The sequence below is a fragment of the Nycticebus coucang genome, chromosome 3 (assembly GCF_027406575.1).
Source record: "Nycticebus coucang isolate mNycCou1 chromosome 3, mNycCou1.pri, whole genome shotgun sequence".
NCBI lineage: Eukaryota > Metazoa > Chordata > Mammalia > Primates > Lorisidae > Nycticebus > Nycticebus coucang.
Window position 1 is genome coordinate 159,309,597 of NC_069782.1, and position 72,089 is coordinate 159,381,685.

Below are 72,089 nucleotides of genomic sequence, written 5' to 3' on the forward strand. Positions count from 1 at the left end.
GATACTAATTCTTCATGAGATACGTGATTTGCAAACATCTTTCTCTCAGTCAGTGGATTTCTCTTTACTCCATTGATAGAACCATTTCACTCACAAAAGGTTTTAATTATTATGTGGCCCAATTTATCTACTAAATCATTGTCAAATCTGATGCCATGTATGCAGGGGTGTCCAAACTTTTGGCTACTCTGGGCCACATTGGAAGAAGAAGAATTGTCTTGGGCCACACATTAAATACCAAACACCTGGCTGGATGTGGTGGCTCACGCCTATAATCCCAGAACTCTGGGAGGCCGAGACAGGTGGATTGCTTGAGCTCAGGAGTTCAAGACCAGCCTGAGCAAGAACAAGACCTCATCTCTAAAAACAATAGCCAGGCATTGTGATGGACACCTGTGGTCCCAGGTACTTGGGAGGCTGAGGCTTACGGATCACTTGAGTCCAAGTGTTTGAGGTTGCTGTGAGCTGTGACGCCACAGAACTCTACCCAGGGCAATAAAATGAGACTTTGCCTCATTAAATAAATAAATAAACAAACAAACAAACACTATAGAAAGCTGATGAGGACAATAAAATTCCGTGCATAATTTTTGTGATATCCACCACCACACACAAGCAAAAGATCCTCACCTCACATAATCATCCTAATTATGTGCTGGCCTGTTCAGAGAGTCTTTTATTTTTTTCTTTTATTTCAGGTTAATGTGAGGTTGTAAACTAGGTTACAGTGTTTGCATTTGTCAGGTAAGCTCCCTCACCCTCCTCCCCTCTCGTCCCTCACTCCTTCCCCACCCCCCACAACTTGAACTGATTTGAGATTTTCTCTTATGTGGACATGTGTTAGATCATCTATTAGCTTCATGTTAGTATTGAGTAGCAAATTAGATATTTGCTTTTCCATTCCCATGATACTTTACTAAGAAGAATGTGTTTCAGATCCTTCCAGGTTAATACAAAAGATATAAAGTCTCCATTTTTTAAGGCCAAATAATATTCCATGGTGTACTTATACCACGGTTCATTAATCCATTCATGGGTTGGTGAGTATTTAGGTTGTTTCCACATCTTGGAAATTATTAATTGAGCTGTGATAAACAATCTAGTGAAAGTGTCCTTGTGATAAAACCATTTTTTTTCTTCTGGGTAGATGCCCAGTGATGGGATTGCAGGATCAAATGGGAGGTCTATTTTGAGTTCTTTGAGGATTCTCCATACTTCTTTCCAAGAAGGCTGTATTAGTGTGCAGTCCCACCAGCAGTGTAAAAGTGTTCCCTTCTTTCCACATCCATGCCAGCATCTACAGCTTTGGGACTTTGTAATGGGAGCTGTTTTCACTGTCATTAGGTGATATCTCAGAGTGGTTTTGATTTGCATTTCTCTGATAATTAAAATCATTGAGCAGTAATTCATAGTTGCCAAGTCGTGGAAGCAACCCAAATGCCCATCAACCCATGAATGGATCAACAAATTGTGGTATATGTATAGCATGAAATACTGTTCAGCTATTAAAGGATGGAGATTTTGGATCTTTTACATTTACCTGGTTGGAGTTGAAATACATTATTCTTAGTAAAATATTTCAAGAATAGAAAGACGAATAGGGCAGCACCTGTGGCTCAAGGGAGTAGGGCACTAGCCCCATATGCCGGAGGTGGTGGGTTCAAACCCAGCCCTGACCAAAAACAGCAAAAAAAGAAAGAAAGAAAGATGAATAACCAATGTACTCTATACTAATATAAAATCAATATATAAACAATTACATACTCATAAGAACGGTGAAACACAAATGTAGTTTGGGAGTAGAAGGAGGGAGAGGGGAGTGGGGGAAGAATGTTTGGTGTAAAGAGCGGCTGTGAGACGGCAGAGCCCTCACAGCTTGGGGAACATTCAGAGAATGAACCCTCAACTGCTTCTGCTCCGTTCCCCAAACAGCCATATTCCTTTCTTCCTGCTCCCTCTGCCAGAAGTCACGTAACACTTTGTTCAGTTAACTATGCAGAGACCCTCGAGATCTCTCCCTTCTTTCTCGTCATATGCTAACAAAGTTAAGTTGTAACCACTAAGTCACATAGTTCTCCCTTTTCTTTGTCAACTATGCTGAGATCCTTATGATCTTGCCCTTCTTACTTCTTGTCGTATGTTAATGAAGTTGAGCAGAAACCTTTAACAAGATGGTTTGTCTTTGTTAAAGTCATTTACATTTTCCTATTGTAAGGCCAAAACTATGTCTGTTGTTTATGCTATTTCCCCATTTTGTCTATGCTACTTCCCCCTGGACAACCCTGTACAGATACTATAAAATAAAGCTGATTTTGTGCTTTTGGGCTGGCTGCAGCCATCAGCTCAGTCAGTCCTCCTGGTCCCATCCTTGTTTACGTGTCTTCTCTTGTGCTGTATTTTCCTCATTCCCCGCCAATTCCACTATGGCTCCCCTCCCCTTTGCTGTGCTGGTTTGCAACAATTTGGCTGAAAGAGGGAGGGTATGAGGCGGGATCTCACCTAATGTGCACATTGTGAGGGTGAATAACACACCTCCTGGGTGAGGGGCTCGTCTATAAATGGAACTTGTCCCTGGAAGTGAGAACAATGTAACCTAAAAATTGTACCCTCATATTAATTTGAAATAAAATAATCAAGCAGGTCCAAGTTTGAAATTGCTAATATAGAAAACATGCATACCTAAGTAATAAAAAGTGAGCAACGTAAAACTAGTGGGATATTTGACCTTGTATTTGATGCATTACTTTGCATTGCTACTTTGATGTGAGCACCTTGAGAACTCACAGAGAATTCCAGCTGCTTCTATCACTAATCTGGTTTGATAGAAGCAGCTGGAATTCTCTGTGAGTTCTCAAGGTGCTTCCCAGATATTTTGGTCCTAATTTTACTCTTAATGTGCTTCATTCTTAAAAATAATTGTTCAAAAATGCAGGTGCTGCCAGAAAGTGATGGGACATGAATAAGTGATTGTGAAGTAGGGACATTTGTCTCTGGGAAGATAGGACCTATGAAAGTCCAGTAAAGAGACATGATCAGGGCCTATGGCTCAGTGGGTAGGGTGCCAGCCCCATATACCAAGGGTGGCGGGTTCAAACCTGGCCCCGGCCAAACTGCAATAAAAAAACAGGCGGGTGCCTGTAGTCCCAGCTACTTGGAAGTCTGAGACAAGAGAATCACCTAAGCCCAAGGATTTGGAGGTTGCTGTGTGCTGTGATGCCACGGCACTCTACCAAGGGTTAATAAGTGAGATTCTGTCTCCAAAAAAAAAAGAGAGAGAGAAATACAGGATCAAATTTTTCTCTAAGTTGAGTGTCAGATTACAGCTCTGTGTATTTTATTTGAAAATTGACGGATAACATATTTGTGTGGACCAAAAATGGAGTCACAAATGCACTAAAATTTTGATTATTTTCCCAGAAATCTTAAAATCTATTTTTAAATTCTTATATCAAATTGAAAGCAAGGCTGAATACTTTTCACTGTTCACAGGACTGTGTTGAGCCAATGTGTTGAAATGCACAAAATTGTTTGCTTAATTTGAGCTTGCCATAAATTCATTTTCATTTGGAACACTATTATTGTTGAAATACTATTGATAAGTTGGTTTTCACCTTAAAGATGCACATTTAACTTATTTATGTGAGCGATTAAATCCACTAAAATGGTGAATCTATAAGCCAATTTTCCTCGTCAAGTTCTGGCATGAATTTGGTTTTTGATACCATAACAACTAGATAACATGTTGCAAATCAGAAAACCTTTTCAGTATTTGGACTCAACTTAGCCATCTTACTTCTGAAAAGTAAATGATGTTGCAGCAGTCAACATCAATACTTGTAAGGATTTCCTGGAATCGGCGATGGTTTAGTCCCCTGGCCCTTATGAAATGCAGCCCTGGGGACGATTTGCATGATGTTACCCATTTTCCTGATGTACTAGGCAATGAACTTCATCAAATGTTAGTTTGCGGTGGCAATTGCATCATCTTCCATTAATTTTACAAGTCCCTGTCTTTTACCTATGATTGCCGAGGCACCATCAGTAATTATACTAGATATGATGACTATGGAGAAAGAAAATCACTTGAACATATTTTTTCCTGCTTCATATAAATCTCTTGTTTTAGTTGTGTGTTTGAATGCACCAAAGAAGCCATTCCTTCAGGGACGTTATGTCCATCATCAATACCTTTAATAAAAACAGCAAGGTGAGTATCAGGGCTCTCCCCCATTGCCAAAGCATAAACATTTATATTAGCAGCTTTCCGGTCTAAAAGTCTTCTGATAGATTTTATAATCCATTCAATTCACCTGGCTATTGTCTGGTGAGACAAACTGATTTTTAAAATATCCCCTTTTTTCAGACAAATTTTATCCGCCATGCTTTCCGTACATTACCCAATAAACTCACGCTCAGTAAACGGTTGTGAATTTTTTTTTTTTTGCTACTAAATATGCCACCACATAATTAGCTTTTACAATGGAATTCATCTGAGTTGTAACTTTTTAAAACCAATTTTGTTGAGAAAACAGTCTTTCTTCGATTCTGCTATTTTTTCCTCATAACATAATCCTTCATACACATCCAAGTTGACAGTATGTTTTTGCATACGATGCCTTTTCAAATTACAGTCTTTGAAAACTTGCATAAATTCCCTGCAAATTAAGCAGAGAGCCTTGCTATTTGGACAAAAAAATGCCATCTGTCCACTTTTCATTCAACAATCTTCCTTCATCCATAATTTTCCTTTTATTTTATTTTATTTTTTTTTTTTTTGAGACAGAGTCTCACTTATTAACCCTCGGTAGAGTGCCATGGCATCACAGCTCACAGCAACCTTCAAATCCTTGGGCTTAGGCGATTCTCTTGCCTCAGCCTCCCAAGTAGCTGGGACTACAGGCACCCGCCACAATGCCCAGCTATTTTTTTGTTGGTGTTCGGCTGGGGCTGGGTTTGAACCCACCACCCTCGGTATATGGGGCTGGTGCCTTACCCACTGAGCCACAGGCACCACCCCATAATTTTCCTTTTTTTTTTTTTTTTTGAGTTGTTTTCTTTCACGACATAGTAGAAGCTATGTTGGGATTAGGGACACAATAATAGATAAGGGACTAAATTTACTTTTTTTATAAAAATTGACAGGAAAATAGAAAGGAAAGCTTGTGTCCTTCCTCATCCAAGCTGGCAGTGCAGGGGGAGGCAGAGGCCAATTTTAAAATGTGGCAGGTGACATGTGAGGTGCTGCTGAGGTGGGGAAGTATCTCAGTAATCTAATTAGAACGTTCACCATGCAAGGGTATATTTTAAAATAACTAAAAGTAAATTTTAAATGTCTTACCACAAAAAATAAGACGTGAGGTGATGAATATGTTAATCAGTTTGATTTAAGCATTCTAGATTGTATATCAAATCATCACATTGTACCCCATAAATGTATACAGTTATGATTTTAATTAAAAATTAATTTAAAAAAATAAGATAAAAACAAGGCATAGCATTTTAAAGGCTAAAGTAAAAGGTTTCTTCCACCTCTGAGACATGGAGCTCTGAAAGGATAATAAACTTTCAAGATCCATCAGAAAAAAAAGAATGTTCACCTGACTTCTAAATAACATTAAACGCCCAGCATGGCAATGTTAGGTTGAAATATTACTGATAATCACAGCCTCACCAAGTCGCCAGGAGCACGTGTCACGTCTGATGGTGTCAATTCGACTGTCTGTGCTTGGAAGATAACGCCCTGGAAGCCGCACAGGGCCATAAAACTAACGCACAGGAAGCAGCACATCACTGTGAAACTGAAGCCAGACTGGGTTCAAATAGAGAGAGCATACGTGTATTTATTTTATGTGACATTGCAACACAATATTGTTGTCTACAGAGTTCATGCTCAAGAACTGTGCAATCAAGTTCCACTAAAATATCACAAAAAAGTTTCATAGCATTTTAATTAAGTTTACGATTTTGTGCATCCTGGCTGCATGCGGCCCTCGAGCCATGGGGCAGACAGCCCTATGGCTTTGTCCCTGTGTTTCCTGCTGAGGGTTTAGCTCTCACATCTTGGTCTTTGATCCACAGGAGTTAATTTTTGCACATGGTGTAAGGCAAAAGTCCAACTTCATTCTTTGGCATGTGGCTGTCCAATTTTCCCAGCTGAGATCCTTTGTGGAAAATCATAAGACCGTATACATGAGGGTTCATTTCCAGGCTCTCTGGTCTGTTCTGAAGGTCTGCGTGTCTATCTGTACGTCAAAGCCACATTGTTCTGGATGCCATAGCTTTTTAGAAGCTTTGAAACCAGAAGTGTGAACCCTCCAACTTTGTTCTTTTTCAAGATTGTTTTTACTGCTCAGGGTCCCTTGAGATTCCATATGAATTTTAGGATGGGTTTTTCTATTTCTGAAGAGAAGAAAAGAACAAAAGAGAAGAGAAAAGAAAAGAGCAGATTTTGTAATTTTGATAGAAATTATATTGAATTTGGACCCTGCTTTGGGCATTATTGATGTCTTAAGATTAGGTCTTCCAGTCCATGAACATAAGACATCTATATTTATATATATATATATATATATATATCATCTCTCTCTCTCTCTCACTCTCTCCCTCTCTCTCTCTCTCTCTCTCGTAGAGACAGAGTTTCACTTTGTCGCCCTCAGTAGAGTGCTGTGGCATCACAGCTCACAGCAACCTCCAACTCCTGGGCTCAGGTGATTCTCTTGCCTCAGCCTCCCGAGTAGCTGGGACTACAGGTGCCCACCACAACACACAGCTATTTTTTTGTTGTGGTTTGGCTGCAGCTGGGTTTGAACCCACCACCCTTGGTATAGGGGGCTGGCGCCCTACTCACTGAGCCACAGGTGCCGCCTTTTTTATTTTATTTTATTTTTTTAGCAACATTTCATCATTTTTAGTGTACAAATCTTTTACCTTTTTGATTAACATCATTCTTAAGTTTTCTTTGGTTGGGATTTTTTTGTTTGTTCAGTGCTTCTGTAAATGGAATTCTGCCTTAATTTCTTTTCCATGTCGTTGTTAATGTACAGAAACACAACTGATTTTTTGTGCACTGATTTTCCATTCTGTACCTTCACTAAATGTGTCCATTAGTTCAAGCAGGTGTCTGAAGAATCTTAGAAATTTGCTACATATGAAATTACATCATCTATGAAAAGAGATCATTTTATGTTTTCTTCTCCAACTTAAATGCTTTCTAATTCTTTTTCTAGCCTAATTTCTCTGGCTAGGACTCCATTACAATACTAAATAAAAAGTGGGCATCCTTGCTTCATGTCTAAGCTTGGAGGGGAAGCTCCAGTCCTCACCCCTGAGTGATGTTGGCTGTGGGCTATTCACCTGTGGCCTGGTTATGTTGAGGTAGTTCCCTTCTTTTCCTGTTTGTTGAATGTTTTCAGCATTGAATTCCATCAAATACCTTTTCTGCATCAATTAAGATGATCTTATGGGAATTGTTTCTTCATTCTATCAATGTGGGATGTTGCATTGATTAATTTTAATATTTTTTATTATTCTTATGGTCCAGGAATAAATCCCTTTTGGATATAGTATTGGATCTTTTTAATGTGCAGTTTGATTCTGTTTGCTAGTATTTGGTTGAAAATTTTTACATCGATATTTATCATGGATTTTGCTCTGTACTATAGATTCTTTTAATTATAATGTCTTTATCTGGCTTTAGTATTATGGTCATCTTTGTTGGTCTCATATAACAAATTTGTAAGTGTTACTTCCCCTTCTGTGTCTTTGGACTATTTGAGAAGGATTGGTGCTAACTCTTCTTTGAGTGCTTGGTGGAATTCACCACGAGTGTCACTGAGGGGTGGGCTTTGCTTTTCCATCACTGATTCAAGTACCCAACAGGTATTTGTTCAGATGGTCTATTTTTTCATGATCTAATCTTGGTATACTGTGTATGTCTAGGAATTTATCCACTTTGTCTAGGTGTCCAATTTGTTGGCATACGATTGTTTATGCTATTCTCTTATAATCTTTTTAATTTCGGAAAAATCAGAGGTAATATCCTCACTTTGTCATTTCTGATTTTAGTTATCAGGTCTCCATGTAACTAATGGTTTGTTAATTTTTGTTGAATTTTTCAAAGAACTGAACTTGGTTTCATTGATTTTCTCTATTATGTTTCTATTTTATTTGTTTCTATCTAATCTTTACTATCTCCCTCCTTCTACTGGATTTGGGTTTAATTTTTTGTCCCTTTTTCTTTTTTTTTTATTTTGAGATAGGATCTCACTTTGTCACCCTTGTAGAGTGCTGTGACATCCTAGCTCACAGCAACCTCAAACTCCTGGGCTCAAGCAATCCTCTTGCCTCAGCCTTCCGAGTACCTGAGACTACAGGTGCCCAACATAACGCCTGGATGTTTTTTTCTATTTTTAGTAGAGAAAGGGTCTTGCTCTTGCTCAGGCTGGTCTCAAACTCCTGAGCTTAAGCAATCCTCCCTCCTCAACTTCCCAGGATTACAGGTGTGAGCCACTGCACCCAGCAATTTCTCCCTTTTCTAGTTCTTTAAATTAGGTTGTCGAATTGAGATATTTTTAATTAAACATTTATAACTATAAACTTCTCCTCTTAGCATTGTTTATGATATGCCTGATAAATTTTGGTATGTTGTGGTTTTCTCTTCATTTATCTGAAGACATGTTCTAATTTTCCTTGTGATTTCTTCTTTGATTCATTGGATATCTCTGAGTGTATTGTTTAATTTTCACATGTGTGGGTTTTTCAGCTTTCCTCCTCATACTTCTAGTCTTGATCTGCTGTCATCGGAGTCAGAACTGCATGATTTCAATGTTTTTAATTCTTAACTTTTCTTTGGTGGCCTACCATATGGTCTGTTCTAGAGAACGTCCCTTGTCTACTTGAGAAAGTATATGCTTACATATGTAAGTTTTAAAAATTCACATGCTGTGAAGCAAGATAACATGAAAAAGACACATAAAAAATTAGAAATGTAAGTGGCCAGCTGACCGAGGGAGCACATGAAGTTGGCCATCCTGTCATGGTGGCCACTGGCTCCTCCTCACAGACCGCAGTGGCCTTGAAGCGGTGTCCCGAGGAGTGGGCTGGGGTGCAGCGGCCCAGCCGGGCGGGGCATGCCACTGCTCACGGAGGGTGTACGTCCTCTGAGAGGGCGTCACCACCCATCCTCTGAGTCCCCAATTCCAGTAAGATGGAATGTCTGCTAAATTGAGCACGTTTTAATCGGTTTTAATAGCAGGAAATCACATGTTTGTGTATATATTTATATGGGGAGATCACATCACTGCACAGCTGTCAAATTCACGACTTTGAAAAATTAAATTAAAATTTTAATTTTAATTTCACAACGTCATCATCAGACTACATCATCCTTTTATTTCCTACGAGCCTTTCTCACACGGAACTTAAGACATCACAGGTGTTTTAATAAAAATTCTTTCAAACCTCCTGTATTTCATTACGTGAAAATGGGTTTCTAGCTGTCTGCCCTAATTAAGGAAACAGCACTAGTAAGTAGATGTCTCTTAAACAAATTCAACTGTATTATCTGTGGCTACCCTCACGCAGAAGTAGCCCCCAAACATTACCCCACGCAAAAGTTGATAGTTCAAAATCCTTCAGATGCCAATTATGCACCTGTTTGGCTCATTTCTAGTAATTTTATGTAGCATTAGATTTGCTGTTCTTGGTTTACAATCTATTCAATATGATAAAATTGAAATATGGGCTCCATGGGTCATAAATGAACATAAAGGGCACTCAAACTAAATGCTCAGAACAAAAATATTTACTGCACTTCAGTGAGGTTTTCACAAAATTTCTCAAGCTGCAATTGCCATGCTTTGTAACGAAGCTTGCCGAAACTCACCTACGTGAGCCAAGCCTTCAGTGAAAGACAAGTCGTTCCTAACAACGGGGAGTGAGCAAAGTTCTCACCCCCAGCTCAGTAATCTGGGGGGCAGGAAGCAGACTGCATTTGACAAAGCTCAAGAACGACCCACACCTGGCAGGCCTGGGAAGCACCAGGCCCCCAGCGTGTTCATTTGGGGAGGGGACGCTTCCATCACAGAGAAGCTGCCCAGGGTGCCCTTCAGGTGGGACCCTTACCTAGGAGTTGATGGGGACCAGGGAGGGGGTCCCACACACCAGAGTGATGGTGGCAGTATACAAGTCTGCGCAGCGAGACGTTTTTCCATTTCCCAGACCCTGTTGGGCCCACCACACAGGGTCTGGAATGAAAGCAAGGAGCTACATGAGTGCTTGGGACAGCAGCTGCCCAGTGAGTCTCCTGTGTCAGGAGGGGCAACCGAGAAAGGGCTGAGCAGGGCTTGAGCCAGAGTCCTGAGAAGGCAGGAGTGGTCTGAGGGGCGTGCACAACCAAGTTTACAAAATGTGCACAGTTCTGGATTGTGTGGGGCCAGAGCTCCTCGCAGTGACCAGCTCCACACCCGGGGCCTGAGGGCGAGGAGGTTTGCAGAGGCTTCCCAGTGGGGCCAGGCTCTGCTCAAGGGTCTCGGCCAGCGTGAGGACCTGGGGTTGGTAGGAGGGAGAAAACTCCGAGTTGCCCTCGCCACCCTCCCTCTGATCCCTGGGTGATCAACTCCTCCCAGATTGCCCAGACCTCTTGTACCATCGCAAATATTCTTCTCCATATAGTTTCTTCAAGAAATTTTAATTTAGATCTATGACCCATTTTGAGGTAAATTTTGTTCACAGTGTAAGGTAAACATTGAGATTTGATGACTTTTTATACAGATATTTGAGTTTTCAAAAGAGTTTGTTGAAAAGAATAGTCTCTCCTGATTGGACTGCCTATGGCAGAAGCCCTCCTCCTATCACCCTCCAGGAGACGGTGTCCCCAGATGATGGCAGAGCCCTCTGGTGAGCAGATGAGGCCCCTGAGTATGTTCTAACAATAAGCTTTTTCCAAATTTAAGTAAGAGAATTGAATCATGTTCCAATATATCTTTTTTTTTTTTTTTTGTAGAGACAAGAGTCTCACTGTACCGCCCCCGGGTAGAGTGCAGTGGCGTCACACGGCTCACAGCAACCTCTAACTCTTGGGCTTACGCGATTCTCTTGCCTCAGCCTCCCGAGCAGCTGGGACTACAGGCGCCCGCCACAACGCCAATATATCTTTAAATTGAAACATAATGTTGATATTGCTATATTTTTTAATTAAATTTTTTATTAGAAATAAAGTTTGCATTTTTCTCTTTTAAGATACAAAACCCCTCTTTCTAGTCACAGAAATTGTGTGCCACCGGCCCACCCCCACCCACCTCTGCCAGGCCGTGGCCCAGAGCATCCCTCGGCACTGCATGCCCCAGACCGTGCACCTGCAGCTGTCCCTGGCGCAGCTTCTATTACCATGGGAACCCATGTCAGTGCCAGCAGCAGAGTGGCAGAGGCTCCTTTTCATTTTGCCACCTGGGTCCTAATCCCATTTCTATTTCCAGAGACCTCTGCCTGGCCGTTTCCTGCGACCTTAGTTAGTCCTCCCTGGCCTAGTGGAAACTGTGTCCATAGCAACTAGTCTATGGGCTGCCAGGGCAGGTTTGGGAGGAGGTCTGCGGCCCGGCCATGGATTTTCAAGGGCAGCGCCTGAGCCCACAGGGTGGGCTCCACAGACCACTCAGAGTAATCTGAGGCTACGTGGGTGTCATGAGCTGGGGTCTTCCCTGCATTCTGAGCTTCTTCGCATCAGCCGTCACACGTGCACACAGCCATGGCGCCTGCTTCTCCAGACCCAGGTGGTCACAAGCCCCCTGCAGCCCTGGGAAAACACGTCCACACAGAAGAGAGCAGCAGCAGCCCCTCCCGTCCCCACCGGGCTTCTCAAGGCTTTGCGCTGGTCCAGGGATGTGGCTTCCCAGAGAGGAAGAGGCTTCCCTGCAGACCCCGGGGCCACAGAGGAGAGAAAGCAGGCCCAGAAGTGGGTGAGGGCTGGGAGCAACCACACGGCCAGGAGGGTCCTGGGCACACACATTTTGGAAGGGGGAGAGAGGACCTTGGAGAAGGGGGACGACCCATGGGGACCAATTGGGTCACTATCCACCTGCAGCTCAAGTGACCCCGGCTGAGGCTGATGCTGGGGTGGCAGCCACTGTGAGCTGAGGGCTCAGGCCCAGGAGCACAAGACAGGGCGAAGACCACAGGGAAGGGCAGGGAGGGATCCCACTGCATGGCCCTGGGGAGGACGGGTCAGGAGCTGTGGCTGGGTGGAGAGGAAGCTGCCCTGTCAGTAAGCCCAGGACACTGGGCAGGAACACGAGGAGGGAGAGGCCAGCAGGACAGCAGGACAGGCCGAGGCAATTCCTGACTGCTGGGTCCATGCCCCAGGCAGGCAGCCCGAGGAGATCCCAGGCTGAGCCAGCACCTAGGGAAAAACTGGGACCATTGGCCCACCTGGGTGTCTGGCCAGCTGGGTTCAGACAGGTTCTGGAGCGCTTGCGTGCAACAGATGATGTGATCATTGTGCAGCACACACAGAGCTTTACAGGCTCCCTCTGGGCTTCTCTGGGGTCCTGACTGATCAGACCCAGGAGGAGCGGGGGCATAGGGTGGTCAGTGTCCCCCAGGGAGGAGGGGTGTGGCTGGCAGAGCTGGGATGAGCCACTCTCCGCTGCTCTGGGAGCTCCTAGAGGACACCTGGGGCAGGACTGTGTAACTGGGGGCAGAGCAGCCTCACTGAGGGCAGTGAGGGCCCACTAGGAACACAGTGGTCCACACTGAGGGCACAGCAGGCTCATGGGGACAGCGTGGCTCACTCAAGACACAGCCGGACTCACTGGGGATACACGGGGCGGGTCTCCGAGGTGCCTGGCTGTGGAGGGCTCTGCACTAGTGTTTAAGTACCTGCTTCCTGCACCCCCGTCCCCACCCAAGACACAGGTCTGGGCAGGGTCAGAGAGAATGAGAGGACAGAGACCCTCGTGGCGTCCCCACCCCACCCTTCTCAGGCCAGGTCTGGCCACACTGGGCACCGTGGCCCCTAGAGCCCTCTGTGGTCTGTCCTTCAGGCAGACACGCCCCTCATGCCCTGCCCACTGCCGGCCAGGGGGCTCTCCTGGAAGTGCTTTTGCTGTCACACAGTGTGTGTCACTATGCTTGTTCTCTTCAGAGCAGCCACAGAGCTCTCAGGATGAGGACAAAGTCTCAGAAGGAGAGAGAAAGATGACTAATGGCTTCAGGGGCAGACTGAGAGCAGCAAGAGGAGCCAGGACAGAGTCCCCAAAAAAGCCAGCACCTCAGGACACAAGCCAAGGAGACTCCGAGACCCTGTCAGTGGGTAAGAGCCCCCTGGACTGAAGGGCCTCGCAGAGCCCCTGTGGAAGAACCTGGCTGAGGGCCAGACCCTGCCATACCCTCCTGGGCCAGCGCTGCCCAGGCCTCCTGCCCTTACGGCTGAGGGCCAGAGAGGCTCTGTCCCTCCTGTCCACACAGGGTAGCCACACCAGGACCTTCCTGGGAGAGCCACCTAGGCAAGGCTGTGGCTGGCACATGGTATTTTGGTGACAAGACCCAGCTGGTAGCATCGTGGGCCTGGGGACTGATCCTTTGCAACTGTGATGTGTCCCTCCAGCCTGGGTCTCCTGCCTGCCCCCAAGAGGTGCCACTCTGGACTGGGGGCTGGAGCCCTGGGGCTTGTACCTACCCGCAGCCTGCGTGGACCCTGCCCTCCCCTGCCCTCTGGAAGAGACCAAGTGGGAAGTCAGCTCCCTCGGGGGTGGACACTGAGTTTTAGTAGAGACAAGGGGCTATTGTGTGAAGGGAAAAATGACTGTCTGGTTCAGTTTGACAACTTCACTGAATCTTCTGATTTTGATCACATTCAATCTTATGCAGCAAAGCCTGAAAAAATAATGACCAGTCTGGGTCTATGGACACAAATGTCCCTTCCTGCTGGGGGGTGGGGGGGGGGGGCACAGGACTTCAGCTGCTGAGCACGGGCCAGGAGAGAAGGAGAGGGGGTGCTACCAATGTGTGGGACCCCTGCTTCTGTAAGTCCCCAGAACCTACCAGCCTCCCCACGGCTTTATCTCTCAATAGACCCTGTGGTGTGTCCTGGGCCCTCACCTTCCACCTACCCTCAAGGTTCATCTTGAACCAACCAGTGAAACAGAATGGCTTGTCTGCTTGCCCAGAGGGGCTGAGCTGCTATTCGCTGCCTTTCCTGAGAGCAGCACAGGAGGGCAGCTGCCATCTCTTCTCCTGGGGGTGTTGCGACCCTGCCCCTCTCCAAGGTCCCCACACTCCATGTGCCCATTCCCCGGGCACCGATGAGCCTAAGGCCTGCCCTACAGCCCCCCAGGCCTCACACTGGACCTGACAGCTCCCATCCCTGCAGTGTGCCTGGAGCCAACCAGACACCCCTGTCCTGCCTCCCCTCTTGACCAGAATGTAGCGGCCCGTCCAGATTAAGCAGGACAAAGATGGTTTTCTCCCTCCACGAAGAGTCATTGACTGTTAAGTGGGTGAATGCACACTTTTTACCTGGCTGACTGGATTGTGAGCTGATTTAATGGAATTCTTTACATATTCTGATCACGTGCACTGAAAAACCAGTGGTTCACGGCACACTCTCCTTTGGACAGAAGTTTTAATCTGGATGCCACCAAGTGCTTACATCCCCAAAATTTGAGAGTATCAGGAGGTACAGCCTTTGGAGGTTATGAGTTCATGCGGGCAGAACCCCATGGTGGTTGCCCGAGGGAACATCTTTACCGCCTCTGCCATGGCACATAGGTGCCGTCTGTGCCAGGAAGAGCGCCTCCCCAGACATGGGTCTGCCAGCACCCTCCTCCTGGACGTCCACCTACAGAGCCATGGGAAATGAATTCCTGGGTCTGTGAGCACCAGGTGATGGGATTCCTTTGCAGCATCTAAGCAGACTAAGACTGACGCGATCAAACATACAAGTCTTCCATTTTTAGGTAATACTTTTGTGTCCTGTGAAGAAATCTTTTCCTCCACGTGGGTCATGTCTGTGGCCCCTGTGTACCTTCCAAGCCCATGCAGTTTTGCTTTTCACTCTGATGTCTGCTCTCCACATGGACTGCTCTTTGCATGGTGTGAGGTATTTCAAGTTCAATGTTTTCCCCAACTGACATTTAAGTATCCAACCAGCATTTACTGAACAGACCGTCCTTTCTTGAGAGCACTGCACTACCTAGACTCATTTTAAACCCAAAGTTTCCCAAAATAATTACATCAGGAAACATCTTTTCACTATTATTCTGTTAGCTCATAGAGACAAATGTCCCACAGGCCACACTGTGGAAAGCACTGAGCTAGATGACCCTAAGGACCCACTGAGCTTTGTAGTCCTGGGATCACACCGCCAGCTGCTCCACTCCCTCCTCAGGCAGCTCCCACCTGGGACTTAAGCTGCAATCCCAGGAAGGCAGGTGCAGGGACCCTGCTCAGACAGACGGACCTGACCTGGGCATGGCGTCCTGGGACTCCTGAGGCGGAGGCACTCAGCTTCCCCACCTTTTCCTTCTCTCTTTCCTCGTAACTCAGAACAGCCCTGGTTTTGTCAGACTTTGAGGCACATTGCAGGGGGCCAGGGGCCTGGTGCATTCACAGGAAGGGTCTGGAGCTCTGGAAAATGAAAATCAAATACCAAGGAAGGGAAGCCAGACAGTACAGCCTGCCCCAGTGGCTGGGGGAGCCTGCAGCACGCGGGCAGAGCACCCCCGAGACAGGGGCACATGGCGACAGGGCAGCGTAGTTGCTAATGGCATCATGCCTTTAGAGACAGGGTGTGGCAAAGTGTGAAAGTCAGCACTGCTGTGCTAGTGGGCACACGCGTGTGCAGGTGTGTGTGTGCGCCGTTTCTATGCAGTGTGCCTGGTTGAGTTTGTGTCTCACCTCAGGAGGATTCTTTAATAAAGGTTTGTCCCTACAGATAACAATTTCATGTTTTTATATAACAGATTCCAGCTCTTGAGAGCAGAAAGAGGCACCTTGATGGCAGTGATGGCACGTGGCTCTATTTCCGGGACACTCTCTGATTAGCAATCAGGGCTCCAGAGCCGCCTTGATTAAGAAGACAAGCAAATGGGAGCAGCTCCTGGCTCTCAAGTGACTGGAGCTGCGAACGTTCCCCAGCCAGGGAAACCACACATCAGCCTTGGCGGGGCGACACCGACAGTGCTGGAGGGAGGCGGGGGGATGGGTGGAGGGCACGGGCAGTCACAGCTGTCCACTTGGGCAGACTTGGTGCCTGGAGTCAGGTGGCTCACGTCTGGGGACAGCCCAGGACACAGACCCTAGTCAGGATTTCAAACCATGCTGCAGAGCCAGCCTGAGGCGCAAACCCCGCTCAGCCATCGCTGGACCCTGAACGTCAAGGGCCAGGTGTACCTTGCACTGCACTGCCCCTCCAGAATGACCACTGGGGCCACCAAAACCCAGTTGCCTCTGTGATGACCACCTTAGTCTGTCTGTGCTGCTATGACAAACACATGGCCTGGGACGCTTAAGACACAAATGTCTGGGTCTCCTGGCTCTAAACCCAGGAAGTCCAGGACTGAGGGCCCGGCAGACACGGCGGGTCCTCACGTGCAGGGGGCACCTGGCAATGTCCCCCATGGTGGGAGGGTAGAATGTGACCCCCCAGCCTCCCCTTCACCAGGGCTTGGCCCCTCGGCCTCCTAATGCCACAAGCTTGAGAGTTGGGGATTTGTGGAGTACACACATCCAGACCACAGAGGCCACCTGGCCACCAAGTATTTGCCTTCTATGGCTCCTCCCCTGATGGCACATCTGAGGCTCGGAGCCTGGGCTACTTATGGCCCTCCAAGGATCCTGGGGATGTGAGTCCCGTGTGCTGCCGTGAGGGTGGCCCCGGATACTGGGGATGTGAGTCCTGTGTGCTGCCGTGAGGGTGGCCCCGGATACTGGGGATGTGAGTCCTATGTGCTGCCGTGAGGACGGCCCTGGACACTGGGGATGTGAGTCCTGTGTGCTGCTGTGAGGGTGGCCCCGGATACTGGGGATGTGAGTCCTATGTGCTGCCGTGAGAACAGCCCTGGACACTGGGGATGTGAGTCCTGTGTGCTGCCGTGAGGGTGGCCCCGGATACTGGGGATGTGAGTCCTGTGTGCTGCCGTGAGGACGGCCCTGGACACTGGGGATGTGAGTCCTGCGTGCTGCCGTGAGGACGGCCCTGACACTGGAGATGTGAGTCCTGTGTGCTGCTGTGAGGATGGCCCCGGACACTGGGGATGTGAGTTCTGTGTGGTGCTGTGAAGACGATTCTGGACACTGGGCATGTGAGTCTTGTGTGGTGCGGTGAGGATGGTCCTGGACACGGGGGATGATGAGAGGCCATGGTCTGACACACAGCATTGTCTACCCAAACAGGCTGGTCTGGGAAGAGACAGCTGACCTCAGGGGCTGCCTCAGTTGCCCCTCCAATGGGGTGGTGGGTCCCAAAGGTAAGTGCCCTGCTCCAGCCTGCTGCAGCCCACGCACTTCCCACAGGCGCCCTGGCCTCCTCCCACACTCACCCTCTCTTCTCTCCTGCTTCCTTTCCACACGACCCCCCAGACTCTCCCAGGCTCTGTTACACTGGGGTCATGGGAGAAGAGGGAGGATGTGGCACCCCTCGAGGGAGACCTACGCTGAGAGCTGTGGTCACGCGTGGGTCACCTGCTCACCAGGCCTCACTCAAGGCCATGCCCAGAAGAAGCTCCCTGAAGGACAGGCCATGGGATGTGGGGGTGAACCCGTTATGGGGGCTCCCCTTAAGCCCCTGCTGGTGCCAAACACAAGCTATTTCCTCCTGTCCAGGTCGGCCACAGTTCCAGACATGTGTGCGCCCTCGTCCAACACATGCTGGGTGAGGGGGGCACCAGGAGCAGACAGGTCATGAGGGGGCGTTGGTGAGAGAGCTCCGTGAAGCACCTATCCATGGAGATGCGGGGCAAACACAGGGCCCCGGGTAGCAGGGTCCCGGGGGAGCGGGCACCATGAGTGCCCCTCAGCCTGCCAGGCCAGGGAAGCCTGATGAGGAGAGCTGCCCAACCACAGCGGCGTCCTTCGGTAGGGGCTCAGCCGGTGACCGGAAGGCAGGGTTCGAGGGAATAAATGCCCAGCAGTTCTTCCCCTGGGGTCACGGCAGGGGTGAGGGCTGGACACCAGGCGTGGAGGGCAGGGGAGGCACCCAGCACAGACCTGGTGAGCAAACCACAGATAAACGAAAGACTCAATGTGACAGGGGCATGACAGGGGCCCTCCTCAGGGTAAGGATTGTGCTGGGCCCCATGCCCCTCCCCAGTTAGGAGGGCAGAGAGGAACCATGCTCTCACCATCCCCATGGTGGCCAAGCTCTGCACCTCAGGGCCACAATTCTGTAACCCTCCAGGGAGCAGAGCTGCCGTGGGCAAGAGAGCAGGCCCAGAAAATATAGCCTTCCTCTCCACCCTGGGATGGAGCAATCCAGATAGGACTGGGCTGGAGAAAAGCTGATCCAGCCCTAAAAACTTCACCTCTCACTGGAGAGCTGAGAACAGAAAATGGCTTTAAAATAATCTCTGCAGTTACTATTTTCTTGGCAGGAGGACAGAGTCTCACTCAGCAGCTATGGGTAGAGGGCTGTGGCGTCTGTCATCATAGCTCACAGCAGCCTCATCCACCTTCCTTTACAATAACCAGCTCTTCTACTGATTGAAAGACACAACGGGGGAAGCGCCTGTGGCTCAGTCGGTAGGGCGCCGGCCCCATATGCCAAGAGTGGCGGGTTCAAACCCAGCCCGGGCCAAACTGCAACAAAAAAATAGCCGGGCGTTGTGGCGGGCGCCTGTAGTCCCAGCTGCTAGGGAAGCTGAGGCAAGAGAATCGCGTAAGCCCAAGAGTTAGAGGTTGCTGTGAGCCGTGTGACGCCACGGCACTCTACCGAGGGCCATAAAGTGAGACTATGTCTCTACAAAAAAAAAAAAAAAAAAAGAAAGACACAACGGATTGGTTCAGTAAAAACAAATAAATAAAAGGAAACGGCCACTAAATTAAAATGCAATAAGAAAGGGTTCTCCAATCAGTGAGACCAAGGAGGGTGCGTGGAGTTTGTGGTGCACAGAATGGCCGCCCCATGCCAGCTGCAGGCCCCAGCCGGACACAGACCCATGACTGGATTTGCACTTAGGACCTCAAGGTTTGGAGGACTCAGCGTCCACGGCCCTTTCTGGCTCTGGCATTCCTGAGTGATCTTCATTTGGACAGGGATGTGGGGTCTCATACCTCCCAGCTACACTCAGGTCAAACCACCTTTGGCGCCAGGTCTCATGAAGCCACCAACTCCCCAGTACGGGCGTAGGTGCAGGCCCAGGGGTGTGATGTCTACCCACAGCAATCACAGCCATCAGTTCCTCTCAGCCTAACCAACTCGGACACTGCGCCTGGTATCTTTTCAAAGGAGAATGTGGACTTGAAAAGTCAAGTGATTTGTGCAGGCCACATAGCCAGGAAGGAACGAGGTGACAACTGGATCCCAGTTTTCCAGATTCCACTCTCTTGGTTTTCTCTTTTGCCTGCTTATTTACTGTTTCCTTGGAGTGAAATTTGCACAACATGAAATTAAGCATCTTAAATTGTATGATTCGGTGGCATTTTGTTGTGCAGCCGTCACCACTGGCTCCAGAGCTCTCCAGGACCCCACGGCAGGCCTGGTGTGAATGAGCAGGGGCAGGGCCTCCCTCCAGGCCCTAATGCCACCAGTCTGCTTCTCCTGGTCCTGGAGTTGTGGCCGAATCGGGTGGCATGTGGCCTTCTGTGTCTGGCCTCTTTACTTGGCACAGCGTTGGCAAAGTCCCAGCATGCTGTCTGTCTGAGTAGTGTTCCTTGGGGCAGAAAGACCACATGTTTTATCCTTTCTTCTGTTAATGGATGCTTGGATTGTTTCCACATTTGCCTATTTTGAACAGAGTTTCTATGAATATTGTTGTGCAGGTATTTGTTTGAGCACCTGTTTTCAATTCTTTGAGATATACATCTAGAAGTTGAATTTCTGGGTCATATGGGACTGATGTGTTCAACATTTTGAGGAGTTGCCATGCTGTTTCCCAATATAGCTGCTACATTTTGCATTCCCACTGACGAACTACAAACAAAGGTTCAAATTTCTAGACCACCTTTTCTATACTTATTTTCCCTTTCTTTTCTTTTCAGTACAGCCAGCCTCATGGATGTGAGGTGGAATCTCACTGTGTGGCTGATGTCTGCTGCTCCAATGATGACTCAGGTGAATGGCGCTCACATGCTTTCTGCTCATTTTCATACATGTTTTGGAGAAATATCTACTCAAGTCCTTTGCCCATTTTATAATTGGATAGTTTTTCTTTTTCTTGTTGAGTTGTAAGAATTCCTTATATAATCCAGACCAGACTCTTATCCAAAGTAAAATCCATAAAGATGTTCTTCAATTCCATAGGTTGTCTTTTATCCTCTTGGTAGTTGTTCTTTGAGTTGCAAAAATTGTTAATTTGGATGAAGTGCAATTTACCAATTGTTTCTTTTGCTGCTTGTACTTTTGGAGAAGAATCTCCAAGGTCACTGAGATTTAATCCTAGCTTTTCTTCCAAAGTTTTCTAGTTTTTGCCTCTTAAATTTGGTCTTTGATCAATTTGGGGTTAATTTTTGCATACTGTGCAGGTGGCATCCAAAACTCATTCTTTTGCAGGATGGAAAACTAGTGGACATCTGGTCGTCTCAGCACCATATTTTGAAGAAATTTTTCTTTTTCCATCGATTGGCTGTGACACCTTCTTGGAAACCAATTAGCTATATAAATAGTATGATCTTATTTCTGGGCTTCCAATTTTATTCCATTGGCCAGTATGTTTACCTGTATGCTAATGCCATGCTGTTTTAATAATAATAGCTTTGTAATTAAGTTCTGTGTGAATTATTTAGCTTTGCTCCCATTTGTACTTCTTTCATAGAAGAGCTATTTGAAGTTCTTTAATTTCCATATGAAATTTAGGATTAGCTCTCCCCATTTCTGCAAAAAAGGTTTGTGTGGGATTGACAGAGATTGTACTGATTCTGCAGATAGAGCTCAGTACTATTGTCACCATACTGATCTTAGGTCCTCGAATCCATGAACACGAATGTCTTCCCATTTATTCCTTCTTTTTTAATTTATTCCAGCAACATTTTATAGCTTTCAATGTACCATTCTTCCTCCTCCTGGGTTAAATTTATTCCTAAGTATTTTATAATTTTTGATGTAATTGTAAGTAGAATTTTTGGGTGTTTTTTTTTTTTTTTTTCCCAGCCAGGGCTGGTTTTGAACCCGCCACCTCCGGTATATGGGGCTGGCACCCTACTCCTTGAGTCACAGGCGCTGCCTCTAAATGGAATTGTTTTTAATTTGTTTTTTATTTTACTGTGGTTATAATGTCTCCTTGTCAGTCTCTTTGGGCTCATCCTGCTTGGTTTGCTGAGCTTTCTGCATTCACTTACTTCATGACATTTAGGGAGATTTTAGCTGTCACCACTTCACATAATCTCTCTGCCCCTTCACATCTCTCTTCTTCTTCTGTAACTACTCTAATGTGCATATTGGTTTGTGTGATGGGGTCCAAAATTCTTTCACTATTTTCACTTTTCTTCATTCTTTTATCCTTGCATTCTTCAGACCAAATAATTTCAGTTGTTCTGTCTTCATGTTCTCTAATTATTTCTTCTGCATGCTCAGATTTTCTGTCAAACCTCTCCAGTTAATTTTTCATTTAATGTTTCATACTTTCCAACTCCAGAATTTCTACTGCTTCTTTTTTTTAATTTCTATATATTTGTTGATATTCCCTATTTATTGGGATATCATTCTTGTATTTCTTTGCCTAGAGTTTCCTATCACTCTTTGAACACATTTAATAATATGCTCAATAATATTCTCAACAGCTTAATAGCTCAAGTTGATTGAAAGTCTTCCTTTAGTAATCTAGTAAGTTTAGCATCTGTGCTTCCTCAGGGACAGTATCTTTTAACTTTTTTTTCACGTGAATGAGCCATGTGTTCTTGTTTTTGCATGTCTTACAATAATTTTTTGTTGAGAATGAGATATTTTGAATATTATAATGTAGTAATGCTGGAAATCAGATTATTTCTCTCCTTAGGATTTTTGTGTTGTTCCTTGTTATAGATTGTAGTTTCTTGTTTAGGGAATTTTCTAAACTATTTTTAAGGACTGTGTTCTTTGTTGTGTGTGATATTGTCAGGAATGTGAGAGAGATTTCTCTTAATACCTGGAGTATCTTCCCCTCTTTCCCAAAAGAATAAAGAAAAGAAAGGAAATACTGTGCTGGTCTCTGCAGATTGGCTCTGTGCTGTGACACACCATCACTACTCACACAGCTACATCAACTCTGCCTTAGCCTTCACTTCCTGCACTGAACCCAAAGCACAGCCAAAGGTGAGGCACTAGGTCTTCTTATTATGTTCTGAGTCTGCACCCTGCACTGGGCATACACATGGCATTTTACATTTCCCATAATACACAGGACCTTTTGCTTTCACTATTTTCCAGAGTTTTGAACAATTTGTTTTCAACAGCCTTTTTTCTCTTGCTATTGTTGCTGTTGTTTCTGTGGGTTGACAGTCCCAGGAGCATCCTACTCCCCTGCTTTTTCTTTCACACTTACTCAACTTTCTCCTCAACTGCAAGCTGCTCCTTGCAGCAATAATTTTTTTTTATTTATTGCTGGGGATTCATTGAGGGTACAATAAGCCAGGTTACACTGATTTCATTGGTTAGGTAAAGTCTCTCTTGCAATCGTGTCTTGCCCCCCAAAGGCATGGCACACACCAAGCCCCCACCTCCTCCCTCCTTCCCTCTCTCTCTTCTCTCCCCTTCCCCCACTCCCACTGTGAACTTAATTGTCCTCATATCAAAATTGAGTACATAGGATTCATGCTTCTCCATTCTTGTGATGCTTTGCTAAGAATAATGTCTTATACTTCCATCCAGGTTAATATGAAGGATGTAAAGTCTCCTTTTTTTTTTTAATGGCTGAATAGTATTCCATGGTGTACATATACCACATCTTGTGAATCCATTCCTGGGTTGGTGGGAATTTAGGCTGTTTACACATTTTGGCGATTGTAAATTGAGCTGCAACAAACAGTCTAGTGCAAGTGTCCTTATGATGAAAGGATATTTTTTTTCCTTCTGGGTAGATGCCCAGTAATGAGATTGCAAGATCAAATGGGAGGTCTGGCTTGAGTGCTTTGAGGTTTCTCCATACTTCCTTCAGAAAGGTTGTACTGGTTTGCAGTACCACCAGCAGTGTAAAAGTGTTCCTTTCTCTCCACATCCACACCGGCTTCTGCAATTTTGAGATTTTGTGATGTGGGCCATTCTCACTGGGGTTAGATGGTATCTCAGGGTGGTTTTGATTTGCATATCATAATAGATAGGGATGATGAACATTTTTCATATATTTGTTAGCCATTCCTCTGTCTTCTTTAGAGAAGGTTCTATTCATGTCTCTTGCCCATTGATATATGGGATTGTTGACTTTTTTCAGGTGGATTAATTTTTGTTCTCTATACATCCTACTTATCAAGCTTTTGTCTGATTCAAAATATGCAAATATCCTTTCCCATTGTGTAGGTTGTCAATTTGCTTTGGTTGTTGTCTCCTTAGCTGTACAGAAGATTTTCAGTTTAATTAAGTCCCATTTGTTTTTGGGTTTGTTTTTTGTTGTTGTTGTTGTTGCAATTGCCATGGCAGTCTTCTTCATGAAGTCTTTCCAAAGGCCAATATCTTTCAGTGTTTTTCATATGCTTTCTTTAAGGATTTTTATTGTTTCATGCCTTAAATTAAAGTTCTTTAACCATCTTGAATCAATTTTTGTGAATGGAGAAAGGTGTACGTCCAGTTTCAGTCTTTTACATGTGGATATCTTGGTCTCCCAGCACCATTTATTGAATAGGGAGTTGTACCCCAAGGTATGTTCTTGTTTTGTTTATCAAAGATTAAGTGGTTGTTAAGATGTTAGTTTCATTTCCTGGTTTTCTATTCAATTCCAAGTGTCTATGTCTCTATTTTTGTGCTAGTACCATGCTGTCTTGACGACTATGACTTTGTAGTACAGCCTAAAATCTGGTATGGTGATGCTCCCAGCTTTATTTTTATTACTAAGAACTGCCTTAACTATATGGGGTTTTTTTTCTGGTTCCATACAAAACACATTTTTTCCAAATCTTGAAAGTACGACATTGGTATTTTAATAGAAATGGCATTGAATAGGTAGATTACTTTGGGAAGTATAGACATTTTAACAATGTTGATTCTTCCCAGCCATGAGCATTGTATGTTCTTCCATTTGTTAATATCCTCTGCTATTTCCTTTCTGTGGATTTCATAATTTTCTTTATAGAGGTCCTTCACCTCCTCCATCAGGTATATTCCTAGGTATTTCATTTTCTTCGAAACTATGGGTGGGAGTTGTGTCCTTAATTAGCTTCTCATCTTGACTGTTATTGATGTATACAAAGGCTACTGACTTGTGGACATTGATTTTATATCCTGAGACATTACTGTATTTTTTGATGACTTCCAGGAGTCTTGTGGTTGAGTGTTTGGAATTCTCTAAGTATAAGATTATGTCATCAGCAAAGAGGGAGAGTTTGACTTCCTCTGCTCTCATTTGGATGCCCTTTATTTCCTTGTCTTGCCTAATTGTATTGGCTAGAACTTCCAGCAGTATGTTGAATAGTAAAGGTGACAGAAGACAACGTTGTCTGGTTCCAGTTCTAAGAGGAAAAGCTTTCAGTTTGACTCCATTCAGTAAAATATTAGCTATGGGTTTATTATAGATAGCTTCCATTAGTTTCAGAAATGTGCCACCTATTCCTATACTCTTCAATGTTTTAATTAGGAAAGGATGCTGGATTTTATCAAATGCTTTCTCTGCATCAATGAGTATCATATGATCTTTATTTTTGCCTCTGTTAATATCGTGGATAATGTTTATGAACCTGCGTATGTTAAACCAGCCTTGCATCCCTGGGATGAAACCTACTTGATCATGATGTATGACTTTTTTGATGGTAAGCTGTAATCTATTGGATAAGATTTTGTTGAGAATTTTTGCATCTATATTCATGAGTGAAATTGGTCTAAAATTCTCCTTTTTAGTTGGGTCTTTTCCTCGTTTTGGTATCAGGGTAATGTTTGCTTCGTAGAACGTGTTGGAGAAGATTCCTTCCTCCTCAATTTTTTGAAATAATTTCTGCGTACAGGAATAAGCTCTTCCTTGAAGGTTTGATAGAATTCTAGTGTGAAGCCATCTGGACCAGGGCATTTTTTTGGTTGGAAGCTTTTTTATTTTTTCTTTAATCTCAGTGCATGAAATTAGTCTGTTCAGGAGCTTTATTTCTTCCTGGCTAAGTCTAGGAAGAGGGTGCAATTCCAAATATTGATCCATTTCCTTCACATTGTCAAATTTCTGGACATAGAGTTTCTGGTAGTATTCAGAGATGATCTCAGAGAGTATCTCTGTGGGATCAGCTATTATTTCCCCTTTATCATTTCTGATTGAGGTTACTAGAGATTTTACTTTTCTATTTCTAGTTAGTCTGGCCAATGGTTTATCTATTTTATTTTTTTTTTTTTTTCAAAAAACCAACACCTTGTTTCATTAATTTTCTGAATGATTCTTTTGTTTTCAATTTCATTGATCTCTGTATTGATTTTGTTTTTTTGTTTGTTTGTTTGTTTTTTACTGTCTTTTTTTTCCCTTTTTTTATGTTTATTAAATCATACCTGTGTACATTAATATGATCATGGGGAACCATACACTTGGTTCATAGATTGTTTGACACATTTTCATCACACTAGTTAACATAGCTTTCATAGCATTTTCTTAGTTATTTTGCTGAGACCTTTACATTCCACATTTACTAGGATTCACATATACCCTTGTAAGATGCACCGCAGGTGTAATCCCATTAATCCTCCTCCTTCCACCTACCTCCCCCCTCCTTCCCCTCCCTTTCCCCCTTCTCCCTATTCTTAGTTTGTAACTGGGTTATAGCTTTCATGTGAAGGTCCTACATTAGTTTCATAATAAGGGTGAGTACATTGGGTACTTTTTCTTCCATTCTTCAGACACTTTACTAAGAAGAATATCCATCCATGTAAACATGAAAGAGGTAAAGTCTCCATCTTTTTTTAAGGCTGCATAATATTCCATGGTGTACATATACCACAATTTATTAATCCATTTGTGCATCGATGGGCACCTGGGCTGCTTCCATGACTTAGCAATTATGAATTGGGTGGCAATAAACATTCTGGTACAAATATCTTTGTTATGGTGTGAATTTTGGTCTTCTGGGTATATGCCCAGTAGAGGGATTACAGGATTGAATGGCAGATCTATTTTTAGATCTCTAAGTGTTCTCCATATCTCTTTCCAAAAGGAATGTATTAATTTGCATTCCCACCAGCAGTGCAAGAGTGTTCCCTTTTCTCCACATCCACGCCAACATCTCTGGTCTTGGAATTTTGTGATATAGGCTAGTCTCACTGGAGTTAGATGATATCTCAAAGTAGTTTTGATTTGCATTTCTCTGATGATTAAAGATGATGATCATTTTTTCATATGTCTGAAGGCCGTGAGCCTGTCTTCTTCAGAGAAGTTTCTCTTCAAGTCCCTTGCCCAGCCTGCGATGGGATCCCTTGTTCTTTTCTTGCCAATGCATTTGAGTTCTCTGTGGATTCTGGTTATTAAACCTTTGTTGACCTGTAGAAGACTGAAAGTGGGGTGGTGCCTGTGGCTCAGTCGGTAAGGCGCCAGCCCCATATACCGAGGGTGGCTGGTTCAAACCCGGCCCCAGCCAAACTGCAACCAAAAAAAAAAAAAATAGCCGGGCGTTGTGGCGGGTGCCTATAGTCCCAGCTACTCGGGAGGCTGAGGCAAGAGAATCGTTTAAGCCCAGGAGTTGGAGGTTGCTGTGAGCTGTGAGAGGCCACGGCACTCTACGGAGGGCCATAAAGTGAGACTCTGTCTCTACAAAAAAAAAAAAAAAGAAGACTGAAAGTGGACCCACACCTCTCACCATTAACTAAGATAGACTCTCACTGGATTAAAGATTTAAACCTAAGACATGAAACTACAAAAATACTAGAAGAGAGTGCAGGGAAAACCCTTGAAGAAGTTGGGTTTGGCAAGTTTTTTATGAAAAGGACCCCCCGGGCAATTGAAGCTGCTTCAAAAATACACAATTGGGACTCGATCAAACTAAAAAGCCTCTGCACAGCCAAGAACACAGTAAGTAAAGCAAGCAAACAGCCCTCAGAATGGGAGAAGATATTTGCAGGTATGTCTCTTGATTTTGAATATTTCTGTTCTTCTACAGGGTTTAGGCTTAGATTGTTCCTCTTTTTCCAATTCCATAAGATGCCTTGTGAGTTTGTTGATGCGCTCTCTTTCTGTTTTTCGAATGTAGGCATCTAAAGCAATAAATTTTCCTCTCAAAACTGCTTTTGCTGTATCCCACATGTTTTGGTAGCTTGTGTCTTCATTCTTGTTATGCTCAACAAAGTTAATGATTTCCTGTTTTATTTCTTTCTGCACCTACCTGTCATTCAACAGAAGGTTGTTTAATTTCCATGCCTTTGTGTAGGGTCAAACGTTTTTGTCTGAGTTGAGTTCCACCTTTATTACCGTATGGTCTGAGAAGATACAAGGTAAAATTTCAATTCTTTGGTTTCTGTTGAGGTTTGTTTTGTGTCCCAGAATATGATCAGTTTTGGAGAATGTTTCATGGGGTGATGAGAAGAATGTATATTCTTTGTCTTTGGGATGGAGTGTTCTATATGTGTCTATCAAGCACAGTTTTTCTAGGGTCTCATTTAAATCTCTTATATCTTTGTTTAATTTCTGTTTAGAGGATCTGTCCAGCTCTGTAAGAGGAGTGTTAAAGTGCCCTGTTATTATGGTATTATCAGATATCATATTGCTCAGACTGAGTAAAGTCTATTTCAAGAATCTGGGAGCATTTAAATTGGGTGCATAAATATTTAGAATTGAAACGTCTTCTTGTTGTATTTTTCCCTTGACCAATATAAAGTGACCATCTTTGTCTTTTTTTACTTTAGTTGCTTTAAATCCACATGTATCTGAAAATAATATTGCTACTCCTCTTTTCTTCTGAATTCCATTTTCCTGAAAAATTGTCTTCCAACCCTTGATTCAAAGTTTTAATTTGTCTTTTGAAGCCAGGTGTGTTTTGTGCAGACAGTGGATGGCTTGTGTTTATCAATCCATTCCAACAATCAATGCCTCTTTAGTGGGGGAATTCAAGCCATTAACTTTTATTGCGATAATTGGTAAGTGTGGTAGTATTCTATTCATATTATTTTGTGAGAGTCCATTGCTTAGTTTTCTCTTTTGCATCAGTGTGGAAGTTAGGTTCTGTCCTTTAATTTCTGAGTTCTTACTTTGCTGCTGATCCATTGTGATGGTCAGTGTATAGAACAGGTTGAAGTATTTCCTGGTCTTGTTGTGGCAAATTTCCTCAGTGTTTGTATATCCATAAATGATTCAATTTCTCTGTTAATTTTAAAGCTTAGCTTAGCAGGATATAGAATTCTGGGCTGGAAATTGTTCTGTTCAAATAGATTAAAGGTAGATGACCATTGACTTTTTGCTTGGAACATTTCTTTAGAGAAGTCTGTAGTCATTCACTTTGATGGATTTGCCCCTGTAGGTCAACTGGTGCTTATTCCTTGCAGCTTGAAGAATTTTGTCTTTTGTCTTGACTTTGGAAAGGTTCATCACAATGTGTTTTGGAGAAGCTCAGTTAGAGTTGAGGTGAACCGGGGTGCGATATCCCTCTGAAAGGATTGTGTCAGAATCTTTGGTGATATTTGGGAAATTTTCATTTGTAATATTCTCTAGTATGGCTTTCACCCCCCTGGGGGCATTCTTCTTCCCCTTCTGGGATTCCTATAACTCGTATGTTGGAATGCTTCATAAAGTCCCATAGTTCTGCTTCCTATCTCTTCTTTTCTGCCTCTTTAACTACCTGAGTTATTTCAAGAACTTTGTCCTCTACCTCCGAAATTCTTTCTTCTGCATGGTCTAACCAATTGCTGATATTTTCTATTGCATTTTTTAAGTTCCCTAATCGACTGCTTCAGTTCCTTCAGCTCTGCTATATCCTTTCTATATTCTTCATATCATTTATCTCTTATTTGATTCTGTTTTTGGATTTCCTTTTGGTTTTCACTTTATTAGCAGTTTCCTTCATTGTTTCCATCATTTCCTTCATTTTTTTCATCATATGTATTCTAAATTCCCTTTCTGTCATTCCTAAAATTTCTTTGTGGGTGGAATCCTCTGCAGTAGCTAATTCATGCTCCCTTAGAGGGGTAGCTAAGGACTGGTTCTTCATGTTGCCCGGAGTTTTCTGCTGATTCTTCCTCATGTGTGATTTCCTTTATCTGTTTCCTTGCCCTAATTTTCCTTTTACTTCCTCCTGCTCTTTAAGTTCCCATGCCTGTGGACTAGGGTTTTGATGAGTCCTTTTGGTATAGGACCAGAAGGATGAGAAGGTTGAAGAGTAAGAACGGATAAAATAAAGAAAAATAAAGAAAGGAAAATAGAAAAAGGAGAGGGGGTGGGTGAAAGGGAATATTGATAAAAAGAAGAGAGGCAAAGAAAGAGGGAGACAGAGCAATATAGGTGTACAGTAGGGTACTTTGATACAACCTTAAAAAAAAACCAACTTCTGGGGGTGCCCAGTTGGGTGGTTCCCTTGCAGTCAGCAGCTCTTTGCTAACCTGATCAGACACAGTACCCCACCTCCACCAAGTAGAGAGGAAAGACAAAAATGCTATAAATCAAACCAAAACAAGCAAACAGAAAACTTTATGGGATAAAATTGGGTGAAAAACCAAATAATAGGGGTAGAAACACTAGCAAAGATGAAGTTCTAATTATTGAAAAAGGCAGCAAAGGGAAATCGTATTTAAACTAGAAAAATGGAGAAAGAAAAGGAAAAATCTGTAGGGAAAAAGGTTGAAATTAAAAAACAAAACAACAACAACAAAATATAAACAAAAAGCAAGCAAACAAACAAAAAAAGCAGTATATATATATAATATATATATCTTGTTGAATATTGTCTGGGCAACAGGTGGTCTTCTGGGGTATGAGATGTTAATCACAATGCTTATATGACTGTAGGCCTCTGCTGATTTCTCAACCCCCACAGTGTGGAGACCCTAAATCTCTCTTCAGCCCTCTTAAAAGGCACTTTAAACTTCTAAATTTGGCTAAGCAGAAGCTTTCCCAGGAAAGTGCTTGTTGCTGGGATCACTGCAGAAGTGGCTATCCACTTACCCAGTGAGCCAAAACCAGACTCACACTGTCCCTGAGGGTTAAGGCTGTAAGGCAGCTCAGTCCCTGCCTTTAGGCTGCTCAGTCACTAGGTTACTAGCTCCCACGCAGTCCTTGCTCTACGACCCTGAGGGCAGAGCTTGCCAGGGCAGTTCTCTCACAATGGCTCCCTGCGGCCCATAGCCAAACCCTATTAGCTCCATCAAGCTCAGCTGCTCAGTCTGGGGCCCTAGACAATGCCCAAAGTTCTCCACACTCCTGCCCAAGCTCTCCCCAAGGCAGTTCAACTGGGTGCCAAGTCCAAAAACACCACAACAGTTCACAGAGAAGGCCTTTTCAGTTTGCAGTCTCACTGCTGCTGTACTTACAGCTGCTGGTGGGATTAGACCAAATAAACGCACGCAACCACGTGCCATTTTTCCTCTGTTTTTCTCCTTTTATTGGGGTCCAGAAGTCTCTCACTGACTCCCTGTGTCCTGAAAGAGATGATTATAGGCAGATCCCACCAGCCAGAGATGCCTGGAGTCTTATCTCCCCAGACTCACAGTGCCCAATTGTAAAGAAGCTGTTACTCAGCCGCCATCTTGCTGTCCAGCCTCCAGTACTGTATTCATAACTTCTTTTTTTTTTTTTTGCTGTTGCATTCTTTTTTTTTCTTATTAAATCATAGATGTGTACATTGATATATTCATGGGGCATCATTCACTAACTTCACAGACCATTTACCAAGTTTCACATATACCCTTGTAAGATACACCGCTGGTGTAATCCCACCAATCCCCTTCTCTCTACCCACCTCCCCCCTCCCTCCCCTCCCTTTCCCCAACCCCCTATTCTTAGGTTGTAACTGGGTTATAGCTTTCATGTGAAAACCCTAAATTAGTTTCATAGTAGGGCTGAGTACATTGGGTACTTTTTCTTCCATTCTTGAGATACTTTACTAAGAAGAATATGTTCCAGTTCCATCCATGTAAACACGAAAGAGGTAAAGTCTAAATCTTTCTTTAAGGCTGCATAGTATTCCATGGTGTACATATACTACAATTTATTAATCCATTTGTGGATCGATGGGCACTTGGGCTGCTTCCATGACTTAGCAATTATGAATTGGGCTGCAATAAACATTCTGGTACAAATATCTTTGTTATGATGTGAATTTTGGTCTTCTGGGTATATGCCCAGTAGAGGGATTACAGGATTGAATGGCAGATCTATTTTTAGATCTCTAAGTGTTCTCCATATCTCTTTCCAAAAGGAATGTATTAATTTGCATTCCCACCAGCAGTGCAAAAGTGTTCCCTTTTCTCCACATCCACGCCAACATCTCTGGTCTTGGGATTTTGTGATATAGGCTAGTCTCACTGAAGTTAGATGGTATCTCAAAGTAGTTTTGATCTGCATTTCTCTGATGATTAAAGATGATGATCATTTTTTCATATGTCTGAAGGCTGCGCGCCTGTCTTCTTCAGAGAAGCTTCTCTTCAAATCCCTTGCCCAGTCTGCGATGGGATCCCTTGTTCTATTCTTGCTAATGCATTTGAGTTCTCTGTGGATTCTGGTTATTAAACCTTTGTCAGAGACATAACCTGCAAATATCTTCTCCCATTATGAGGGCTGTTTGCTTGCTTTACTTACTGTGTTCTTGGCTGTGCAGAAGCTTTTTAGTTTGATCAAGTCCCAGTAGTGTATTTTTGAAGCTGCTTCTATTGCCCGGGGTTCCTCCTCATAAAATACTCACCCAGACGAATTTCTTCAAGGGTTTTCCCTGCACTCTCCTCTGGTATTTTTATAGTTTCATGTCTTAAGTTTAAATCTTTGATCCAGTGAGAGTCTACTTAGTTAATGGTGAAAGGTGTGGGTCCAGTATCAGTCTTCTACAGGTTGCCAGCCAGTTCACCCAGCACCATTTGTTAAATAGGGAATCTTTTCCCCACTGAATGTTTTTAATTGGTTTGTCAAAGATTAAATAATGATAAGTAGCTGGATTCATCTCTTGGTTCTCCATTCTGTTCCAGACATCTACTTCTCTGTTTTTGTGCCAATACCATGCTGTTTTGATCACTATCGATTTGCAGTATAGTCTGAGGTCTCGTAGCGTAATTCCTCCTGCTTTGTTTTTATTTCTGAATAATGTCTTGGCTATTCAAGGTTTTTTCTGATTCCATATAAAACGAAGTATTGTTTTCTCAAGATCTTTAAGTATAACAGTGGAGCTTTAATAGGGATTGCATTGAAATTATATATTGCTTTAGGTAGTATGGACATTTTAACAATGTTGATTCTTCCCAGCCATGAGCATGGTATGTTTTTCCATTTGTTAATATTTTCAGCTATTTCTTTTCTTAGAGTTTCATCGTTCTCTTTATAGAGATCTTTCATATCCCTTGTTAGATAAATTCCCAAATATTTCATCTTCTTTGGCACTACTGTGAATGGGATAGAGTCCTTAACTGTTTTTTCAACTTGACTATTGTTGGTATACACAAAGGCTACCGATTTATGAATGTTGATTTTGTAACCTGAGACGCTGCTGTATTCCTTGATCACTTCTAAGAGTTTTGTAGTAGAGTCCTTAGTGCATTCCAGATATACAATCATATCATCTGTAAAGAGCGAAAGTTTAATCTCTTCTAACCCTACATGGATACCCTTGATTGCCTTTCTTCCCTAATTGTGGTGGCTAAAACTTCCATTACAATGTTAAAAAGCAATGGAGACAATGGGCAGCCTTGTCTGGTTCCTGATCTGAGTGGAAATGATTCCAATTTAACTCCATTCAATATGATATTGGCTGTGGGTTTGCTGTAGATGGTCTCTATCAGTTTAAGAAATGTCCCTTCTAGGAGGCGGAGCAAGATGGCAGCCGAGTAGCAGCTTCCCTGCATCTGGGCACCGTGAGTCTGGGGATATAGGACTCCAGGCATCTCTGGCTGGTGGGATCTGCCTATTATCGCCCCTGAGAGGATACAGGGAGTCAGCAAGAGACTTCTGGACCCCAAGAGGAGGACTAAAACAGTGGAAAACCGGCAAGTGGTCGCGTGTGTTCAATTCGTCTAAACCCGCCCGCAACTGTAAGTTCAGTAGCAGCGAGACTACAAACCAGAAAGGCCTTACCTGTGAACTGTTTTGGTGTCTTTGGACTTCACACTCAGCTGAACTGCCTTGGGGAGAGCCTGAGCGGGAGTGCAGAGAACTTTGGCCTTTCTCTAGGGCCCCAGTCTGAGCCACTGAGCCAGATGGAGCTAATAGAGTTTGGCTCTGGGTCACAGGCAGACATTGTGAGGGATCTGCCCTGGCAAGCTCCACCCTCAGGGTCGCAGAGCTGGAATTGGGTGGGAGCTGGTAACCCAGCAACCAAATAGCCTAAGGGCGGGGTCTGAGCCACCTTGCAGCCCTAACCCTCGGGGGCCAGGGAGACCAGTTTTGACACACAGGGTAAGTGGATAGACACTTCAGCAGTGATTCCAGCGACAAGCACTTCCCTGCGAAAGCTTCTGCTCAGTAAGTGAACAAGTTCAAAGTGCCTTTTAAGTGGGCTGAAGAGAGATTTAGGGTGTCTACCTGCTGGGGTTTGAGAAACTAGCAGCCTCCAGTCGTATCAGAACTGTGATTAACATCTAATACCCCAGAAGACCACGTGTTGCCCAGACAATATTCAATAACATATACATACTGCTTTGTTTTTCGTTGTGATTTTTTGTTTATTTTGATGTTGTTGATTGTTGTTTTGTTTTTTAAGTTCAACATTTCCCATACAGATCCTTTTTCTTTCTCAATTTTTCTAGTTTAATTATAATTTCCCATTGCTGCCTATTTCAATAATTAGAACTTCATTTTTGTTAGTGTTTCTACCGCTATTATTCGGTTTATCCAGCCAATTTTATCCTGTAAAGTTTTCTGTTTGCTTGTTTTGATTTGATTTATAGCATTTATGTCTTTGCTCTCTACTTGGTGGAGGTTGGGTACTGTGTCTGATCAGGTTAGCAAAGAGCTGCTGACCTCAAGGGAACCACCCAACTGGGCACCCCCACAAGGTGTTTTTTTTTTAAGGTTGTATCAAAGTACCCTACTGTACACCTATATTGCTCTGTCTCCCTCTGTCTGTGCCTCTCTTCTTTTTGTCAATATTCCTTTTACCCACCCCCTCCCCTTTCTCTATTTTTCTTTTTTTTTTTTTCTTATCACTCGGTCCTCCTTTCTTTCATCCCTTTTTTGCTCTTCAACCTTCTCACCCTTCTGGTCCTGTAACCCTTACTCCACAGGCACGAGAACTTAAAGAGAAAAAGGAAGTGAAAGGACAATTAGGGCAAGGAAACAGATAAAAGAAATCACCCATGACGAAGAATCAGCAGAAAACTCCAGGCAACATGAAGAACCAGTCCAGAACAACCCCGCCAAGGGACCATGAGGTAGCTACTGCAGAGGATTCCACCTATACAGAAATGTTAGGAATGACAGAAAGGGAATTTAGAATACACATGTTGAAAACAATGAAAGAAATGCTGGAAACAATGAAGGAAACTGCTAATAAAGTGGAAAATAACCAAAAGGAAATTCAAAAACAGAATCAAATAAGAGATGAACGATATGAAGAATATAAAAAGGATATAGCAGAGCTGAAGGAAATGAAACAGTCAATCAGGGAACTTAAAGATGCAATGGAAAGTATCAGCAACAGGTTAGACCATGCAGAAGAAAGAATTTCAGAGGTAGAAGACAAAGATTTTGAGATAACTGAGATAGTAAAACAGGCAGAAAAGAAGAGAGAGAAAGCAGAACGTTCACTGTCAGAATTATGGGACTTTTTGAAGCGTTCCAACATACGAGTTATAGGAATTCCAGAAGGGGAAGAAGAATGCCCCAGAGGAATGGAAGCCATACTAGAGAATATTATAAAAGAAAATTTCCCAAATATCACCAAAGATTCTGACACACTGCTTTCAGAGGGATATCGAACACCAGGTCACCTCAACTCTAACTGAGCTTCTCCAAAACAAATTGTGATGAACCTGTCCAAGGTCAAGACAAAAGAAAAGATTCTGCAAGCTGCCAGGAGTAAGCGCCAGTTGACCTACAGGGGCAAATCCATCAGAGTGACTGCAGACTTCTCTAATGAAACTTTCCAAGCAAGAAGACAATGGTCATCTACCTTTAATCTACTTAAACAGAACAATTTCCAGCCCAGAATTCTGTAACCTGCTAAGCTAAGCTTCAAAATTGACGGATAAATCAAATCATTTACGGATATACAAACATTGAGGAAATTCACCACAACAAGACCAGCTCTACAGGAAATACTTCAACCTGTTCTGCACACTGACCACCACAATGGATCAGCAGCAAAGTAAGGACTCAGAAATTAAAGGACAGAACCTAACCTCCACACTGATGCAAAAGATAAAACTAAGCAATGGACTCTCACAAAATAAGACGAATAGAATACTACCACACTTATCAATTGTCTCAATAAATGTTAATGGCTTGAATTCCCCACTGAAGAGACATAGATTGGCTGACTGGATTAAAAAACACAAGCCATTCATTTGCTGTCTGCAAGAAACACACCTGGCTTCAAAAGACAAATTAAAGCTCCAAGTCAAGGGTTGGAAGACAATTTTTCAGGCAAATGGAATTCAGAAGAAAAGAGGAGTTGCAATCTTATTTTCAGATACATGTGGATTTAAAGCAACTAAAGCCAAAAAAGACAAAGATGGTCACTTTATATTGGTCAAGGGAAAAATGCAACAGGAAGACATTTCAATTCTAAATATTTATGCACCCAATTTAAATGCTCCCAGATTCTTGAAACAGACTTTACTCAGTCTGAGCAATATGATATCTGATAATACCATAATAACAGGGGACCTTAACACTCCTCTTACAGAGCTGGACAGATCCTCTAAACAGAAATTAAACAAGGATATAAGAGACTTAAATGAGACCCTAGAACAACTGTGCTTGATAGACGCATATAGAACACTCCATCCCAAAGATAAAGAATATACATTCTTCTCATCACCCCATGGAACATTCTCCAAAATTGATCATATCCTGGGACACGAAACAAATATCAACAGAATCAAAAGAATTGAAATTTTACCTTGTATCTTCACAGACCATAAGGCACTAAAGGTGGAACTCAACTCTAACAAAAACGCTCGACCCCACCCAAAGGCATGGAAACTAAACAATCTTCTGTTGAATAACAGATGGGTGAAGGAAGAAATAAAATAGGAAATCATTAACTTCCTTGAGCATAACAACAATGAAGACACAAGATACCAAAATCTGTGGGATACTGCAAAAGCAGTTTTGAGAGGAAAATTCATCGCTTTAGATGCCTACATTCGAAAAACAGAAAGAGAGCACATCAACAATCTCACAAGAGATCTTATGGAATTGGAAAAAGAAGAACAATCTAAGCCTAAACTCAGTAGAAGAAAAGAAATCTCCAAAATCAAATCAGAGATCAATGAAATTGAAAACAAAAGAATCATTCAGAAAATTAATGAAACAAGGAGTTGGTTTTTTGAAAAAATAAATAAAATAGATAAACCATTGGCCAGACTAACTAGAAATAGAAAAGTAAAATCTCTAGTAACCTCAATCAGAAATGATAAAGGGGAAAAAAGAACTGATCCCACAGAGATACAAGAGATCATCTCTGCATACTACCAGAAACTCTATGCCCAGAAATTTGACGATGTGAAGAAAATGGATTAATATTTGGAATCACACCATCTCTCTAGACTCAGCCAGGAAGAAATAGAGCTCCTGAACAGACCAATTTCAAGCACTGAGATCAAAGAAACAATAAAAAATCTTCCAACCTAAAAATGCCCTGGTCCAGATGGCTTCACTCCAGAATTCTATCAAACCTTCAAGGAAGAGCTGATTCCTGTACTGCAGAAATTATTCCAAAAAATTGAGGAAGAAGGAATCTTCCCCAACACATTCTATGAAGCAAACATCAACCTGATACCAAAACCAGGAAAAGACCCAAACAAAAAGGAGAATTTCAGACCAATCTCACTCATGAATATAGACGCAAAAATTCTCAACAAAATCCTAGCCAATAGATTACAGCTTATAATCAAAAAAGTCATTCATCATGATCAAGTAGGCTTCATCCCAGGGATGCAAGGCTGGTTTAACATACGCAAGTCCATAAACGTTATCCACCATATTAACAGAGGCAAAAATAAAGATCACATGATCCTCTCAATAGATGCAGAAAAAGCATTTGATAAAATCCAGCATCCTTTTCTAAATAGAACACTGAAGAGTATAGGTATAGTTGGCACATTTCTAAAACTGATTGAAGCTATCTATGACAAACCCACAGCCAATATTTTACTGAATGGAGTAAAACTGAAAGCTTTTCCTCTTAGAACTGGAACCAGACAACGTTGTCCTCTGTCACCTTTACTATTCAACGTAGTGCTGGAAGTTCTAGCCAATACAATTAGGCAAGACAAGGAAATCAAGGGAATACAAATGGGATCAGAGGAGGTCAAACACTCCCTCTTTGCTGATGACATGATCTTATACTTAGAGAATCCCAAAGTCTCGACCACAAGACTCCTAGAAGTCATCAAAAAATACAGTAATGTTTCAGGATATAAAATCAATGTCCACAAGTCAGTAGCCTTTGTGTACACCAATAACAGTCAAGATGAGAAGCTAATTAAGGACACAACTCCCTTCACCATAGTCTCAAAGAAAATGAAATACCTAGGAATATACCTAATGAAGGAGGTGAAGGAGCTCTATAAAGAAAACTATGAAATCCTCAGAAAGGAAATAGCAGAGGATATTAACAAATGGAAGAACATACCATGCTCATGGATGGGAAGAATCAACATTGTTAAAATGTCTATACTTCCCAAAGCAATCTACCTATTCAATGCCATTCCTATCAAAATACCAACATCGTACTTTCAAGATTTGGAAAAAATGATTCTGCGTTTTGTATGGAACCGGAAAAAAACCCGTATAGCTAAGGCAGTTCTCTTTAACAAAAATAAAGCTGGGGGCATCAGCATACCAGATTTTAGTCTGTACTACAAAGCCATAGTGGTCTAGACAGCATGGTACTGGCACAAAAACAGAGACATAGACACTTGGAATCGAATTGAAAACCAAGAAATGAAACTAACATTTTACAACCACCTAATCTTTGATAAACCAAACAAGAACATACCTTGGGGGAAAGACTCCCTATTCAATAAATGGTGTTGGGAGAACTGGATGTCTACATGTAAAAGACTGAAACTGGACCCACACCTTTCCCCCCCTCACAAAAATTGATTCAAGATGGATAAAGGACTTAAACTTAAGGCATGAAACAATAAAAATCCTCCAAGAAAGCATAGGAAAAACACTGGAAGATATTGGCCTGGGGAAAGACTTCATGAAGAAGACTGCCGTGGCAATTGCAACAACAACAAAAATGAACAAATGGGACTTCATTAAACTGAAAAGCTTCTGTACAGCTAAGGAAACAATAACCAAAGCAAAGAGACAACCTACACAATGGGAAAGGATATTTGCATATTTTCAATCAGACAAAAGCTTGATAACTAGGATCTATAGAGAACTCAAATTAATCCACATGAAAAAAGCCAACAATCCCTTATATCAGTGGGCAAGGGACATGAATAGAACTTTCTCTAAAGACGACAGACGAATGGCTAACAAACACATGAAAAAATGTTCATCATCTCTATATATTAGAGAAATGCAAATCAAAACAACCCTGAGATATCATCTAACCCCAGTGAGAATGGCTCACATCACAAAATCTCAAAACTGCAGATGCTGGCATGGATGTGGAGAGAAGGGAACACTTTTACACTGCTGGTGGGACTGCAAACTAGTAAACCTTTCTTGGAGGAAGTATGGAGAAACCTCAAGGCACTCAAGCTAGACCTCCCATTTGATCCTGCAATCCCATTACTGGGCATCTACCCAGAAGGAAAGAAATCCTTTTATCATAAGGACACTTGTACTAGACTGTTTATTGCAGCTCAATTTACAATCGCCAAAATGTGGAAACAGCCTAAATGCCCACCAACCCAGGAATGGATTAACAAGCTGTGGTATATGTATACCATGGAATACTATTCAGCCATTAAAAAAAAGGGAGACTTTACATCCTTCGTATTAACCTGGATGGACGTGGAAGACATTATTCTTAGTAAAGCATCACAAGAATGGAGAAGCATGAATCCTATGTACTCAATTTTGATATGAGGACAATTAATGACAATTATGGTTATGGGGGGGAAAAGAAAGAGGGATGGAGGGAGGGGAGTGGGGCCTTGGTGTGTGTCACACTTTATGGGGGCAAGACATGATTGCAAGAGGGACTTTACCTAACAATTGCAATCAGTGTAACCTGGCTTATTGTACTCTCAATGAATCCCCAACAATAAAAAATAAATAAAAAATAAAAAAATAAAAAGAAATAAGAAATGTCCCTTCTATACTGATTTTCTTAAGTGTTCTAATCAGGAAGGGATGCTGGATATTATCAAAAGCTTTTTCTGCATCAATTGAGAGAATCATATGGTCTTTGTTTTTTAATTTGTTTATGTGCTGGATTACATTTATAGATTTACGTATTTTGAACCAGCCTTGAGACCCTGGGATAAAACCAACTTGGTCATGATGTATAATTTGTTTGATGTCTTGCTGGATTCTGTTTGTTAGGATCTTGTTGAATATTTTTGCATCTATATTAATTAGTGATATCGGTCTATAATTTTCTTTTCTTGTTGGGTCTTTTCCTGGTTTGGGGATCAGGGTGATGTTTGCTTCATAGAACGTGTTGGGTAGTCTTCCTTCTTTTTCTACCTTTTGGAACAGGTTGAGTAATATAGGTACTAATTCCTCTTTAAAGGTTTGGTAGAATTCGACCTGAAACCATCTGGTCCCGGGCTTTTCTTTTTAGGGAGGTTTTGTATGGTTGATGCTATTTCCGAACTTGATATGGGCCTGTTTAACATTTCCACTTGATTCTGGCTAAGTCTTGGAAGGTGACAAGCTTCCAAGTATCAGTCAATTTCCTTCAGATTTTCATATTTCTGAGAATACAGTTTCTTGTAATATTCATTAAGGATTTTTTGGATTTCTGAGGAGTCTATTGTTATTTCGTCTCCTATGTTTCTGATTGATGAGATTAGAGATTTTACTCTTTTTTTCCTGATTAGGTTGGCCCAAGGTTTATCTATTTTATTGACCTTTTCAAAAAATCAGCTTTTTGATTTATTGATCTGTTGTATTATTCTTTTGTTTTCAATTTCATTTAATTCTGCTCTAATTTTGGTTATTTCTTTTCTGCTACTGGGTTTTGGGTTGGAAGTTGTTAACTTCCTCTCTTTCCATTCTCTTGAGGAAGGCTTGCAGTGCTATAAATTTCCCTCTTAGAACTGCCTCTGCAGTGTCCCAGAGATTCTGATAGTTCGTGTTTTCATTGTTGTTTTGTTCCAAAAATTTGGCAATTTCTTTCTTAATCTCATCTCTGACCCAGCTATCATTCAGCATAAGGTTATTTAACTTCCATGTTTTTGTATGAGTATGCAGATTCCTGTTGTTACTCAGCTGAAGTTTTATTCCATGGTGGTTGGAGAAGATGCATGGAATAATTTCTATTCCTTTAAATTTACTGAGGTTAGACTTGTGACCTAAGATGTGATCGATTTTGGAGTAAGTTCCATGGGCTGATGAGAAGTATGTGTATTCAGTTTTGTTGGGATGAAATGTTCTGTAGATGTCTGCTAAATCCAAATGTTGGATGGTTAGGTTTAAATCTAAGATTTCTTTGCTCAGCTTCTTGTTGGAGGATCGATCCAACACTGCCAAAGGAGTGTTGAAATCTCCGATGATTATGGAGCTGGAGGAAATCGAGTTGTTCATGTCTGTTAGAGTTTCTCTTATAAATTGAGGTGCATTCTGGTTGGGTGCATAGATATTAATAATTGAGATCTCATCATAGTGAGTATTACCCTTAACAAATACGAAGTGACCATTCTTGTCCTTCCTTACTTTTGTTGGTTTAAAGCCTATTGTATCTGCAAATAAAATTGCGACCCTTGCTTTTTCCTGATTACCATTTGCCTGAAATATGGATGACCATATTTTCACCTTGAGTCTTTATTTGTCTTTTAAGTTAAGATGTGACTCTTGTATGCAACAGATATCTGGCCTGAGTTTTTGTATCCAGTCAGCTAACCTGTGCCTCTTTAGAGGACAGTTTAAGCCATTCACATTAATGGAGAATATTGATAAGTCTGGTGAAGTTTTGGGGATCGAGTTTTTCAAAAGTCCAATGGCCATTTTTAATCCTTTCGCCAGTGTGGAAATTGGAGTTTGATCCGAAGTTTCTGAGTGAGTTTACTTTTGTGGTATAGGATTGGGTTGGTCATTGTGGAGGATAGGTCTGAGAATATCCTGAAGAGCTGGTTTGGTTATGGCAAATTTCTTCAACATATGAATGTTATTAAAGTATTTAATTTCTCCATCATAAATGAAACTCAGTTTAGCTGGATACAAGATCTGGGGTTGAAAGTTATTTTGCTTTAGGAGATTAAAAGTCGGTGACCACCCTCTTCTGGCTTGAAAGTTTCAGCAGAGAGATCTACAGTCATTCTAATATTCTTCCCTTTGAAGGTAATGGTTTTCTTTCTCCTGGAAGCTTTGAGGATTTTAGTGAAGTTAATTACGATATCACATATTAACTTTAGTGAAGTTAATTACGATATGCCTGGGGAATGTCTTATTGGTGTTGAGTCATGCTGGGGTTCTGAAGCTGTCCGCTATCTGAATTTCAGAATCTCTAGGCATGTCTGGAAAATTCTCTTTCCTAATTTCATGCAGAAGGGCCTCTGTGCTCAGCGAGGCCACTTCATCTGTTTCTGGAACTCCTATGATACGGATATTCACCTTCTTTGAATTATCCCAGAGCTCTCTGAGAGAATGATCCATTTTTGCTCTCCATTTCTCTTCCTCTTTGAGAGTTTGGGAGCATTCAAAGGCTTTATCTTCAATGTCAGACATCCTTTCTTCCGCTTGCTCCATTCTGTTGCTGAGGGATTCTACTGTATTTTTCATATTTTTGAGGGCTGCAAATTCTTGCTTCAGTGTGTCTAAGTCTTTGGTGGTTTTGTCTTTAAATTCGTTAAATTCTTGAGACAACTTTTGAATTTCTCCTTGAATTCCTAATTCCACTTTGTTAATCTTGTCTGTAATCCAAATTCTGAATTCGATTTCTGACATCTCAGCCAGTTGTTTATGAATGGAATCTTCAATTGCATCTGCCATATCTTTCCTATGGGGGGTTGATCTATTCTGGTTATTCATGTTACCAGAGTTTTTCCGCTGATTCCACCCCATGGTTGTTTTACTCCCTCTGACTTTTTCCCCTGGGGCTTTGTCGAAGGCCTGTACAGTGTTGTGGACTGAGAAACTGGGGCCCTGTCTGGTGTGGTGGGGCTAAGTGGTTCTGTCTTGTTTTCACCTGGTTTCTGTTCCAACCTAGTGAAACAGTTACTCTGGATTGATGTCTCAGCTGTGGAGAAATATCAGCAATTAAGTCACCCACCCCGCACCTGCAAACAATTGGAAAAGAAAAATCAAATCTTCCTACCACCATGCACCCAGGGCACCACCTGATTTGTCCTCAGGCGATTGATTCAGTTCAAAAAGTCCAAATCAATTGTCTCAGTCTACACCTGTCTCGGTTGAGAGTTTAAGAGGTCTCTGGGAACTGGATCACAGGGATCTGGTGAAAACTCTGGTGTGGCTTGCTCCAGTGCTGTGTGGAATCAGGAGGAGCCACCCAGCCAATAGATCAGTCTGGGAAGATTGATGCCTCCTTCCCCACCTTGCACCACCGTCACACCCAGTCACTGATAGCCCTGCAGTTGGCTGACCCAGTTGCCTGTAGTGAATCGGTACTCTAGGAGTTTGCTCCTGCCTGAATCACAAGGAAGTCTGCCAGGCCCCTGCGCTCTGCCTATCTCTAGCAGGAGGAGGTGAGCCCTGACAACCTCGGGTGCTTGATGAAGGTTGGGGTGTTTTCACTCAGGTCCAGTCTCACCCCTGATTAATGTTACTGACAGAACAGAACAGAACAACTCTGTGGTTCCCCTGTGGAAGAGAAGCTGAATTGAGTTCCAAATCAGCTTGTCTTTGCTCTTGTATTGTCTATAGGCTGACGATCCCCTGAGGGCCAGGTGCATCTTAAGTTTAGTAAAGTGGACCTCTGGGTCAGCCCCACCCTGGGAGTTTCCCCAGTTTGCAAGTTGGAGTAGCCTCAGGCAAATCCTATACTCAGAGTCTCTGGTTGCCCAGGGAGACGGGGGTGTGGCTTCAGAATATTCAGTAGTAAGCCATATTGCTAGCAAAAGAGGGCTGCTGTTTTATGGCTCAGGCAACCACTGCTCCAGTGTAGCTCCCTTCTGGCCAACCATCCTCTCTCCGCTCCCATACCCCAGAGTCTGCACCGACCGGCTGCAGCCCAGCACTGTCTACACCCCTCGAGCAATCGCCCAAGAGTCTGGACCCCTGGGGGACAGGCCTCCTGACCTTGGAGTGAGAGCAGAGGGGAGTGCGGGGAGCGCTGGGAGCCTGGGGCTGAGGGCAGAGGACACACACAGCTTTATACAGTTCTATGCATGGCCGTATTGTCACCAAAAGACGGCTGTTGTACTGTGCCTCAGGGAACTGCCACTCCGGTGCAGTCCCCTCTCCGCCGACCCAGGACTGGCCTCCAGACCTCAAAGTGAGTAAAGGGGAGTGCTGGGAGCTCAGAATTCCAGGTAGAGACTATATACAGTTTATACAGTTTTATGCCTGGCAGGAGGATGCCGTGGCACCCTAGTAGGGGAGATAGGTCCAGTTTTTAGAGTGTCTCTCCCATGGAGTGTAGTGGGAGGACCTTTGAACTCCGCCCGATTGTTTGTGGGGCACTCTGAGCCATTCTCATGGAGGAGGGGACTTCTGTCCGCTTGGTGATGGATTTTGTACCTTTTGTTTGTATCCTTGTGGTCGCAGGTCACCTCAGCGGGGTTGACATGTGTTCTTCAACCTTCTCTCTTAGTGCAGCTCAAATCCACCAGGTTACTTGCTGAATTTTTGTCCTTTAACTCTCCTACTGGACGGGAGCCTCTGTGGAAAGCTGGCTTCAGTCAGCCATCTTGTCTCCTCCCCCATAACTTTTTTTAATAGTGTTACTAGAAGGAAGAAGTTGGGGTTCACTTTCCTGTCACCATCTCTATGCAGAAATGCTAAACCTCTCAAATATTTATTCTTCCTCTCCTTTCTCTGTGTGGCCCTGCAAAGAGTCTTATTTCTCTCATTTTATGGAATATGAGTTTGCATCTGGCCATGGCCTAAGGCTTCAGAGGCAGCACACAGATGATTTAAAGGTAGATCAACCCTCCAGCTCCCGGTCCCATGCCCTGACTCCCCTGCTCCCTAGTTTCATGTGGCTGAAGTTTAGGAGTTGGCCTGGCTTAAATTCTCCCCTTCTCCTTCCTCCTCTGCCCTTCTTCCCCCTTTGAAGACTGTGCATGTAAGCACACCCTGGGGCCAGGGCCAAGGAGGGCTCTGGGCTTTGATCACATCACATCTGCTGTTTGAGAACCTGGAAATCCAGGGTGTCTGGCGTTCTGTAGCTCCAGACAGAGAAGTCTTAAAAGTTGATGCATTAATTCTTTGCAGTTTTCTTTTCCCCTTTAGTTATGAAAACATTATGTTTCACTTAAGGAACCAAACAGTTGGTGTTTATCTTCTATTACTTACCACAAGTGTGACTTGAGAAAAAAACTGATTTTCCAGCTGCTCAGTGATTAAAATGTTTGACAATTTATGTCTTGGTGTTTGATTTGTGGTCCAGGAGGTGAGAAGTAAAATAAATATGCCCCTTCATGTTCCCAGTTAGATGTCCTCCATGTCCTCAGGATACTGAGCAAGTCCTTGTTAAAAAAAAAAAAATAAACAAACAAACACCTGTTGGGGTAATTAAAGATGGAGCTGAAAATGGCCCTGTGACTGGGTTAAGTTGCAACTCTTCTTAATCCACTTAAACTGTAGTACCATTAGGAAGCAAATGTTTCTAGAATAAGTTGTATCTGTCCCTATTGAGGCCCCGAGGCAGGACTTGCATATGATGAGCACTCAGAAGTTGTAGTTTGGAAGGGCAGTATTTTGGACAGACCTTGCAGATGCATGGAAACCCCTCACGATTTGGGTTTATTTTCTCCTTGGCATGCGTGTGTTTTAGAATCACAAAGAATCATAAAGTAAGAGAAAAGGCAGTTGGTGTGAGGGAAAGATAAGTTGGGACTGTAAGTGCTTTGGATGTAGGTGCAGGTGAGCAGTGCTCAGAACAGCCCTTCGATGTGCTCTGCAAGCTCGTCGCTTGGCTGTCTTCTGATGAAGTTCTTCTGTTGCTCATTTAGGGAATGACATGTGTATTTCTGAATGCACAGTTCCTTAAAGTGGGAACAATCTAGGAGCCTGGTTATCCAGGCTCACCAGGTCTTCTAGTCAGTGGCCTAAGGGCCACACCCTGGTGTCCCCATCCAGCCAATGTCCAGACCACAAAGCCATTGGGGACACAATTCCTTAGAATGGAATAAGGAGTAAGAACACAGGAGAGCTGAGGGGGTGATGCCAGCTCCACAGGAGCATCCCAGGCTCAGGAAGAGACAGCAGAGACAGCCTGAGGAATCTGAGGTCACAGCATGGTCTCAGGAACTTCACACCTGTGATGCCCCAGCTGGGTGGGGACAGAGGAGGTTGAGGTCAGCATCTCATGGTTCCTAAGTGAGCAAAGCCCCCTTAATGAGATCTCAGTGATACGTGGGGACTGACTCCAGCAACCTCCCAGGGACATGGTGGGAAGACAAGTAACAATGGAAGTTCAGCCAGTAAAACATTAGGGGACCCCTTGGGCCAGTCACTCAGATGCTGTCACCTGCAGGCTCTGGCATCAAGGGGTGGCCACTGTCTGGCTGTCACCATTCTGAGCATTAGTGCTCTAGTGAGGAACTGTCCTTGTCCCCTCCAGTGGCTGCAGATGGCCTATAGTCCCAAGGTGCAGGTGCTCAGACAGCCAGCCTACATCTTGGTGTGACCCCCCGGCACCATTCACTTACCCCTGCACGTCTGCAACAGGTGGATTCTCTGCACTCCATGCTGCAGCAAAGCCAGTGAAACCCTGGGGCCTGGAGTTCCGACCTCTGCCATGGTCATCTCTACCAAGGGCACAATGAGTGACCTTCTTCAGAACTCTTATTCCTCCTCCCAAAGCCCATGCCCTGAGCTCATTTGTGTGGTAGATTTGCATGTCCCTAAAGAAGACTTGGACTGAGTGATATGCCCCAAGGTTGCCCAGTCTGAGAAGCAAACAGATGTACAGGAGCCCATAAGGTGAAGGAAGCAGCGAGACAGGACCCAGGGACACTGCATGATCCCAGCCAGCACCACAGAGGCGCTCCCCATGCCGGGCATCAGAAGCCATCAGAAGTGTCCTCAAGTTAACGTCTGACATGACCTGTGCTGCCATAAGAGGAAGTGCAGCACCCCAAGCCCCTTCCCCTTACAAAGCCTTTATGCCCAAATCAGTCTAAATTTACTTTTTAATTATGTACATAGCTTTCTCATGTGAAGCCTCTGACTAGAAATATGCATCTCACTTTATTAAATGTTATTCAATTGACCCAAACACAAAGTCATTTTTCTTAAATACTGAATGCTCATGTACCTTTTTAATTAAAGCTTTAAATGCTCTTAATTAAAATCATAAATCACAGGCAGCAATTTCTACTTTAATTGTCTTGCAAGCCTTTCTGTTTTGCCTTCTCCTTCTGAGGTGACCTGTGAGGCACCCACGGGGTGAGGACGACTTTCACGCCTAATGGATTGCAGAGCACAGGTGGGCAGGATAGTGGGTGGTCCCATGGCTGTCTCTCCTCACCAGCCAGGGGTCCACGGCAGCCTTCCTGGGAGGCTTCTTCACACTCTTCCCTTCCTCCTGAGTCCCACTACCCCGTGATGGAGAACAATGCTCATCTGAGCGTCCCCTGCCGGGGTGAGGGCCAGTGTTGTAGAAGATTTTTTTGTGTCAGAAATAATTGGCGATATTAATATTTTGAAAAACTAACAAGTGGCTCTCACAAATACCTCACTGACTGAGGCATAATTGGCATTTGATGAATTGCTTATACCTAAATTTGATGAGCTTTGAAATATGCATACATCATGCCACTGTCACTGCAATCAAGTTAACTAACTTACCCACTCCTGCCACAGAAGCTCCCTTCCTAACCCTCCTCCCCTCCCTGGCTACCCGCCCCCAACCCAGGCAGCTCTCACTCTGCTTCCTGTCACCATAAACCACTTTGCACTTGACACAATGTTTTACAAATAGAGTCATACAGGATGCATCATTTTTTGACTGGCTTCTTTTACTCAAAATAATTTTGAGTTTCCTCCATGTCATTGCACTATCAATCATGGTTCATTCTGTTTTTCTTCAGCCTCTGAGTAATATTCCCTTGAACAGATATGGTGTGCATTTTTTCCTATCACCTGTTAGTGGACTTGGAGTTGGTTCCAGTTTGGAGACATCACTAACAAAATGTCTATGAAAGTTCACATACTTTCTATATGGATTTATACCTTGTTTTATCTTGGATAAACGCCTAGAAGTAGAGTAGACGGAACAAAGATATCTGCAGTTTTAACCTTTTAAGCAATTGCCAGGGCAGTAGGGCATGAGCGTCCAGGCCTCCACACCCTCATGGAACGTGGTGTGTGACCTTTCTGCCTCAGACACTCTCATGGGAATACAAAGGTGCATCATTATGATTTTTTTATTATTATTATTGTTGGAAATTCATTGAGGGTACAATAAACCGGGTTACACTGATTGCATTTGTTAGGTTAAGTCCCTCTTACAATCGAGTCTTCCCCCAAAAGGTGTGGCACACACCAAGGCCCCACCACCTCCCTCCTTCCCTCTCTCCGCCCCTACTTTCCCGACCCCTCCCTCCTTCTTTCTCTCTCTGCTCTCCCCTTCCCCCACCCCAACCATGACCTTAATTGTCATTAATTATCCTCATATCAAAATTGAGTACATAGGATTCATGCTTCTCCATTCTTGTGATGCTTTACTAAGAATAATGTCTTCCACGTCCATCCAGGTTAATGCAAAGGATGTAAAGTCCCCATTTTTTTAATGGCTGAATAGTATTCCATGGTATACATATACCACAGCTTGTTAATCCATTCCTGGGTTGGTGGGCATTTAGGCTGTTTCCACATTTTGGCGATTGTAAATTGAGCTGCAATAAACAGTCTAGTACAAGTGTCTTTGTGATAAAAGGATTTTTTTCCTTCTGGGTAGATGCCCAGTAATAGGATTGCAGGATCAAATGGGATGTCTAGCTTGAGTGCTTTGAGGTTTCTCCATACTTCCTTCCAAAAAGGTTGTACTAGTTTGCAGTACCACCAGCAGTGTAGAAGTGTTCCCTTCTCTCCACATCCACGCCAGCATCTGCAGTTTTGAGATTTTGTGATGTGGGCCATTCTCACTGGGGTTAAATGGTATCTCAGGGTGGTTTTGATTTGCATGTCTCTAATAGATAGGGATGATGAACATTTTTTCATATGTTTGTTAGCCATTCGTCTGTCTTCTTTACAGAAGGTTTTATTCATGTCTCTTGCCCATTGATATATGGGATTGTTGGCTTTTTTCATGTGGATTAATTTGTGTTCCCTATAGATCCTAGTTATCAAGCTTTAGTCTGATTCAAAATATGCAAATATCCTTTCCCATTGTGTAGGTGGTCTATTTACTTTGGTTGTTGTCTCCTTAGCTGTACAGAAGATTTTCAGTTTAATTAAGTCCCATTTGTTTATTTTTGTTGTTGTTGCATTTGCCACAGCAGTCTTCTTCATGAACTCTTTCCCCAGGCCAATATCTTCCAGTGTTTTTACCATGCTTTCTATAAGGATTTTTATTGTTTCATGCCTTCAGTTTAAGTCCTTTATCCATCTTGAATCAATTTTTGTGAGTGGGGAAAGGTGTGGGTCCAGTTTCAGTCTTTTACGTGTGGATATCCAGTTCTCCCAACATCATTTATTGAATAGGGAGTCTTTCCCCCAAGGTATGTTCTTGTTTGGTTTATCAAAGATTAGCTGGTTGTAAGACATTAGTTTCATTTCCTGGTTTTCTATTCAATTCCAAGTGTCTATGTCTATTTTTGTGCCAGTACCATGCTATCTTGACCACTACGGCTTTGTAGTACAGCCCAAAATCTGGTATGGTGATGCCCTCAGCTTTGTTTTTATTACAAAGAACTGCCTTACCTATACGAAGTTTTTTCTGGTTCCATACCAAATGCATAATCATTTTTTACAAATCTTGAAAGTACGATGTTGGTATTTTAATAGGGATGGTATTGAATAAGTAGATTGCTTTGGGAAGTATAGACATTTTAACAATGTTGATTCTTCCCAGCCATGACCATGGTATGTTCTTCCATTTGTTAATATCCTCTGCTATTTCCTTTCTGAGGATTTCATAATTTTCTTTATAGAGGTCCTTCATCTCCTTCATTAGGTATATTCTAGGAATTTCATTTTCTTTGATACTACGGTGAAGGGAGTTGTGTCCTTAATTAGCTTCTCATCTTGACTGTTATTGGCATATACAAAGGCTACTGACTTGTGGACATTGATTTTATATCCTGAGACATTACTGTATTTTTTGATGACTTCCAAGAGACTTGTGGTTGAGTCTTTGGGGTTCTCTAAGTATAAGATCATGTTGTCAGCAAAGAGGGAGAGTTTGAACTCCTCTGCTCCCATTTGGATTCCCATTATTTCCTTGTCTTGCCTAATTGTATTAACTAAAACTTCCAGCACTATGTTGAATAGTAAAGGTGACAGAGGACAACCTTGTCTGGTTCCAGTTCTAAGAGGAAAAGCTTTCGGTTTTACTCCATTCAGTAAAATATTAGCTGTGGGTTTGTCATAGATAGCTTCAATCAGTTTCAGAAATGTGCCACCTATGCCTGTACTCTTCAGTGTTATAGTTAGAAAAGGATGCTGGATTTTATCGAATGCTTTTTCTGCATCTATTGAGAGGATCATATGGTCTTTATTTTTGCCTCTGTTAATACAATAGATAAGGTTTATGGACTTGCGTATGTTAAACCAGCCTTGCATCCCTGGGATGAAGCCTACTTGATCATGATGTATGACTTTTTTGATGGTAAGCTGTGATCTATTGGCTAGGATTTTGGTGGAGAATTTTTGCAACTGTATTCATGAGTGAAATTGGTCTGAAATTCTCCTTTTTAGTTGGGTCTTTTCCTCGTTTTGGTATCAGGGTGATGTTTGCTTCATAGAATGTGTTGGGGAAGATTCCTTCCTCCTCATTTTTTTTGGAATAATTTCTGCAGTACAGGAATAAGCTCTTCCTTGAAGGTTTGGTAGAGTTCTAGTGTGAAGCCATCTGGACCAGGGCATTTTTTGCTTGGAAGCTTTTTATTGTTTCTTTAATCTCAGTGCATGAAATTGGTCTGTTCAGGAGCTCTATTTCTTCCTGGCTAAGTCTAGGAAGAGGGTGCAATTCCAAATATTGATCCATTTCCTTCACATTGTCAAATTTCTGGACATAGATTTTCTGGTAGTATTCAGAGATGATCTCAGAGAGTATCTCTGTGGGATCAGTAGTTTTTCCCCTTTATCATTTCTGATTGACGTTACTAGAGATTTTACTTTTCTATTTCTAGTTAGTCTGGCCAATGGTTTATCTATTTTATTTTTTTTTCCAAAAAACCAACACATTGTTTCATTAATTTTCTGAATGATTCTTTTGTTTTCAATTTCATTGATCTCTGATTTGATTTTTAATATTTCTGTTCTTCTACAGGGTTTAGGCTTAGATTGTTCCTCTTTTTCCAATTCCATAAGATGCCTTGTGAGTTTGTTGATGAGCTCTCTTTCGGTTTTTCGAATGTAGGCATCTAAAGCAATAAATTTTCCTCTCAAAACTGCTTTTGCTGTATCCCACAGATTTTGGTAGCTTGTGTCTTCATTCTTGTTATGCTCAATGAAGTTAATGATTTCCTGTTTTATTTCTTTCTGCACTTACCTGTCATTCAACAGAAGGTTGTTTAATTTCCATGCCTTTGTGTGGGGTCAAACGTTTTTGTCTGAGTTGAGTTCCACCTTTTTGCCGTATGGTCTGAGAAGATACAAGGTAAAATTTCAATTCTTTGGTTTCTGTTGAGGTTTGTTTTGTGTCCCAGAATATGATCAGTTTTGGAGAATGTTTCATGGGGTGATGAGAAGAATGTATATTCTTTGTCTTTGGGATGGAGTATACTATATGTGTCTATCAAGCACAGTTGTTCCGGAGTCTCATTTAAATCTCTTATATCTTTGTTTAATTTCCTGTTTAGAGGATCTGTCCAGCTCTGTAAGAGGAGTTTTAAAGTCCTCTATTATTATGGTATTATCAGATATCATATTGGTCAGACTGAGTAAGGTCTGTTTCAAGAATCTGGGAGCATTTAAATTGGGTGCATACATATTTACAATTGAAACGTCCGCTTGTTGTATTTTTCCCTTGACCAATATAAAGGGACCATATTTGACTTTTTGACTTTAGTTGCTTTAAATCCACATGTATCTGAAAATAAGATTGCAACTCCTCTTTTCTTCTGAATTCCATTTGCCTGAAAAATTGTCTTCCAACCCTTGACTTGAAGTTTTAATTTGTCTTTTGAAGACAGGTGTGTTTCCTGCAGACAGCTGATGGGTGGCTTGTGTTTTTTAATCCATTCCACCAATCAGTGCCTCTTTAATGGGGGAATTCAAGCCATTAACATTTATTGAGATAATTGATAAGTGCGGTAGTATTCTATTCATATTATTTTGTGAGAGTCCATTGCTTAGTTTTATCTTTTGCATTAGTGTGGAGGTTAGGTTCTGTCCTTTAATTTCTGAGTTCTTACTTTACTGCTGATCCATTGTAATGGTCAGTGTGTAGAACAGGTTGAAGTATTTCCTGGTCTTGTTGTGGCAAATTTCCTCAATGTTTGTATATCCATAAATGATTCGATTTCTCCATCAATTTTAAAGCTTCGCTTAGCAGGATATAGAATTCTGGGTTGGAAATTGTTCTGTTTAAGTAAATTAAAGGTAGATGGCCATTGTCTTCTTGCTTGGAAAGTTTTATTAGAGAAGTGTGCAGTCCCTCTGATCTGTTTGCCCCTTTAAGTCAACTGGCACTTACTCCTGGCAGCTTGCAGAATCTTTTTTTTTGTCTTGACTTTGGACAGGTTCATCACAATGTGTCTTGGAGAAGCTCGGTTAGAGTTGAGGCGACCTGGGGTCCAATATCCCTCTGAAAGGACTGTGAAAGAATGTTTGGTAAATTTTCATTTATAATATTCTCTAGTATGGCTTCCATTCCCCTGGGGAATTCTTCTTCCCCTTCTGGAATTCCTATAACTTGTATTTTGGAAGGAACACTTCATAAAGTCCCATAATTCTGTCATGAACATTGTGCTTTCTCTCTCTTCTTTTCTGCCTCTTTAACTATCTGTATTATCTCCAGAACTTTGTCCTCTACCTCTGAAATTCTTTCTTCTGCATGGTCCAACTTGTTGCTGATACTTTCTATTGCATTTTTAAGTTCCCTAATTGACTGCTTCAGTTCCTTCAGCTCTGCTATATCCTTTCTATATTCTTCATATCCTTCATCTCTTATTTGATTCTGTTTTTGGATTTCCTTTTGGTTATTTTCCACTTTACTAGCAGTTTCCTTCATTATTTCCATCATTTCCTTCGTTTTTTTCATCATGTGTATTCTAAATTCCCTTTCTGTCATTCCTAACATTTCTTTATAGTGGAATCTTCTGTAGTAGCTACCTCATTATCCCTTGGAGGGGCTGCTCTGGACTGGTTCTTCATGTTGCCCAGAGTTTTCTGCTGATTCTTCCTCATGAGTGATTTTTTTATCTGTTTCCTTGCCCTAATTTTCCTTTCACTTCCTCTTGCTCTTTAAGTTGCCATGGCTGTGGACTAGGGTTTTGATGAGTCCTTTTGGTACAGGACCAGAAGGATGAGAAGGTTGAAGGGCAAGAAGGGATAAAGGAAAGAAAAAGAAAGAAAGAGAAAGGAGAGGTGGTGGTTAAAAGGGAATAATGACAAAAAGAAGAGAGGCACAGAAAGAGGGAGACAGAGCAATATAGGTGTACAGTAGGGTACTTTGACACAACATTAAAAAAAAACCTATGGGGGTGCCTGGCTGGGTGGTTCCCTTGAGGGCAGCAGCTTTTTGCTAGCCTGATCAGACACAGTACCCCACCTCCACCAAGTAGAGAGGAAAGACAAAAATGCTATAAATCAAACCAAAACAAGCAAACAGAAAACTTTATGGGATAAAATTGGGTGAAAACCCAAATAATAGGGGTAGAAACACTAGCAAAGATGAAGTTCTAATCATTGAAAAAGGCAACAAAGGGAAATTGTCTTAAAAATAGAAAAATGGAGAAAGAAAAAAAGAAAAGAAAAATCTGTAGGGAAAAGGTTGAAATTAGAAAACAAAACAACAACAACAAAAATAACCAAAAACAAACAAATAAAAAAATCAAAAACAAAGCAGTATATATATCTTTTTGAATAATTGTCTGGGCAATGGGTGATCTCCTGGGGTATGAGATGTTAATCACAATACTGATACGACTGGAGGCCTCTGCTGATTTCTCAAACCCCACAGGGCAGAGACCCTAAATCTCTCTCCAGCCCTCTATTGGGCACTTTAAACTTCTAAACATGGCTGAGCAGAAGCTTTCCCAGGAAAGTGCTTGTTGCTGGGATCACTGCAGAAGTGGCTATCCACTTACCCAGTGTGCCAAAACCAGTCTCACTCTGCCCCTGAGGGTTAAGGCTGTAAGGCCGCTCAGTCCCTGCCTTTGGGCTGCTCAGTCAGTAGATTACTTGCTCCCCCCTAATTCTTGCTCTGCAACCCTGAGGTCAGAGCTTGCCGGGGCAGTTCTCTCACCATGGCTTCCTGCGGCCCATAGCCAAACACTATTAGCTCCGTCCAGCTCAGAGGCACAGTCTGAGGCCCTAGATGATGCCCAAAGTTCTCCACACTCCTGCCCAAGCTCTCCCAAGGCAGTTCAACTGAGTGCCAAGTCCAAAAACACCAAAACAGCTCACAGGTAAGGCCTTTCCAGTTTGCAGTCTCAACTGCTGCTGTACTTAAAGCTGCCAGTGGGATTAGACTGAATGAACACACACAACCACTTGCCAGTTTTCCACTGCTTTTATCCTCCTCTTGGGGTCCAGAAGTCTCTCGCTGACTCCCTGTTTCCTCAACGGGATGATTATAGGCAGATCCCACCAGCCAGAGATGCCTGGAGTCTTGTCTCACCAGACTCATGGTGCCCAGTTGCAAGGAAGCTGTTCCTCGGCCACCATCTTGCTCTCCATCAAGAAAGATATCTTTCAAATTTAAGATGAAGTGCTGAGTGCCCCCAGACCGCATCATTATGATTTTAATTTATATTTCTCAATGTCCAATGATGTTGAGCTTTTTTTTTTCTTTTCTTTTCTTTTCTTTTCTTTTTTTTTTTTTTTTTTTTTTTGGTGCTTATTTGCCATCTGCATATCCTCTTTAGTGAATTACCCAAATCTCTTACCTGCTGCCCAGTGGACTAACCATTTTCTCACTATTGAGTTTTCAACTTTCCCCACATGCTAGACACAGCGTCTTTACCAGAAATTTGGCCACATGCGTTCTCTCCCAGGCCACAGCTTCCCTTTTGCTATGGTGCCCTTCATAAAGTATATTCTCGCTTGTGATGAAGCCGAATGTCCCATTTTCCTTCTTTTCTGAATCATGCTTTTGATGTCATATGGAAGAAACCTTTGCCTGAAACCCATTGACATCAGATTCACTCTGTGTTCTCTTCTTCTATGGTTTTACATTTGGGTCTGTGAGTCATTCCAAGTCACGCTATGGAGAATGTGTGTGCAGAATGTGCCTTTCAAGTTCTGCCCCTCTTGCTCTGTGCGTTTGGGAGCACAGACCTCAGGTGCACATGCATTTAGAGTTATCACTTCCTCCTGATGGATCATCCCGTTATTGTCATGAAACACACTTCTTCATGCTTGGTGACCATCTCTGCTCTGAAATCTACTCTGGGGTTAAAATGCTCACTCTCACTTGATTTTCAGCAGTGTGAACATGGTATATCTGCTTTTGCTTTTTACTCTTGGCCTGTTTGTGGTCTTGTAGGTAACCTATTCAGTAGTTCCCCTTACCTGTGGTTTCACTTCATGCAGTTTTAGTTATCTACTGTCAATTGTGGTCTGAAAAATATTAAACTGAAAAATCCAGATGTAAACGATTAATAAGTTTTAAATTTTATAGCTTTCGTAGTAGTGTGATGAAATCTTGAGTTGTCCCCCTCCATTTCACCTGGGGTGGGAATCATTCCATGCTATGTGCACTGCCTGACTATGAAGCACCGAGTTATCAGATCAAAACACCATAACGTATGTGTAGTTTGATACTATCTGTGGTTTCAGGCATCCACTTTAGGGTCTTAGAACATATCCCCCACAGACGAGGGGGACCTACTGTTTCTAGATCTTGATGTTTTTAAAATCCAATCTGACGGTCTCTGACTTTTAACTGGGTTCTTTAAGCCATTTACATTTAATGTAATGGGCACCACTGGTGAGGCCACATTTGACTGTATGCCTTGCTTTTGTTTCCTACTTGCCCTATATGTTCTTTCTTTCCCTTTTCCCATTTTTTCTTTCATAGCAAATGTGTATTATGATTCTATTTTATCTGCTATTTTTAATTGTTAGTCATAACTCTGTGTTTTGCTATTTTGGGGTTTTATACATACATCTCTACTGTGACATTCTACTTCAAGTGATATTACAGAAACTCACATATAAGGTGAGAACTCCACAATAGTGCCTTCCATTTCCATTTTCTTGGCCTTCATTTCCATACACACTCTGTTACTACATACGTTATAAACTTCTAGTACATGAATCTTAATTTGGCTTTAGGCAATCCATTACTTTTTTCAAGATTTAAATTAAAATAATAAAATAACTTTGTGTTTATCCGTCCAACTACCATTTCTGGGACTCTTATTTATATAAATCTTTATTTCCATTTTTTCTGCTTAAAGAACTTCTTTCGATGTTTCTTTCTGCATGGCCTTGGCGGTGGTGATGATCTTTCAGTTTCTGTGGCTCTGACAAAGTCTTTGAACTCTAGGTTCACAGGTCTTTCCTTTTCTTCAGTGTTTTAAAAATCGTGCTGTGATATCTCCGCTTGCATTGTTCCCAATGAGAAATCTGTTCTTATCTGTGCATTTGTTCCTCTACCCTTACGTATCTTTTTTTCTCTAGCTGCTTTTTAAGATTTATAATTTACCATTAATTTTAAACAATTTTATAATGACATGCCTTAGTATAATTTTCTTGATGCTTCTTGTGCTTGGGGTTTGTTTCTTAAATCTGCGAGTTTACAGTTTTTAACAAATTTGAAAATTATTAACCACAATTTTTTTTAAGTATTTTTCAGACCTTCCCACCACTCTGGGGTTCTAATTACAATAATATTAGGTTGAGTTTGTACCAGGGCTTTATTCAATTTTTCTGCCTTATTTTTTCCATATTTCACTCTGGATAATTTCTATTGCTACACTCATGTTCACAAATGCAATACCTACTGCGGTTACATGCTGAGTCACTAACTGATGTCTAAGCATAGTGTCTCACGGTGGGCGATGTGCCACTATCCCATTCCATTTATCTTTACTCTGAGCTGTGTGACTCTCACCTCCAGATGTCTGGACTGGGTCACATCCACATCTTCCTTGGTTCTCCTTAGCTTGTTTCATGTATTTTCCAGCTTCTTAAAGACATAAAGTGTAGTCACGATAACTATGTTAATATCCATGTCTATCAATTATATCACATATCATTTCTGGGTCAATTTTTATTTATCTTTTCCTAAATTGGGACCATTATTCTTGCTTCTTCATTTGGATGATAATTTTTTATTGGATAACAGATTCTGTACTTTTTATTTATTGCACATTGTATGTTTTTGTATTCCTATAAATGTTCTTGCTCTTTGAGAAGCTACTTGGAAACAGTTTGATCTTTCCAATTCTCACTTTTGTGATTTGTGAGGCAGCAGCAACAGGGTTCTCTCTAGGGTTGATCCTACCAAACTACTCTGATAAACCCTTCTGAGTACTGTGCCCCATGCCTGGAATAATGTGCTGCACTTAGCTGGGGAGGGCAGGAGCCATTGACCAGCTCTCCTGCACTCTGAGATTGCTGCCTCTTTTTCCATCAGGTTTTCTCTGATCTCAGGTGATTCCCTCACCTGTGTACACTGAATAGTCAGCCACAGACTCTGAGATGGGGCGGGGTGGCTTGAAAATCTCTGAAAGTTCCTCTTTGCACAGCTCTCTCCTCCCCCAAAATTCCACCTGACTATGCCCAAGACCCCAATCTTCACCCTGGGCCCCACCTGCCTCACCCTTCCCTTACGCCATGCTGGACACACCTCTGGGCGACGTGCTGCAGATTGCAGGGGTCTCCTTGTCAGCATCAGACTTCTCTGGGGTTGCTGCCATTTGCTGCCAATGACAAATGTCTTGAAACTGTCATTCAGTGTACGTTACATGGTTTGCAGAGGAAGATTAGTTATGGTCCTGATTACTCCACTTTGATTAGAAGCAGAAATTTCCAAAGTCTCTTCTTTATAGGAGTCTTTGGTAAATTACAGCATCTGGCAAGTGGTTATGAGGAAAGTATCATGTTTGTCAGCAAGAAATCACACAGATGGAACCGAGACTTTCACTGGCTGGATTTGGGCATCCACCCACACACCACCTGTGAACTTTTAGCTCAGGTAGAGCATCTGCCTTGCTGACTTGGTGTTAGACATGGGTTCCTGTGTGGTGTGCTGACCCCTGACATGCCACTCATCAAAATACGGGGGCTGTCTGGTCCTTGCTACAGCTGAGGGCTGTGCCACACTGCACCCCTGGAACCATGAATAATGTTCATCTAAGTTATCACCACCTTGGTCTTAAGCAGCAGAGACCTAACCAGAAACTGATTTCTACCCATGACCCAGAAAAACACCTGGCAATGTCCTATCTCTTTGGCTCCCATGCTGTAATCCTGACTGTTGTGACCCTTTGACTTTGCAGCCCCCAGCCCTGAGGACTCCACAGTGAACCATGCTCAACACAAAAGCACAAAACCAGCCAACACAGAGTAAGATGTTTGACATAGGGTCACTTGAAGCATCAGCTTCAAACATGGGAAACACCCTGTAATAGTCTATTTTGCTCTGAAGGAGCACCCAAGTCTGAGAACTTATAAAGAAAGGGGGTTTATTTGGCTCACAGTCTGTGGGTTGTACAGGGAGACTGGCCCAGCACCTCCTTCTGCTGAGGGCCCAGAGAGCTTCGGGTCAAAGTGGAATGCCAAGGGGAGCAGGTGTCACATGGGGAGGGGAGTAGATGTCACATGGGGGAGGAGAGCAGATGTCACATGGGCAAGGGGAGCAGGTGTCACATGAGGGAAGGGAGCTAGTGTCATATGGGGGAAGGGAGCAGGTGACACATGGGAGAGGAGAGCAGTTGTCAAATGTGGGAAGACAGCATGTATCAAATGGGGGAGTAGGCGTCACATCAGGGAAGGGAGCAGGTGTCACATGAGGAGGGGAGTAGAAGGGGGGAGAGGGAGCTAGAGGCAGAGGAGGGGGCACCAGGTTCTGTAAACAAGCAGACCAGAGACCTCCGGAAGAGGTGCACTGGGACCCATGATCGGCACACTCCCACCTCCGGAAGAGCTGCACAGGGACCTGTGATTGGCACCCTCCCAGACCTCTGGAAAAGCTGCTCCCGGAACTCCAGAAGAGCTGTGCTGGGACCCGTGATCGACACCCTCCTGGACCTCTGGAAGAGCTACACCAGGACCCATGATCAGCACCCTCCCGGACCATGGTAAGAGCTGTGCTGGGACCCTCCCAGACCTCCAGAAGAGCTGCACCCTCCCAAACCCCGGTAAGAGCTGCGCACAGACCCGCTACACCACACATGGGCCTCCCCATGCCCTGACCAGGAACTCCATGAGCTGCACAACACCACGTCCTCCCTCCTGTACGCTCCTGCCTCCACACCGCCTGCTGTTCTGGCCAGGGACTCTGGTAGCTGCATGCCCTCCGGAGCCCTCCCTGCTTCTGCGCAGAGTGTATCGCCTGGCCAGAGACTGCTGGAGCCTTGGGCCCTTGGTGCCAAACTCACTGGGTGCCAGGCACTACCAGAACCGTGTGCACCACCCCCCGCCCTGTTGCTGGATCCGGGGGTGTCACACTCCGGAGCTGCTCCCACAACCAGAACTCCCTGGCTGGGGTAGCCCCAGAGGAGCTACACAGGGTCACTCCCTACAAAGATCCAGCAACAATTGAGTGATCCCACTGGTATCTAATCTTGGAGAGACACCTCCCCAACTCTGAGGATGCCCAGAGGCAAGGGTGAAAAACAATCATGAGGTGAAATCAAGGGAAAAACTCTGGCAATATGAATAATCAGAGTAGATCAACTTCCCTAAGGAACAATGGGGCAGACACAGCACAAGATCCCACGCACAAACAAATAGCTGAGATGTCAGAAATCGAATTCAGAATCTGGATAGCAAATAAGATCGAATTAGAATTCTAAGCAGTAACCCAAAAGATGTCTCAAGAATTCAACGAATTCAAAGACCAAATGACCAAAGATTTTGATACATTGAGACAAGAAGTTGCAGCCCTCAAAGATCTGAGAAACACAGTTTCCTGTGTTTCTCAAGCCAGATCCCTGAGCAACAGAATGGACCAAGCAGAAGAAAGGATTTCTGACATTGAAGACAGCTTTTGACCGCTCCCAAACACTCAAAGAGGAAGAGAAATGGGGAGCAAAAACAGATCACTCTCTCAGACAATTGGAAGAAAACCAATATTCATCTTATAGGGATCCCCAAAAGCGAAGAAGTGAGTTCACAAGGCACAGAGTCTCTTCTCCATGAGATTATGAAGGAGAACTTTCCAGACAGGCCAAGAGATTCTGAAATTCAGATAGCAGACAGTTTCAGAACTCCAGCACAACTCAACCCAAATAAGACAACTCCATGAGATTATGAAGGAGAACTTTCCAGACAGGCCAAGAGATTCTGAAATTCAGATAGCAGACAGTTTCAGAACTCCAGCACAACTCAACCCAAATAAGACAACCCCCAGACACATCATAATCAATTTCACTGAAGTTAATATGAAGGAGAAAATTCAGAAAGCAGCCAGACAAAAGAAAACCATCACCTACAAGGGCAAGAAAATTAGAATAACTGCAGATATCTCTGCTGAAACTGTTCAAGCTAGAAGAGGATGGTCATCGACTTTTAATCTCCTAAAACAAAATAACTTTCAACCCAGGATCCTGTACCCAGCTAAACTGAATTTCATTTATGACGGAGAAATTAAATACTTTAATGACATTCCCATGTTGAAGAAATTTGCCACAACCAAACCAGCTCTCCAGGATATTCTCAGACCTATTCTCCATAAAGACCAGCGTAATTCTCCACCACAAAAGTAAACCCACCCAGAAAATTTTGATCAAATTCCAACTTCCACAGACGCAAAAGGATCCAAAATACCCACGGGACTCTGGAAAAGCTTATCAATATTCTTGATTAATGTGAATGGCTTAAATTGTCCTCTAACAAGGCACAGGTTGGCTGACTGGATACAAAAACTCAAGCCAGATATCTGCTGCATATAAGAATCTCACCTTACATTAAAAGACAAATATAGACTCAAGGTGAATGGTCATCTATACTCCAGGCAAATGGAAAGCAGAAAAAAGCAGGCATTGCAATCCTATTCACAGATGCAATAGGCTTTAAACCAACCGAAATAAGGAAGGATAAAGATGGACACTTCATATTTGTTAAAGGTAATACTCAATACAATGAGATTTCAATTATTAATATTTATGCACCCAAACAGAACACACCTCAATTTATAAGAGAAACTCTAACAGACATGAGCAACTTGATTTCCTCCAGTCCCATAGTAGTTGGAGATTTTAACACCCCTTTAGCAGTGCTGGACAGATCCTCCAAAAAGAAGCCAAGCAAAGAAATTTTAGATTAAACTTAACCATTCAACAACTGGACTTAACAGACATCTACAGAACATTTCATCCCAAAAAAACTGAATACACATTCTTCTCATCAGCCCACGGAACATAGTCCAAAATCAACCACATCCTAGGCCACAAACCTAACCTCAGAAAATTTTAAAAAATACAAATTATTCCTTGCATCTTCTCAGACCATCATAGAATAAAAGTTGAACTCAAAAACAACAGGAATCTCCATTGAAGATATTGAGATTGAAGATACTGACAAACATTGAAGATAAATAACCTTATGCTGAAGAATGGATGGGTTATAGATGAGATTAAGAAGGAAATCACCAAATTTTTGGAAGAAAACAACAATGAAGATATGAACTATCAGAACTTCTGGGATACTGCAAAGACAGTCCTAAGAGGGAAATTTATAGCACTGTGAGCCTTCCTCAAGAAAACGGAAAGAGAGGAAGTTAATAACTTAATGGCACATCTCAAGCAACTGGAGAAGGAAGAACATTCCAACCCCAAACCCAGCAGAAGAAGAGAAATAACTAAAATCAGAGCAGAATTAAATGAAATTGAAAACAAAAGAATTATACAACAGATCAATAAATCCAAAAGTTGGTTTTTTGAAAAGGTCAATAAAATAGATAAACCTTTGGCCAACCTAACCAGGAAAAAAAGAGTACAATCTCTAATTTCATCAATCAGAAATGGTAAAGATGAAATAACAACAGACCCCTCAGAAATTCAAAAAATTCTTAACGAATATTACAAGAAACTTTACTCTCAGAAATATGAAAATCTGAAAGAAATGAACCAATACTTGGAAGTACGCCACCTACCAAGACTTAGCCAGAACGAAGTGGAAATGTTGAACAGGCCTATATCAAGTTCTGAAATAGCATCAACTATACAAAATCTCCCTAAAAAGAAAAGCCCAGGACCAGATGGCTTTACGTCAGAATTCTACCAAACTTTTAAAGAAGAACTAGTACGTATATTACTAAACCTCTTCCAAAATATAGAAAAAAAAGTAATACTACCCAACACATTCTACAAAGCAAACATCACCTTGATCCCCAAACCAGGGAAAGACCCAACAAGAAAAGAAAATTATAGACCAATATCACTAATGAATATCAATGCAAAAATACTCAATAAGATCCTAACAAACAGAATCCAACAACACATCAAAAAAATTATACACCATGACCAAGTGGGATTTATCCCAGGGTCTCAAGGCTGGTTCAATATACATAAATCTATAAATGTAATTCAACACATAAACAAACTTAAAAATAAAGACCATATGATTCTCTCAATTGATGCAGAAAAAGCTTTTGATAATATCCAGCATCCCTTCATGATCAGAGCACTTAAGAAAATTGGTATAGAAGGGACATTTCTTAAACTAATAGAGGCCATCTACAGCAAACCCACAGCCAATATCATATTGAATGGAGTTAAATTGAAATCATTTCCACTTAGTTCAGGAACCAGGCAAGGTTGCCCATTGTCTCCATTGCTCTTTAACATTGTAATGGAAGTTTTAGCCATTGCAATTAGGGAAGAAAAGGTGATCAAGGATATCCACATAGGGTCAGAAGAGATCAAACTTTCACTCTTCGCAGATGACATGATCGTATATCTGGAAAACACTAGGAATTCTACTACAAAACTTTTAGAAGTGATCAAGGAATATAGCCATGTCTCAGGCTACCAAATCAACACCCATAAATCTGTAGCCTTTATATATACCAACAATAACCAAGCCGAAAAAACAGTCAAGGACTCTATTCCTTTCACAGTAATGCCAAAGAAGATGAAATGTTTGGGAGTTTATCTAACAAAGGACATGAAAGATCTCTGTAAAGAGAATTATGATACTTTAAGAAAAAAAATAGCTGAAGATGTTAACAGATGGAAAAACATACCATGCTCATGGCTGGGAAGAATCAACATTGTTAAAAGGTTTGTACTACCCAAAGCAATACATAATTCTAATGCATTTCCTATTAAAGCTCCATTGTCATATTTTAAAGATCTTGAAAAAATAATACTTCATTTTATATGGAATCAGAAAAAACCTCGAATAGCCAAAACATTACTCAGAAATAAAAACACAGCAGGAGGAATCACACTACCAGACCTGAGACCGTACTATAAATCAATAGTGATCAAAACAGCATGGTATTGGCATAAAAACAGAGAAGTAGATGTCTGGAACAGAATAGAGAACCAAGAGATGGATGCAGCTACTTACTGTTATTTGATCTTTGACAAGCCAATTAAAAATATTCAGTGGGGAAAAGATTCTCTATTTAACAAATGGTGCTGGGTGAACTGGATGGCAACCTGTAGAAGATTGAAACTGGACCCACACCTTTCACCATTAACTAAGATAGACTCTCAATGGATAAAAGATTTAAACTTAAGACATGAAACTCTAAAAATACTTGAAGAAAGTGCAGGGAAAACTCTTGAAGGAATCGGCCTGGGTGAATACTTTATAAGGTCTCCCCAGGCAATCGAAGCAGTATCAAAAATACATTACTGGGACCTGATCAAACTAAAAAGCTTCTGCACAGCCAAGCACATAGTAAGTAAAGCAAGCAGACAGCCCTCAGAATGGGAGAAAATATTTACAGGTTATACCTCCGATAAAGGTTTAATAACCGGAATCCACAGAAAACTCAAATGTATTAGCAAGAAAAGAACAAGTGATCCCATCTCAGGGTGGGCAAAGGACTTGAAGAAAAACTTCTCTAAAGAAGACAGATGCACGGTCTACAGACACATGAAAAAAAGCTCATCATCCTTAATCATCAGAGAAATGCAAATCGAAACTCAGCCACAGCTCGCCACCTTGCATGGCAGAAGCCTGGTAGGAACAGAAAAGTCAGCACTTAGCAGCCAGGAGCCTCTGACAGCCTGTGTTACCCTGGAGGACATACCAAATATGGGTGTGAAGGCATTTCCATCACAGGCCCTGGGCTGTCAGGAGCCTCGTACCCAGAGCTTGTCCCCTCCCAGTGCGCCTCATGGCCACCCGTCCCTGGGGAGGAACAAACAGCCCCCCAGACCTGCCAGCTGGCCCAGGGCTGGCTGGGTGGTGACCTGTGCTGACCACAGCACACTGCACCCCACCTCTGTCTGTTACACTTCTCCCTCAGCGGTGCGGGAGCTTCCACAGAACGAGGTACTATGAACTTAGCAGCCTAAAACCACACATACGGCCTCACAGCTTTTATGAGTCAGGAGTCTGGGCACAGCTTAGCTGGTTCCCCCGCTCATGGTCTCACCAGACTGACGTGGAGGTGTCAGGGGAGTGCATGTTCTGGAGCTTTCCAGGGGAAGAATCAGTTTCCGAGCTCACACACATGGGTGGAAGAACCTGAGTCCTCCTGGACCTGGGTCTGATGGCGTCTCATCCTAGGGTGTATTCTTGGGGCCTCGAGGCTGCCCACAACTCCCAGAGCACTGTCATGGTTCTTTGCCGTGGGGACCCCTCCAACACGGCCACGTTCCTCACATCTACAAGGCGAATCCCTGGGGTAAGTGCTCAGTAAGACAGTCTCTGTAGGGCCACGTGTTCAGAGAATTCACACCCACCACCTTCTCCATGTCCCATTGGTGAGAAGCAAGTCACAGGTCCTGCCTGTCCTCTCAGGGAGGGATGACAGACAGGCATGAACACCATGAGGTGGGGCCACTGGGGGTCCCCTCAGTGCGTGTCCACCACAGGTGACTATGGACAAAGTTGAGAGACCCACAGCTGAGTGGGCAGGATTGGCCCTGCTCTGTCTGCATGGCCAATGAGGCATGCAAAGTTGGGAGACCCACAGCTGAGTCAAAGACCTCCAGGCACAGGACGGGGGGAGGGAGATTCTCCCAGAAGAGAAAGGGGCACATTTTGTAAAAATGTTAACATTGCTCTTCAAGTAGTATTTAGTTACAGTAGATCATTTGAAGGCAACCTGTTAAAGGTAATTATTTTTACACATGGGTCACTATGAAAGTTTTGATACAGACTATTAGGGTCCACTATTTCTCTTCCTAGAAACACAGCCCACAGCACCCTTTCTGACTCCCCCATGGCAGGCTCCACCTGCTTGGCCTATCAGGGTCCCTGGGGTGACTTCATCTGTTTCTGTCCACACAGATTTCGTGCTTCCTGATTTTTTACGCATGTTGAAACTTTGTAATGACCCATGTACCGTTACTAACATTTTAACAAATGTTAACATTTAAAATATATCAATTTGTGCTCAAAAATAAAAAACTTTTACTTTTAAACAAACCTGCTGTTTTTCTTTTTTTTTGTAGAGACAGAGTCTCACTGTACCGCCCTCGGGTAGAGTGCCGTGGCGTCACACAGCTCACAGCAACCTCTAACTCTTGGGCTTACGCGATTCTCTTGCCTCAGCCTCCCGAGCAGCTGGGACTACAGGTGCCCGCCACAATGCCCGGCTATTTTTTGGTTGCAGTTTGGCCGGGACTGGGTTTGAACCCGCCACCTTCAGCATGTGGGGCCGGCGCTCTACTCCCTGAGCCACAGGTGCCACCCTACCTGCAGTTTTTCTTAAAAACCACACAAGAACATGTTTATTACCTGCCTGCACAGCGGGGCCACATCCACCTGATCACACAGGTTTTCTTCATGGCTATGTGATGGCACCACAGAGAACACTGTCAACTCTCCTCCTATGGCCGCCGTCTTCAGCCCACCCACATCCGTGGACAGGGCATCCGGAGTCCCAGCCCACTTCAGAGTTTGCCCCCTCAGTCTCACTGTTGGGGAGTAGCCTCCCCACCAGCCAGAGAGGCGAGGAAGAGGGGGGCACTGTGCCAGGGAAAGACTCTGACGTGTTCCCAAGTACTTGGTTGTATAGGAGATGAGGATTCTGTACAACTTAACTTGTCTAATTAATGTATTTAGACATGAGTTTTCAGTGGCACATGGTGTATATTTCAAGAAGACAGTTTCTAAAACAGGCTTTGGCTTGTACTCTGAGAAAGAGGCCTTGGAATCTTGTTCTGATGCATAACAACATCAAACAGGGAGAGCTGGGGGAGGGACAGAGCACTTATGACCAGCCAGAGCCGCAACTTGCCACAAAAGGGCACACGGGATGGACATCTGGAAGGAAGCCAAGCTCTAAGAGCTCACCACCTGCTGGCCAGGCTGGCGCTGGTGGGCCCAGCCTTCCCACACCTCTGCCTACCACCATGCCTACCACCACGATTTTTATCTCAGACAGCAGAGAATCTTTACCATGGAAGCATAAATCTGAATTTTTTTATGGATTTGCATTTAAGAAATTTTTTCTTATTGAGAAATGTCTGCTCCTTTGGAAACATGAATTACTCAATCACCTCTTTTGGTAAAGAACTACTCAGGGCCCTGCATAGCGTTTATAGAAATCATTAACGTCAGACCCAAGATTTGGGTAACCACGTTTCATTGACCAGATGGAGAACTCAGTTGCTATGTTTTCACTGTGGGAGCCTAAGAGGTGTTTTGGAGCAAATTCCAGAGGGGTTGATCCATCTCAAAAGTTGAAGGGCTGCCCAGCCAGCACCTCCCATTTCCCATCTGTGCAATGGACTGCTAGAGACCTGGTTCCCGAGGGGAGGACGAGAGGTCATGTGGCTCCTGGGGTCCTGTGCTCATTCCTCTGGTGAAAGAAGAATGTGACCATCAGCCTTTCTGATGATGCTGTCCGAGCACACAGGGACCAGGCAGACCCACGGGAGGTGGCCAGTCACAAGGGGACCAGGCAGACCCACAGGAGGTGGCCAGTCACACGGGGACCAGGCAGACCTACAGGAGGTGGCCAGTCACACGGGGACCAGGCAGACCCACAGGAGGTGACCGAGCACACGGGGACCAGGAAGACCCACAGGAGGTGACCGAGCACACGGGGACCAGGCAGACCCACAGGAGGTGGCCAATCACACGGGGACCAGGCAGACCCACAGGAGGTGACCGAGCACACGGGGACCAGGCAGACCCACAGGAGGTGACCGAGCACACGGGGACCAGGCAGACCCACAGGAGGTGACCGAGCACACGGGGACCAGGCAGACCCACAGGAGGTGGCCAGTCACACGGGGACCAGGCAGACCCACAGGAGGTGACCGAGCACACGGGGACCAGGCAGACCCACAGGAGGTGGCCAATCACACGGGGACCAGGCAGACCCACGGGAGGTGACTGAGCACACGGGGACCAGGCAGACCCACGGGAGGTGACCGAGCACACGGGGACCAGGCAGACCCACAGGAGATGGCCAGTCACACGGGGACCAGGCAGACCCACAGGAGGTGACCGAGCACACGGGGACCAGGCAGACCCACAGGAGGTGGCCAATCACACGGGGACCAGGCAGACCCACAGGAGGTGACCGAGCACACGGGGACCAGGCAGACCCACAGGAGATGGCCAGTCACTCGGTGACCAGGCAGACCCACAGGAGGTGACCAATCACACGGGGACCAGGCAGACCCACAGGAGATGGCCAGTCACACGGGGACCAGGCAGACCCACGGGAGGTGGCCAGTCACACGGGGATCAGGCAGACCCACAGGAGGTGACCGAGCACCCGGGGACCAGGCAGACCCACGGGAGGTGGGCATGAGACATTCCCCTACAGCCTCACAGCCTGGGAGCCCTGCCTCCTTGCTCCCTGGAGCCTGCTCAGAGCTGGCTGCTCCTCACACAGTGTGTGCAACCACTGGAGACTGGCGGGGTGTCCCAGGTACCAGGGGTGGGGGCTTCAGCTCCCACCTAGGGTCCATGCCCACTGCACAGCCCCTGACTTTCCTGCCAGGTGGCTGCTGACCCTCAGTATTCTCACAAACGCAAGGCTGTGTACCCTGCCTGCCTCATCGGATGTTCAGAAGGGCCTGGTCACCCCTGGCTGGCTGCAAAAGTCTTACAAGACTGGTCTGGGTGCATGGGGCTGCCCTGAGGAAAGGCTCCCTCCTCTCATGCCCTCAACAACCCCCAGCCTGGGCCTGACACTCAGGGCAGTGTCTGGGACAGTGACTGTGTGACTGGCCCACAGTTTGCCTCATTCACCTACTTCCCATTTGGGGAAACTGGCTTAAGAAACTTATTTAGAGATTATATTCAGAAAGAAATTGAAATCTTCTTGCCAGCAGCTTCCTTTCCGTGGATGGTGTAGTGTAGCAGCATCCACACATATGGTCTTCAAAAGCACTCTGCCTTTAATCAGAGCAAACATTTACTTTCCTCTCAAGATGAGGACTAGCTGTCCAAAGACCCTCCATCTCAGATTCCAACACACTTGTCTGAGTCTGGTTTTTTGTTTTTGTTTTTTTACCTTATGATGATGTAAAGATATACAAAAAATATCAAAGCCATAGATACACTCGGGTGAGTTTATGGACCCTGAGCCAGTGGCTCCTCACACGCCTCATTTCCAGACACAGCCCCTGAAGTGGCCTTGCTTAAAGCCTCTCTGACCAGGAATCAGGGCCTCCTGGGCTGGGGTGACAAGGCCCTCCCGGGACACCTGCAGGTGCTGAAGGGGGGCAATCGGTGCCGCCCACTTCTGTGCTTCCTCCAGCAGGACCCTCAGAGTTTGTGGAGATGTAGTGACCTTGACTCAGAACTCACCTTTCCCTGTTTGGGACTGTGACCCTTGGAAACAGCAACTGCCCCTGTTGTCCAGCTGAGAATCACACCACGGTGTTACCCTGGCAAACCTCACATCCTCACCAAACTCCTGGCATTACACCCACTTCAAGACAGAGTCTTCTGGCTCATTCTTTTTTTCTCCCCATTACTAACCAAGATGTGCAAATGCTTGTCGGCGTTTATATTTGGAATGTTAATATGATGTGCAGTGGTGGTGCCTGATACACTGACAGCGTCCAGGGGTCCAGACCTTAAATAATTGCCTCTTGGTGTCACTCTGCAAAGAGCCCTCATGATGCACGGAAACTTCCACGTGTACATTCATCATCGGGCGTTCACACTAGACAGCAGAGGCACTCAGTTCCCTGAGCGATTTTTTGAGACCTGTGACACCGGCCAGGATGGACACAGTCACCAGGCCGGGGTCCCTCCCCAGGCCCAGAGGGGCTGCCAGCCCAGCAGGCATCCGCCCTCATCTTGGGGGCTTTTCCTCAAGGTGTGTTTCCTCACATATCCTGTGGGAACATTTGGCTACTTTCCATTTTGTAATTCTTCTTCCTTATTGACACGTAAATTAATTCACCTTGCAAGTGTGAAATATTCTACTTTTAAGTCAGTCCCGTTGATTTACACAGTCATGCTGGGCTTTTTCCAGCAGCCATATTGATCTTTCATTATTTTCCTGTCTTAGAAGTTACCCATAGCGTCTTTGTGGTGGACAAAGGGCTTCCCGATCACCCTCAATTAGCTTTATTACTTGTCATCGCAAATTTAAGATTATTCCTTAACTGTTGTTTTATGTAAGGATTAATTTTTTTTTTTTTTTTTTTTAGTCTCACTTTATGGCCCTCGGTAGAGTGCCGTGGCCTCACACAGCTCACAGCAACCTCCAACTCCTGGGCTTAAGCGATTCTCTTGCCTCAGCCTCCCAAGTAGCTGGGACTACAGGCGCCCACCACAACACCCGGCTATTTTTTGGTTGCAGTTTGGCCGGGGCTGGGTTCGAACCCGCCACCCTCGGTATATGGGGCCGGCGCCTCACAGACTGAGCCACAGGTGCCGCCCTGTAAGGATTAATTTAAGGAAAATGCCTGATGCCTTTGGAGAATGAGCAGTGGAAAGGGCTGGAGCGCGTGTGGCTCATCCTTCTAGAGCTCTGAGCTCCGCTGGAGCCCTGATTTCTCACCTGAGGTGGAGGCGGGACCAGAGCTGCCCAGGGCCTGCTCCTCCAGCCCCTCCAGTGTGCTCTGGACTCAGGAGGGCAAAGCCAGTTCTGGGCTCTGTTACGCTTCCAGTGAGTCCTGCAAAGCCTGCAGCCACGTGCTGGACACTTGCTCTGGCGGGGCGGCTATCTTTGAGCACTGTGACCCTCGGGCGAGAGAGGCAGCAACAACATCCCGATTTCCCAGTGAGGAAACAGAGGCACAGCTGGGGGGACAGGGGAGCAGGGCTTCTGGTTCTCTCTAGCCCAGAGTTGGCCAGCCACCCGGAGAGCTAACTGACCGGCCCCTCTCCATGTGGCCATTGCAGAGGCGGGCTCCGTGTCCTCCCCAGAGGAGGTGCTGCTCCTTTGGGCCCAGGGACCCCTCACTTACCTTCCACCATACCCACCCCTCCAGGCCTGCAGAGATCACCAAGCTTCTGCACTCTGATGCCCTCCCCAGATTCCCAAAGCCCTCGGTGACATCTGCCCCAGCCAGGGCCACCATACAGCACCTCAGACCTGGGAGCTTGACCATCTAACCACAGAGAAGGATCCGGGCCCAGAGACAGCCCCATCTGGGGCATGCGTTCCATCAGGACCCTGGAGTAGTAAGGATCACACAATGCACGCTCAGACGGAAAGGTTGGCATATGTTCTGGAAACCTCAATTTCTTGACACTGCCAGGTCCCCAAGGCCCCCTCCTCTGTCAAGACCCGGCTCCTCCCTCCTCCCTCCTCCGCCCTCTGCCTCCATGCACTGGGCCCTTGGGGACACCCTGAGATCTTTCCAGCAGGGAACTGTGTGCACAGCTTCTTCAAAGAGAGGCTCTTGAGAGAGCCAGTACCCGTGTGAATGAATCAATGAATGAATTACATTGATGTGATGGACTTGTCGGTCCTGTGGCAGAGAGCTTGGTGTCATCAAGCCAGCACCACTTCCAGCCCAGGGCACGTGGGGGCAGCTCTGGCTCTCCCCAGACTGTGTCCTCAAGAACAAGGCTCAGATGCTGGCCTCGCCTCCTTTTTTTGTTTATAGATATTTGCATTTTGATCACTTAAGACTTCAAGGAGACAGGAAAGAGAGCACTCCAAGGCCTCTGTAACTCCCTACCTAATTTGCATCAGCAAATCTGCATATAAATGGTAAAGCCACTCTGTGAAGGCTGTCACTTGGGGACATCCTCAGAATCTCCTTCACAATCTCCATAGCTGCTGATATCAATTTGCCTGTTACCAAATTAGACCCAGTAATGAGCTGCCAGCTGGCCATGGGGAGGGCCCTGGGGAGGGCACTGCAGACTGCTGGCTGCTTCTGAGGGTGCGACCCTGCTGGTGGTGGGATAGGCCAGGCGCCCTGGCGATGGACCCACAGCACCCAGGCAGGCAGTGGGCGGCACTGGGATGTGCCCCTGGACCCTGGCCAGGGGTGCCAGGCAGGAAGCTGGGGCCGTCTCCCCAGCAACACATCCTCCCATCAGGCCTCTTTCCAGATGAAGCCTTGAATCTGCAACTTAGCAGAGGCGGCTCTGCTGCGTTTATGAGGAGCACTTATCACATTTTCACAG